The sequence below is a fragment of the Aegilops tauschii genome, chromosome 1 (assembly GCF_002575655.3).
Source record: "Aegilops tauschii subsp. strangulata cultivar AL8/78 chromosome 1, Aet v6.0, whole genome shotgun sequence".
Classification (NCBI taxonomy): Eukaryota; Viridiplantae; Streptophyta; class Magnoliopsida; order Poales; family Poaceae; genus Aegilops; species Aegilops tauschii.
In genome coordinates this window covers 80,087,270-80,159,358 of record NC_053035.3, presented here as the reverse complement: position 1 = coordinate 80,159,358, position 72,089 = coordinate 80,087,270, and the positions used below count along the sequence as shown (strand labels likewise).

The following is a 72,089-nucleotide window of genomic DNA, read 5'->3' as shown; positions in this document are numbered from 1 at the left end:
CCACAAGAGAGGTCGCACTCTTTTGTTTCTACTTATGTTATGCATTGCTTAAAATTACCTGCTACTTTATCGTCCTGTTCACCTCTTGGACTCCAAGTCAGGTCCAAATTAATGTTCAAACTTGAGTTCTAAATTAGTTGTGGGCACATATCGAGGAAGCAATGAATAGTATCTCTGTCTAATATCTGGTTCACCTAGGGTATGCCTATGTTGTTCATCTTGGGTGGGAAACAAATAGTAAAGCAATCATCATCTGTCTTTTTATTAAATTAAAGCAATCATCAGCCTGCTAAATCATTATTTTTGGATCCATCCACTCGTTGTTACCATCACTCTAAATTTCTGCATGCTCTCCTTACATAATCTCACCATATTTTTTCCGTATGCATGTCAGATATTGTACACAGTCATGCTGAACATGTAGAGAAAAAGAGAAGAGTTTTGCGCGGCAACACAATGTCATGCAGACATCGCTCCATGGTGGGTTCAATGGCAAACCCTCCCCACTCCTCTCCAGATTGTAATCTAGAGGAAGATATCGGTTCTGAGGCGGATTCAGACGCCGCTGACCACTCCTATTTTGTTGGAAATATGCCCTAGAGGCAATAATAAATGGTTATTATTATATTTCCTTGTTCATGATAATTGTCTATTGTTCATGCTATAATTGTGTTATCCGGAAATCGTAATACATGTGTGAATACATAGACCACAACGTGTCCCTAGTAAGCCTCTAGTTGACTAGCTCGTTGATCAACAGATAGTCATGGTTTCCTGACTATGGACATTGGATGTCATTGATAACGGGATCACATCATTAGGAGAATGATGTGATGGACAAGACCCAATCCTAAGCATAGCACAAAAGATCGTGTAGTTCGTTTGCTAGAGCTTCTCCAATGTCAAGTATCATTTCCTTAGACCATGAGATCGTGCAACTCCCGGATGCCGTAGGAGTGCTTTGGGTGTGCCAAACTTCACAACGTAATTGGGTGACTATAAAGGTGCACTACGGGTATCTCCGAAAGTGTCTGTTGGGTTGGCACGGATCGAGACTGGGATTTGTCACTCCGTATGACGGAGAGGTATCTCTGGGCCCACTCGGTAATGCATCATCATAATGAGCTCAATGTGACTAAGGAGTTAGCCACGGGATCATGCATTACGGTACGAGTAAAGTGACTTGCCGGTAACGAGATTGAACAAGGTATTGGGATACCGACAATCGAATCTCAGGCAAGTAACGTACCGATTGACAAAGGGAATTGTATACGGGATTAATTGAATCCTCGACATCGTGGTTCATCCGATGAGATCATCGTGGAACATGTGGGAGCCAACATGGGTATCCAGATCCCGCTGTTGGTTATTGACCGGAGAGGCGTCTCGGTCATGTCTGCATGTCTCCCGAACCCGTAGGGTCTACACACTTAAGGTTCGGTGACGCTAGGGTTGTAGAGATATTAGTATGCGGAAATCCGAAAGTTGTTCGGAGTCCCAGATGAGATCCCGGACGTCATGAGGAGTTCCGGAATGGTCCGGAGGTGAAGAATTATATATAGGAAGTCCAGTTTCGGCCACCGGGAAAGTTTCGGGGGTTATCGGTATTGTACCGGGACCACCGGAAGGGTCCCGGGGGTCCACCGGGTGGGGCCACCTGTCCCGGAGGGCCCCATGGGCTGAAGTAGGAGGGGAACCAGCCCCTAGTGGGCTGGGGCGCCCCCCTTGGGCGTCCCCTGTGCCTAGGGTTGGAAACCCTAGGGGTGGGGGCGCCCCACTTGGCTTGGGGGGCAAGCCACCCCCCTTGGCCGCCGTCCCCCCCCCCTCAGATGAGATCTCCAGGGGGCCGGCGCCCCCCCCCCCAGGGCCCCTATAAATAGTGGGGGGAGGGCAGCAACACACCAGCCCCTGGCGCCTCCCTCTCCCCCTGCAACACCTCTCCCTCCCGCTTGCGCTTGGCGAAGCCCTGCCGGGATCCCCGCTACATCCACCACCACGTCGTCGTGCTGCTGGATCTGCATCAACCTCTCCTTCCCCCTTGCTGGATCAAAAAGGAGGAGACGTCGCTGCTCCGTACGTGTGTTGAACGCGGAGGTGCCGTCCGTTCGGCGCTCGGTCATCGGTGATTTGGATCACGACGAGTACGACTCCATCAACCCCGTTCACTTGAACGCTTCCGCTCGCGATCTACAAGGGTATGTAGATGCACTCCTTTCCCCTCATTGCTAGTATACTCCATAGATGGATCTTGGTGATGCGTAGAAAATTTTAAAATTCTGCAACGATCCCCAACATATTTACCCCCCCCCAAGGTGTTTGCTCTACCTTGGCATGGTGATGTTAGTCATATCATGCATATGCTGCCTTGCAGTGCCTACTTTTGACATCATATATGTCATCTGCTTAGTTTAGACATGTTCTGTAATGCCACCTGTTTAGTTTCTATATCATATATGGGAATTATGCAGTCTCATGTCTTTTAGCCAGCCATAATATACGTGAAATGTGCAATGCCATCCTGTTTAACCAGGCATCATATATTTGAATGATATCTTTGCCATCCTTTTCTTCATTACATTTCCATTTGTCGACAATGTTTGTACATTAAACTACTCTTCCTGTGAATCAGCCATTTGAGTGGGAGATTGAAAAATCTGGAGTGAAAACAAGGCCTTCGGAGCAGACAGTGCTACCTGTCGAAGCAGATCTCTTGTTGGGTCCCGATAGCTCCTCAGAGATGGATTTAGAGACAGATGACCAGTCCTACTCCCCCACCGAGGTGTATGCTCTAACTTGGCACCGTTATACTGCTCATATCATGCATATGGTGTCTTGCATTGCATAGTTTAGACATCATATACACAATATTCAACACCATGTTCTTAGTTCAGACATCATATCTAATGCCCTTTGTTTAGCATATAAATCACATATGTGAATTAAATGATGCGATCCTGATTACTTAGATAACATGTAGGTGAATTATGTCATGCGATCCTGTTTAGTTATTCCTCATATCTTTGAATTATGTTATGCTATGCTATCCAGTTTAGATAGACATCATATATGTGAAATTATGTCATGCTATCCGTTTTAGTTAAACAATATACATGTCAACTATTTCATGCCCTCTTTTTTCCACACTATCTATTGCATCTGTCTCTCATACAATGTCTGTACATTCAACTATGTTTCCTGTTTATCAGCCATTTGAATTGGAGCGGGTGATGCCAACATCTAGTGGACTAAAAACACGGTCTTCAAATAAAACAGTGCTACCTCTTGGTGGAGATAGCACCCCGGTTGTGCATGCACGAGAACCAACCCTACCACATATAACCCAAACTCTCGCAGATTGTACCCCTACTGCGATGGACAGAGAACCAGCTTCACCCAATCTAACCCCAACCCCAGCAGATAGTAACCCAGTTCCTGTTGACACAGCACCATCTCCACCACAGAGCTCCCAAACAAGAGCAGTTAGTAAGGCAGCTCCAGTGCCCAAAGGGCCAGTACTACCACAGCGAACCCCAACTCCACCAGTTAGTACGCCTATTCCTGTGGAGGAAGCACAACCAGCTAGTCGTAGTTTAGCATCTATCGCATTTGATGTTGTTAAATCGTATGTGCGTATCTTCCCATCTTGGAAATATTATACTAAAGATGAAGGAAAATGTCAATTGCAGGTGTTTGTCCAGGAGTTATGTGTAAGTAATGTTATTCATGGCAATTACTTTGCTTTGTCCCATACATCCTACCTCCATGATGGTTATAATACAGCAAATTTTCCCATTTTTCTCTATAGAGAAGGACCGATTTGGAAACTCGGGATGAGGTAACCTGTGCTAATACCTCTGCTATCTTCAAGAATGCTTGGTGGTAGTATCGGAATTACCTGAAGAAAATGTACTTCACCGGCAAAGAAACTCATCAAATTCCCTTACATTCTCCTGAGACACATTTACTGGACGATGACTGGGAACGCCTTGTTCTGTACTGGTCCCGAACCAAGAATGTGGTAAGGTCTATGAGCTCATTTTCTATTTGAAGTACTATATTCTTGCGTCTTACTGTACTCTGTTCATGTAGAACAAGTGCCTAAACCTGAAGAACAACTTTTCTAATTTAAGATTCCATTGCTATCATAGTTCAAAAAAGCGCTAGGCGTTAATTGTGCATTCTGCCACCGCCTTGCGCTTTACTGACCAAAGTGCATGCTTATGCGCAGTTATGCACAGATTAAGCGTAGTTATGCGCAATGCGTTTCGCCAACACCTAGAGCCTAGGCGCGCTTAAGAGCTCGCTTAGGCGCGCCTTTTTTAACTATGATTGCTATCGTGCATACTGCTTTGCTCTTGTATCACTGTATTTACTCATACAAACTTATTTTTAAATTGAAGGATCCAATCAAAACTCCAATGGCACAGCAGGTATGTTCACGCATGTTTCTTTAACAGGCTTGCTCTTATCAATAGCTCTGTTGATTTCAATTTCAATTGTGTATACAGTTGACTTCTCATATCATGCACATTACTAGCATCACAACAGAGCCAATAGTGTTGTTGTACATGTAGACCCGTGGTACCCATCTGAAATCTTGTTGTGCCGTGTAGTTTCCCACGCTTTGTATTCTTTCACTACTGCTTTCTCTTAAACTGATATGATTTGAACCGTGTCTCTATTTTGATTTGGCAAGACAATGCAGTGACCATAGGACATAGATATATGTTTGTTTGATGCTTTTATTATGTACTAGTACTTGGCAATAGAAGACTTGGTAGTTTAATCCTGTCCACCTTACTAATGAACTGGTTCACCGAAATGAGTTTCATATACTAGTACATGCTAAACCTGTTATGTGTCTGCTTGTTTCTTCTTTTAGAATGCTGACAGAACATTGGGGAAGAGTGCCTTATTAAGCTAGGGTAAAGGAAGTAATGCAGATAAGGTTCAGGATAGTGACACATCCTTGTTGGTCTCCAACAAAACTGATAAAACAGCTAAGGAAGACTATCTCGAAGACAGTGAGACAACCCCAAAGTCCTGTATTGGTTTAGTGTTCGAGTTACTGGCCACTACCGCTTGCACAAGCTATTCAAACTCACTGTCTGAATCAGTTCGGTTTCTTGAGTCTCAACTACAAGCTGAAAGACATCGATCAGCTGTGTTGCGACAAGAAGCGGAAGGACTGCGGAAGTCCCTGGAGCATTCAGATGCATACTTTCTGGTGCAACAGCAAGCGTTGGAGGATTTTAGCGCCAAACGGGACAAAGCTAATAAGCTTGCTAAGCTTATTGCCAGCATGGTGGATACCACGTTTCTTGAGCTCTTCTGAAGTTGTTTCAGTTATGCTCTTGTTTTGCTGCCGCGTTTATTTGCACTGGTGGCCAATTTTGACGGCCAGTGTATGTAATATGCTACTTTGTTCCCTATATTTGCACTGGTGGTGAACTTTGATGCCCAGTGGATGTAATATGTGTAATAGCGGTAATAGGCTAGCATTAATTGCTTGCTTATTTATTTCCTTATTGTCTAGTTTAGTTGTTTGCTTGTAGTCACTGCAGTTTTTTTTCTGTGTTTTTCTAGTGGCCACAATAACCTATTTTTGGAAACTAGACCAAAATAATCATGGCAACACACGGACTGTTGTAACCATGGGCCTCCTGCGGGCCGTATGATCCATGGGCCTTCTACGGGCCGTAGGATCCATTGGCCTTCTATACGGGCCGTACGATCCATGGGCCTTTTACGGGCCGTAGGATCCATGGGCCTTCTACGGGGCGTATCATCATTTCGCCAATCATGGGTCGTACTATTCGTGGACAATAACGGGCCATTAATAGGCCGTATTTGATAACTCTGTGAAAACAGCCCAACGGGTTTTTTTCGGCATGAAAACGGCCCAACATATTAATGGGCCACAAATGGGCCGACTGTAACCATGGGTTGAATTTGGCCCACAAGTAGAAAATGACAGTAACGGGCCGTAAGTAACCGAATGTTGGAAATGAGCCCAAGAATAAATGGGCCCTAAGAAGGCCGAAAGATAACATGGGCTGGAAACGGCCCAACGGAATCATGGGCCGTTAATGGGTATAAAGTGATACACTGTTCATTACGGGCCAGTTTTACCACGGGCCGTTAAGGGGCCGAGGGTTACTAAGGGCCTCATATGGGCCGAAAGACGTCATGGGCCATACATGGGCCGGAAGTTAAAACGGGCTGGAATTATATTGGACGGCCCAGATGACGCTACTGGGCCTAATTCGGATAGGCCGTAAACGAGCCCTGGGATAGCGGGTTGTAAATGGGCTATATGCGAACAGGCCATTAACAGGCTTGCTGTGGGCCGGCCCCCCACCTTTTGACCAAGTCAAACGGGCCGGCCTTTTCACAGGAATGGGCCTCTGTTGGGTCGTGCCACATGTCGATGTATCATAGGCGCTTTGGGTCCAATGAGTGGATGACATCTGTCCCAACGGTGAGCCGACACGTGTTTCCTCCAGCCAATGATGATTTTACACGTGGAAAATCCCCATTGGTCGGGGCTGTTAACGGGTTATCGGATCCAAAACCGGACCCGGTAGCTTAACGGCGTTCCGTTACGGTGGATGCCACGTGTCGGTCACCCTTGATGAAAGCACTTCTGTGACGCGCGATTTATCGTCATCGAAGTGGACACTTCCGTGATGATAATTTTGGTAATGTCATGGAACACTTCTACGGCAGCACAGGTATGACTATCTTGATTTTGTCATAAAATTGTCATGGATGTACATGCATGACAGAAAACGTGACCTACTGTGACAAACACGTATCATCACGGAAGTGTATTTTTTTGTAGTGCATTAAGTGTGTATCCACGGTGAGATACCAGATTAAAGTGAACGGAACACGCACAGTACAATCCAGGCCTTCAAGAGGGCTCCGGCAAGGAGACCCACTTTCGCCGTATCTCTTTTATGATATGTGCAGAAGGGCTCTCAACTTTGCTGCATGAGGTAGAGGAAAAAGGAACAATTCATGGAGTGAAAATCTGCACAGCAGCCCCACGTGTGTCGCACCTGTTCTTTGCAGATGTCTCCATGCTGTTGCGCAAAGCAAATCAGGTGGAAGCAGTGGTTCTGCATGAGGCACTGGCCCTTTATGAGAACTGCTCTGGGCAGTGTATAAACATGGAGAAATCAGCCATTATGTTCAGTCCAAACACGCTGGAAGAGGAAAAAACGCAGTGAAAGATGCACTTGCGATTCACAGCGAGAATTGGAACGAGAGGTATCTCGGTCTCCCGGTTCATGTTGGAAGATCAAGGAGGAAAACATTTGCATATATTAAAGGTAGCATCTGTGGGAGAGTGTACAGATGGTAAGAGAAACTCCTTGCAAAGGAGAGTAAAGAGGGGTTGGTAAAAGGAGTCGCACAAGCCATTCCTACATACGCTATGTCTTGCTTTGACCTCATAAAATCCCTTTGCATAGAGATAAACAGCCTGCTTGGGAAGTTTTTGTGGAGTCAGCAGGATAAGGACAATAACTTGCATTGGGTCAGTTGGGATAAGTTCACACAGCCAAAGGCGAAGGGGGGGCTTGGTTTCCGGGATATGCACAACTTCAACATTGCAATGATGTCCAGACAGGCGTGGCGCCTCGTACAGAACCCAGTCAGCCTATGCGCCGAAGGTTTTGAAGGCCAGATACTTCCCCCACTACCATGTGCTCGACGCTGAACCGAAAGAGGGGATTTCCTACTCGTGGAGGAGTATTATTCAAGGACTGAAGTTGCTCAAGCAGGGTTACATTTGGCGAATTGGGGGTGGTGAAGGAAATATGCCCTAGAGGCAATAATAAAGTTGTTATTTATATTTCCTTATATCATGATAAATGTTTATTATTCAAGCTAGAATTGTATTAACCGGAAACTTAGTACATGTTTGAATACATAGACAAACAGAGTTTCCCTAGTATGCCTCTACTTGACTAGCTCGTTAATCAAAGATGGTTAAGTTTCCTGACCCTAGACATGTGTTATCATTTGATGAACGGGATCACATAATTAAAGAATGATGTGATGGACAAGACCCATCCGTTAGCTTAGCATAATGATCATTAAGTTTTATTGCTATTGCTTTCTTCATGACTTATACATATTCCTCTAACTATGAGATTATGCAACTCCCGAATACCGGAGGAACACCTTGTGTGCTATCAAACGTCACAACATAACTGGGTGATTATAAAGATGCTCTACAGGTGTCTCTAAAAGTGTTTGTTGGGTTGGACTATATCGAGATTAGGATTTGTCACTCTAAGTATCGGAGAGGTATCTCTGGGCCCTCTCGGTAATGCACATCACTATAAGCATTGCAAGCAATGTGACTAATGAGTTAGTTGCGGGATGATGCATTACGGAACGAGTAAAGAGACTTGCCGGTATGAGATTGAACTAGGTATGATGATACCGACGATCGAATCTCAGGCAAGTAACATACCGATGACAAAGGGAGTGACGTATTTTGTCATGCGGTTTGACCGATAAAGACCTTTGTAGAATATGTAGGAACCAATATGAGCATCTAGGTTCCGTTGTTGGTTATTGACCGGAGATGTGTCTCGGTCATGTCTACATAGTTCTCGAACCCGTAGGGTCCGCACGCTTAACGTTCGATGACGATTTGTATTATGAGTTATGTGTTTTGGTGACCGAAGTTTGTTCGGAGTCCCGGATGAGATCATGGAAATGACAAGGAGTCTCGAAATGGTCGAGAGGTAAAGATTGATATATTGGAAGGTTATGTACGGACACTGGAATGGTTCCGAAAAGGTTCAGGGATTTTTCGGAGCACCGGGAGGTTACCGGAACCCCCCGGGAAAGTTAATGGGCCTCATGGGTCATAGTGGAGAGGAGGAGTCAGGCCACAAGAGGTGGCGCCCCCCCCATAGCAGTCTGAATTGGACATGGGTGGGGGCGCGGCCCCCCTTTCCTTCTCCCTCTCCCCCTCTTTCCCCTTTCCCCCTCTCCGTTGGAAGGAAGGGGGAGCCGACTATGACTAGGAGTCCTAGTGGGACTCCCCCCACTTTGCGCGCCCCTAGGTCCGGCCGGCCTCCCCTCCCCTCCTTTATATACGGGGGCAGGGGGCACCCCAAAGGCACATCAATTGTTCTCTTAGCCGTGTGCGGTGCCCCCTCCACTGTTTACTCCTCCGGTCATAGCGTCATAGTGCTTAGGCGAAGCCCTGCGCGGATCACATCAGCATCACTGTCACCACACCGTCGTGCTGACGGAACTCTCCCTCGACCCTCTGCTGGATCAAGAGTTCGAGGGACATCCTCGAGCTGAACGTGTGCTGAACTCGGAGGTGCCGTACGTTCGGTACTAAGATCGGTTGGATCATGAAGACGTTCGACTACATCAACCGTGTTAACCTAATGCTTCCGCTTCGTTCTACAAGGGTACGTGGACACACTCTCCCCCTCTCGTTGCTATGCATCTCCTAGATAGATCTTGCGTGAGCGTAGGAATTTTTTTGAAATTGCATGCTACGCTCCCCAACAGTGGTATCAGAGCCAGGTTTATGCGTAGATGATATGCATGAGTAGAACACAAAGACTTGTGGGCGATAATAGTCATAATGCTTACCACCAACGTCTTATTTTGATGAAGCGGTGTTGTTGGATGAAGCGGCCCGGACCAACATTACATGAACACATTCATGAGACCGGTTCTACCGACGTGCTTTGCATACAGGTGGCTGGCGGGTGTCTGTTTCTCCAACTTTAGTTGAATCAAATTTGACTACGGTCGGTCCTTGTTAAAGGTTAAAACAACACACTTGACGAAAAATCGTTGTGGTTTTGATGCATAGGTAAGAACGGTTCTTGCTAGAAGCCCGTAGCAGCCACGCAAAACTTGCAACAACAAAATAGAGGACATCTAACTTATTTTTGCAGGGCATGTTGTGATGTGATATGGTCAAGATGTGATGAGATATAAGTTGTTGTATGAGATGATCATGTTTTGTAAAAGTTATCGGCAACTGGCAGGAGCCTTATGGTTGTCGCTTTATTGTATGAAATGTAATTGCCATGTAATTGCTTTACTTTATCACTATGCGGTAGCGATAGTCGTAGAAGCAATAGTTGGCGTGACGACAAAGATGCTGCGATGGAGATCAAGGTGTCAAGCCGGTGACGATGGAGATCATGACGGTGCTTTGGAGATGGAGATCAAAGGCACAAGATGATGATGGCCATATCATGTCACATATTTTGATTGCATGTGATGTTTATCTTTTATGCATCTTATTTTGCTTAGTACGGCGGTAGCATTATAAGATGATCCCTCACTAAACTTCAAGGTATAAGTGTTCTCCCTGAGTATGCACCGTTGCTACAGTTCGCCGTGCTGACACACCACATGATGATCGGGTGTGATCAGCTCTACGTTCACATACAACGGGTGCAAGCCAGTTTTGCACGTGCGGAATACTCGGGTTAAACTTGACGAGCCTAGCATATGCAGATATGGCCTCAAAACACTGAGACCGAAAGGTCGAACGTGAATCATATAGTAGAGATGTTCACCATTGAAAACTACTCCATCTCATGTGATGATTGGACATGGTTTAGTTGATATGGATCACGTGATCATTTAGATGACTAGACGGATGTCTATCTAAGTGTGAGTTCTTAAGTAATATGATTAATTGAACTTTAATTTATCATGAACTTAGTCCTGATAGTTCTTTTGCATATCTATGTTGTTGTAGATCAATGGCCCGTGCTACCGTTCCCTTGAATTTTAATGCGTTCCTAGAGAAAGCTAAGTTGAAAGATGATGGTACAAACTACACGGACTGTGTCCGTAACTTGAGGATTATCCTCTTTGCTGCACAGAAGAATAACGTCCTGGAAGCACCGCTAGGTGCAAGGCCCGCTGCAGGAGCAACTCTGGACGTTATGAACGTCTGGCAGACTAAAGCTGATGACTACTCGATAGTTCAGTGTGCCATGCTTTACGGCTTAGAATCGGGACTTCAAAGACATTTTGGACGTCATGGAGCATATGAGATGTTCCAGGAGTTGAAGTTAATATTTCAAGAAAATGCCCGAGTTGAGAGATATGAATTCCCCAACAAGTTCTATAGCTGCAAGATGGAGGAGAATAGTTTTGTCAGTGAACACATACTCAGAATGTCTGGGTACCATAACCACTTTACTCAGCTGGGAGTTAATCTTCCTGATGATAGTGTCATTGATAGAGTTCTTCAATCACTACCACCAAGCTATAAAGGCTTCGTGATGAACTATAACATGCAAGGCATGGAAAAGACAATTACTGAGCTCTTCGCGATGCTTAAGGCTGCGGAGGTAGAAATCAAGAAGGGGCATCAAGTGTTGATGGTTAACAAGACCACTAGTTTCAAGAAAAAGGGCAAAGGGAAGAAGGGGGACTTCAAGAAGAATAGCAAGCAAGTTGCTGCTCCCGGGAAGAAGCCCAAGTCTGGACCTAAGCCTGAAATTGAGTGCTTCTACTGCAAAGGGACTAGTCACTAGAAGTAGAACTGCCCCAAGTATTTGGCGGATAAGAAGGATGGCAAAGTGAAAGGTATATTTGATATTCATGTTATTGATGTGTACCTTACTAATGCTCATAGTAGCGCCTGGGTATTTGATATTGGTTCTGTTGCTCATATTTGCAACTCGAAACAGGGGCTACGGATTAAACGAAGATTGGCTAAGGATGAGGTGACGAGGCACGTCGGAAATGGTTCCAAGGTTGATGTGATCGCCGTCGGCACGCTACCTCTACATCTACCTTCGGGATTAGTTTTAGACCTGGATAATTGTTATTTGGTGCCAGCGCTGAGCATGAACATTATATCTGGATCTTGTTTGATGCGAGACGGTTATTCATTTAAATCAGAGAATAATGGTTGTTCTATTTATATGAGTAATATCTTTTCTGGTCATGCACTCTTTATGAGTGGTCTATTTTTGTTGAAATCGATCGTAGTGATACACATATTCATAATATTGAAGCCAAAAGATGCAAAGTTAATAATGATAGTGCAACTTATTTGTGGCACTGCCGTTTGGGTCATATTGGTGTAAAGCGCATGAAGAAACTCCATGCTAATGGGCTTTTGGAATCACTTGATGCTCGCGAACCATGCCTCATGGGCAAGATGACTAAGACTCCGTTCTCCGGAACAATAGAGCGAGCAATTGCCTTATTGGAAATAATGCATACTGATGTATGTGGTCCGATGAGTGTTGAGGCTCGCGACGGTTATCGTTATTTTCTGACCTTCACAGATGATTTGAGCAGATATGGGTATATCCACTTAATGAAAGATAAGTCTGAAATATTTGAAAAGTTCAAAGAATTTCAGAGTGAAGTAGAAAATCATTGTAACAAGAAAATAAAGTTTCTACGATCTGATCGTGGAGGTGAATATTTGAGTTACGAGTTTGGTCTTCATTTGAAACAATGTGGACTAGTTTCACAACTCATGCCACCCGAAACACCATAGCGTAATGGTGTGTCCGAACGTCGTAATTGTACTTTATTAGATATGGTGCGATCTATGATGTCTCTTGCCGATTTACGGCTATCGTTTTGGGGTTATGCTTTAGAGAAGGTTGCATTCACGTTAAATAGGGCACCATCTAAATCCGTTGAGACAACACCATATGAACTGTGGTTTGGCAAGAAACCTAAGCTATCGTTTATTAAAGTTTAGGGCTGCGATGCTTATGTGAAAAAGCTTCAACCTGATAAGCTCGAACCCAAATCAGAGAAATGTGTCTTCATAGGATACCCAAAGGAAACTGTTGGGTACACCTTCTATCACAGATCCGAAGGCAAGATATTCATTGCTAAGAATGGATCCTTTCGAGAGAAGGAGTTTCTCTCGAAAGAAGTGAGTGGGAGGAAAGTAGAACTTGATGAGGTAATTGTACCTTCTCACGAATTGGAAAGTAGTTCATCACAGAAATCAGTTCCAGTGATTCCTACACCAATTAGTGAGGAAGCTAATGATGATGATCATGAAACTTCAGATCAAGTTACTACCGAACCTCGTAGGTCAACCAGAGTACGGTCTGCACCAGAGTGGTACGATAATCCTGTTCTGGAAGTCATGTTACTAGACCATGATGAACCTACGAACTATGAGGAAGCGATGATGAGCCCAGATTCCGCAAAATGGCTTGAGGCCATGAAATCTGAGATGGGATCCATGTATGAGAACAAAGTGTGGACTTTGGTTGACTTGCCCGATGATCGGCAAGCCATAGAGAATAAATGGATCTTCAAGAAGAAGACTAACGCTGACGGTAATGTTACTGTCTACAAAGCTCGACTTGTTGTGAAAGGTTTTCGACAAGTTCAAGGAGTTGACTACGATGAGACCTTCTCACCCGCAGCGATGCTTAAGTCTGTCCAAATCATATTAGCAATTGCCGCATTTTATGATTATGAAATTTGGCAAATGGATGTCAAAACGACATTCCTTAATTAATGGATTTCTTAAAGAAGAGTTCCATATGATGCAACTAGAAGGTTTTGTCGATCATAAAGGTGCTAACAAAATGTGCAAGCTCCATCGATCCATTTATGGACTAGTGCAAGCCTCTCGGAGTTGGAATATACGCTTTGATAGTGTGTTCAAAGCATATGGTTTTATACAGACTTTTGGAGAAGCCTGTATTTACAAGAAAGTGAGTGGGAGCTCTGTAGCATTTCTAATATTATATGTGGATGACATATTGTTGATTGGAAATAATACAAAATTTCTAGATAGCATAAAAGGATACTTGAATAAGAATTTTTCAATGAAATACCTCGGTGAAGCTGCTTATATATTGGGCATCAAGATCTATAGAGATAGATCAAGACGCTTAATTGGACTTTCACAAAGCACATACCTTGATAAAGTTTTGAAGAAGTTCAAAATGGATCAGTCAAAGAAAGGGTTCTTGCATGTGTTACAAGGTGTGAAGTTGAGTCAGACTCAATGCCCGACCACTGTAGAAGATAGAGAGAAAATAAAAGTCATTCGCTATGCCTCAGCTATAGGTTCTATCATGTATGCAATGCTGTGTACCAGACCTGATGTGTGCCTTGCTATAAGTTTAGCAGGGAGGTACCAAAGTAATCCAGGAGTGGATCACTGAACAGCGGTCAAAAACATCCTGAAATACCTGAAAAGGACTAAGAATATGTTTCTCGTTTATGGAGGATAAAGACCTTGTCGTAAATGGTTACGTCGATGCAAGCTTTGACATCCGGATGACTCTAAGTCACAAACCGGATACGTATTTATATTGAATGGTGGAGCTGTCAGTTGATGCAGTTCCAAGCAGAGCGTCGTGGCGGGATCTACGTGTGAAGCAGAGTACATAGCTGCTTCCGAAGCAGCAAATGAAGGAGTCTGGATGAAGGAGTTCATATCCGATCTAGGTGTAATACCTAGTGCATCAGGTCCAATGAAAATCTTTTGTGACAATACTGGAGCAATAGCCTTGGCAAAGAAATCCAGATTTCACAAGAGAACCAAACACATCAAGAGACGCTTCAATTCCATCCGCGATCAAGTCAATGAGGGAGGAATAGAAATTTGCAAAATACATACGGATCTGAATGTTGCAGACCCGTTGACTAAGCCTCTTCCATGAGCAAAACATGATCAGCACCAAGACTCCATGGGTGTTAGAATCATTACTATGTAATCTAGATTATTGACTCTAGTGCAAGTGGGAGACTAAAGGAAATATGCCCTAGAGGCAATAATAAAGTTGTTATTTATATTTCCTTATATCATGATAAATGTTTTATTATTCATGCTAGATTGTATTAACCAAAAACTTAGTACATGTGTGAATAGACAAACAGAGTGTCCCTAGTATGCCTCTACTTGACTAGCTCGTTAATCAAAGATGGTTAAGTTTCCTGACCATAGACATGTGTTGTCATTTGATGAACGGGATCACATCATTAGAGAATGATGTGATGGACAAGACCCATCCGTTAGCTTAGCATAATGATCGTTAAGTTTTATTGTTATTGCTTTCCTCATGACTTATACATATTCCTCTGACTATGAGATTATGCAACTCCCGAATACCGGAGGAACACCTTGTGTGCTATCAAACATCACAACATAACTAGGTGATTATAAAGATGCTCTACAGGAGTCTCTGAAGGTGTTTGTTGGGTTGGCATAAATCGAGATTAGGATTTGTCACTCCGAGTATCGGAGAGGTATCTCTGCGCCCTCTCGGTAATGCACATCACTATAAGCCTTGCAAGCAATGTGACTAATGAGTTAGTTGCGGGACGACGCATTACGGAACGAGTAAAGAGACTTGCCGGTAATGAGATTGAACTAGGTATGATGATACCGACGATCGAATCTCGGGCAAGTAACATACCAATGACAAAGGGAATGACGTATGTTGTCATGCGGTTTGACCGATAAAGATCTTCGTAGAATATGTAGGAACCAATATGAGCATCTAGGTCCCGCTATTGGTTATTGACCAGAGATATGTCTCGGTCATGTCTACATAGTTCTCGAACCCATAGGGTCCACACGCTTAACGTTCGATGACGATTTGTATTATGAGTTATGTGTTTTGGTGACCGAAGTTTGTTCGGAGTCCCGGATGAGATCACGGACATGACGAGGAGTCTCGAAATGGTCGAGAGGTAAAGATTGATATATTGGAAGGTTATGTACGGACACCGGAATGGTTCCGAAAAGGTGCGGGGATTTTTTGGAGTACCGGGAGGTTACCGGAACCCCCCGGGAAAGTTAATGGGCCTCATGGGCCATATTGGAGTGGAGGAGGCAGGCCACAAGAGGCGACGCCCCCCCATAGCAGTCAGAATTGGACAAGGGGTGGGGGGCGGCCCCCTTTCCTTCTCCCTCTCCCCTCCCCCTCTTTCCCCTTTCCCCCTCTCCGTTGGAAGGAAGGGGGGAGCCGACTAGGACTAGGAGTCCTAGTGGGACTCCCCCCACTTGGCGCGCCCCTAGGGCCGGCCGGCCTCCCCTCCCCTCCTTTATATACGGGGGCAGGGGCACCCCAAAGGCACATCAATTGTTCTCTTAGCCGTGTGCGGTGCCCCCTCCACAGTTTACTCCTCCGGTCATAGCGTCGTAGTGCTTAGGCGAAGCCCTGCGCGGATCACATCACCATCACCGTCACCACGCCGTCGTGCTGACGGAACTCTCCCTCGACCCTCTGCTGGATCAAGAGTTCGAGGGACGTCATCGAGCTGAACGTGTGTTGAACTCGGAGATGCCGTACGTTCGGTACTAAGATCGGTTGGATCGTGAAGACGTTCGACTACATCAACCGCGTTAACCTAACGCTTCCGCTTTCGGTCTACGAGGGTACGTGGACACACTCTCACTCTCGTTTCTATGCATCTCCTAGATAGATCTTGCGTGAGCGTAGATTTTTTTTGAAATTGCATGCTACGTTCCCCAACAGATGGCATGAATGTGAAATCTGGACAGATCCATGGATTCCCCGTGCTTGGTCTCGACGGGTGATCACGCCTAAGGTTGCAAACCTGATATCTCATGTAAACGAACTCAATTGCCCAATCACTGGTGGATGGGATGAGAGATTAGTCAGGGACACCTTCTGCCCGGAGGATGCTCGATATATCTTGCAAATCCCATTAAGGGATGGTGTGGAAGATTTTGTTGCATGGCATTATGATGGAAGGGGAACACATTCAGTTAAAAGTGCGTACAAACTCCAAACCCAGTTAGTAAAACAAGCGCGCAATGGAGCACCGAACAATAGTTCAAGTGGCCAGCCAGTTTGATAGACAGGAGGATGATAGGTGGAAATTAATATGGAAATTACCCTGCCCAAAGAAACTGCAGATGTTTATTTGGCGGATGAAACATGAAGCTTTGGCACCCTGTACGAACCTGGAGAGGAGAGGAATGGTCCTGGATAACAACAAATGCTATTACTGCAGCCGTGCAACAGAAGATGGTGGACATCTGTTCGTCAAATGCAAAGCAGTGAAGGAGGTTTGGCGCGCACTGAACCTGGAAAATGAACGTGCGGAGATGGAGAAATTCACTAACGTGCACGCAATGTTGGATAACTTATGGGTGCTTGATGAGAGGAAAAGGCTGCTAATCATAACCTTTTGGTGGCATTGGTGGAGTAATAGAAATTAAATCCGAGAGGAAGAACTACCGATGCAAGTCCCCGAAGTGGTGCGGCGTACGCAGTGCAATGTTATGGAATATCTAGAGTACTTCACTACCAAAGAGAAGACACCAAGCAAAGCAAAATGGCAGCCACCTGAGGAGGATATAGTGAAGGTCAACTTTGATGGCTCGCTAATCCCGGGGCAATCCCATGGAGGATGGGGAATTGTAGTCCGAGACGCTGCTGGGAAGGTGTTAGTTGCACAGGCGGGACGCAATGAAAATGTGTGATGCGTCTGGTACAGAGGTGAATGCCATGTCAACAGCAGTGGCATTAGTAACTGAGTTGGGAGCCATCAGAGTGATTTTTGAAACTGATTGTCAGCTGCTTGTGGAAGCCCTTGATCTACGAAAAGTGGACTCGTCACCATATGCCGCTGTCATTGAGGATATCAAGCTCCAGCTCAAAATGTGGTTCTCCAAGCAAAGAGTCCAGCATTGTAAAAGAGAAGCAAACTCTGTAGCCCATGAACTAGCAGTTATAGGTTGTTTGTGTTTACCCAATAACAGCATTAGTTGAAACTCTGATGTACCGTCCCAAATGGTTGTTTATGTCTCACATGATACGCCCGAGCACCGTTAATTTATAAAGCTCTGCTTTCCAAAAAAAGTTGGATGCAGTCTTTCTCATTGGAATACCGACCGTGTCTTTGGCAAGCCTTTTTTAAAGACTTCACCATAGCTCCGAGTCCCGAGTTGGCGCCTGACACCCGCGAAAATTGGAAATAGTGAAGTGCCTTTTTTCTGAAAAAAAAAAAGAGAAAGAGAAGTGCATTTTCTGGGCCTTTCCATTTGATATCGTTCTAGCCCAAGAAAACAGCGTTTGGATCTCCTCGCTTCGAAAACCCCAGGTCCGTCTCCCCGGTCTCCACCGCCGTCGTGCAGGCCTCTGCCTCTCCTCCCGCCGGCCGCCGCGCACCCGCGTGCGGGCATCCTGTTTGAGCGTGGACCTTGCTCCGTGGCTGATCCGCCGCCTTCTACCGCCGCACGAACCTTGCTCCGCCGCCCGCCGCCTGGAGTCAGCTCCGTCTGCCGCCACCGGTGGCCGCCGCCATCCCCAGTTGGTCCCAAGGCGGCTGCTGCCATCTCCACTTGTCTGACCCCACCATTCACAGCCACCTCCCGGGCGCGGCATAGACGGCCGCTCGCTTCAGGCGCGCTCCTCCAATCGCGCTTGTTGCGGACGATGGGATGGGCATGGGCAGCCCTCCGGTCCGGAGTTCCAAGGTGGCGCGCCCAATATTCACCGTCCTCGTCCGGCTGGGTCGGCTCAATTGGCCTCACCATTCGATCGCGGCCATATTCGACAGCTCCCAGTCCCAGCCACGGTGGGGAGGAGGATGGGGATGAGGCCAGGCAAGAGATGTTGAACAGATGGGTATTCCGCGCCGCACAGACAACTTTCAGGGACTACCTCCATGGCAAGCGCGGCTTGTGCCTCAATAACGCCAAGCATATCAGCGAGCGCTCGCCCGTCTTCCTCGGCGAGCTGCTGGAGGAGGTGAACAATGCAGTGACGAAGGCTGCTGATCAGGGTGGAGAGGGGGCGAGGTTGAGGTCGAAAGTGAAGAAGAGGGTCAGCAGGGCGCTGGTCCGATTGTTCCAACGCCGCCCTGTCAACGAGTTCAGGCCCTTCTTTGAGAGCATTGGCATCAGCCCGAGCGAGTGCGATTCCCTCTTGCCGCAGGATCTCACATTCCTCGCCGATGCTGAGGTGCTGCTCGAGAGCTACCGTGCACTGTACAGTTATGGAGTTGCGCATGTCAAGATTGGAAAGATATACCGGAAGGCTTCGGAGGTGTTTAGTCTTGGCCAGGGCGTTCTTGCATCTAAGCTCGAGGCCCTTGAGGGTCTAGGCTTCAGTAAGGCCAGTGTGATCAAACTAGTGATCTCTACTCCTGCCGTATTGGTTCATGACCCGGCTGTGGAACTGAAGACGATCTTGCAGTGGCTAGACGACATTGGGATTCAGCCAGTTCTTCACTGAATATCAGTCCTATAATTGGCAAAAGATGGTCGAAGCTCTTCAGTTCTGGAGTGATTTGGGGTTCACCAAGGATGATATTGGTAAAGTGGTGAGGAAAAATCCAGATTTGTTGTTGGAATGGTCTGGTGGGATGCTACGTTCAGTGCTTTCCAGCATGCAGAGGGTGGGATCTGGAAAAAGGGAGTTACTTGATCTTTTTCTGAACTACCCCAATCTTAGAAGCGAGGATGTCGGTTGGAACATATCTACGGGAGCACGTTTCTTAGATGACATTGGCATGAGCCGTGATGATGTGAAGAAGTTTCTGGATTCTCATGGATGGATATTCGGCGCTGCCCCCATGAAGGCCACGAGCACCATTCTTGGGCAACTCAATGTGGGGAAGGCACGGCTGCGGAGGATCATAATGGAAGAACCACGTCAGTTGATGAATTATAAGATTGGCTCAAAGGTCAGCAGATTACCAAGATGTAAACCTGAACCCTGTGTCAAGGAGAAGAGGGAATTCTTAAGACGCATAGGGTTTGTTGAAGGCTCGGAATATATGGAGAAGGCACTCAAAGCTATCCGTGGAAAAGGCGCCAACCTGCAAGATAAATACAGCAATTTAGTGGAGGAAGGGTTGGACCCAAAAGATGTAACTCACATGGTGAAGATGGCTCCTCGGATTCTGAATCAGAAGACGGACGCCATTGCTTATAAGATATCGTTCCTTGTGCATGTGGCAGGTTATCCCCCGAGTGCTGTGGCTGCTTTCCCACGGTACCTAGAGTTCACTGTGCACATAAGCAAACTTAAGATGTTGATGTACAGTTGGATGCTACAAAGGGGGCTGGCTGCACCCCAACTTACTCTAAGCACAGTCCTAGCTTCCTCAGAAACAGAGTTCACTAAGGCTCATGTATATAAGGTTCCCATGGGTCGTGAAGTTTGGTGGAAGTTCAAGCAGGAGGGAGGTAGCTTTGGCCAAGAGGAGATCAGATGGCTGCGACACAGGGTGCACCTTGGACGATAGTTTAATCGAATGCATGAGTTGGCTGCTTTTCCCCTTTCTTTCTACATTTCCGGATCGATACAATATTCAGGTGCAGGCCTTCCATAATGCATGCCTCCTCATACATGCCAGTTCTCTTTTGGAAGAAACATGTGATAATCCAGTGGGTGATATTTGCAATTTGGGCTCCTTGGGTTACGGTACTGGCATTTGTCATCACATTGTGCTTTTGGCGTCATGGTAGTATAGTACTATGTTCGAACATGGTGAAAAAGTTTGAACTGGCTATTGCGCCACACTAGCCAAACAAAATCTGCACAACAGGAGTATCTGAAAGTTTTGCAATGCCACTTGGTTAACCATGCCTACCTTAGGTTTTGTTATTTCGCAAACTGCTAGTTTAACTGTCAGTTCTTAGAGAGACAAAGAAACAGAGCAAAGTATATAGCACAGTATCACACCACACTAATTCCACGTACTGACTGCACAGCTTCAGATTTACCCCATCTTGGCTCATGTGTTTAGTTTGAGCGTATATGAGACTTTCCTCGCTCCAAGAGTAGGATGATATCTTCTTGACAGCCAACTGAACTAACTTCTTTATTGAGGACGTGATCTGAAACAACAACAATGGCTCTGTTTGAAACATTAAACTAAGGTCAAACCTGAAGTAAGAACGTCATCTGTTTCCACACTACTCGAGAGCGGCCTCACCTGAACCATGAATATATACATCATCATTTAATTCACTAAGCTCCCTGGGATTGGAGCTCCCAGGATTGATTGAGTCTTTGGATTTTCGTCGATGTGCATGATTTTGACCGGATCGTGGGAAACTGCTGGGCCCATTTGGTCAGAGGCTGGACGGTGTGGACTGTGTGGGGACTCGACTACCAGTGGCTGTGGAAACTGTTTTCACCTCAACGGCCCACATGCCTGACACCCTTGGCACTCATTAGCAGCGCGGTGGTTTCATGTCGGACTCGCGTGCCTTTGACCACTATGTGAAGAGGAGAAAATTGGGGTGGGTGTTGCTGCTTCCGTCTCCTGCACCGCTCGGTGTGTTTCGACGGTGCTTTGGTGGGGCAGTGGCTTGAGCAGCGTTTGTCGGCGGTGTACACATCGTGCCATCAGGGTTGGGTGGCTCTATGGGGCTTCAGGCTGGCCGGCTGCAGCCTTTCTTCTATCTGGAGGCTGCTTCTGATGCAACCTATGCTTTGTCCGCTTTGTTCCTCGCATGTCTTCCGCTGTTATGAGAAGCACAACAGGTGAACAGGCAGTAATATGCGCCCTCCTCTCTACTCTACAATTAGTTGCTTCTTCCCCCAATTTTTTCCTGCTGCACCGATCGGCCCATCAAGCTATTTGCCCTCTTTTTCCTTCTATTCTACTATATGATTTCAATCATATTCTGATTCCCTATGCTCGGCTAACTGGTAAATTGTGGACTGGCTATCTGCAGACATGAATTGAGGTGATTCTTGGTACCGCAACTGGCAACACTGTACTATATATTCTTTATGATTTTTATGGTTTCTGCACTTAGTATGGCATGATGGGCCACATATCTTCTTCCCGGTTCAGGTTTGTGATTTGATCTGGAAGGATTTCATTGGGTTCCTTGATCCCTTTTTGCAGGTTATGTGGACTCCATCTGAAGAGGGAATTCGATTGCAATTTCATTTTAGACATAGCTGGTACAAATTTCTTCATTTTCGTTGGTACTTCATTACTGCTGGGAGAGTCTAGAATCCTGTTGCATGGCTAAATAGTTCATGAATGTTTGAAAATTATCCAAATTCCCCACACAATTATACGGCAAAATACACCAAAATATTTTCCAAGTAATCTTGTTCCACAATAGTAGTCATGCAGATTTTTCTGCAATACCAATCTGATGCCTATGATTGCGTATAGATCTCCACACCAGTATTTTGGACCGATCATACCTGATGTATTTCTGTCCTTTTTCTACATAGGATTCTTAGGGAAGTTCATTTTAACATCGTTTTGCATGACCTACATATAGTACAGGCCCAGGGTCAAGGTTCTTGCCAAGTCAAATAAATTTGTTGATAGCAAGAATAGTAAGTCGACAATCTGTGATCTTTCTGGACATCTGCTGTTTTTATGGTGGTCTCGGGACCGACTGCCATTTCTCCTACCCTGGTCCTATTTGTGCGTGTGTGTGGACTTTATCAAGTCTTGATGTCTCAATGTTAGAATAGTAAGTCTGCACCATTACTTTTGTTTGGTACTCCCTCCGTCCCATAATGTAAGACGTTTTTTGACACTAGTGTAGTGTTGTGTCAAAAAAACGTCTTACATGGGACGGAGGGAGTACAAAAGAAATGATGTAACTATCCACTTTGACATGTTTGTCATAACTGATTAGAACTTGATACGTGTTCATGTATAGAAGAAAAATCCATTTTGGGACCATACTATGACATTACAATGTCATGGCACATTCATTTTCAGTTTTCTGGAGCACACACACACACACACACACACACACATATATATATATATATATATATATATATATATATATATATATATATATATATATATATATATATATATATATCATGCTTAACCTTCTATTTAGATTTCTATTAGAGTGTCCCCTTTGGAGCACAGTATTTTCGTATGAGCATTGCAAATTAAAATTCTTGGAACTTGAATAGTTTGGCAAAATACAGCAAGATTGCTGATCTCCACATTGCACAACACACAGTCATTACATTGTAATTCTTTCATTGAACATCACACTTGCATACAATACACTACATGCTTTCACTGCCATACGCATCGCTTCCTCTAGCTCATGATCATCCTAGCTCCACCATTGTCACTCTAGATTCAGCTCTTGCACTCACCTCTGTCTTCTTGGTGCTGGCATTGGCAGGGGGTCGAGAACTTTACAATAATGAGACGCGGAAGGACCCAATCGAGAAACGGCCCCCTCCTCCCGCGACATTCCCGCGAGCGTCTGGGAGGCCAACCCTAGCTGCCCCCCCCCCCCCCCTCCCTCCACTCCCTCTCCGGTCGTCGCCGGCGGCGGGGCTCCCTCGTCTCCTCACGCGGGGGATGCGACGCGGGCCGGATGCGGCGTTTGGTGCTGGGCGCGGCAGCTCGGCGGCACTTCAAAGTGGGCTCTGCTCCCTCAGCGAGGCGGCGAGGGCTCTGCTCCCTCAGCGACAGGGATCTATCGGTGGTCTCGCGCTGGTCCGGGCCAGCGGTTAGGGTGGGGCGAAACATGGTGGTTTCGCGGGGGGGGGGGGGGGGGGGGGGAGGGGGAGGATGGTTGGAGGGATGGGGGCTCCGATGTCGAGTGCCCGTCGCTGGTACAGGGGGTTGTCGCCGGTCGTGGTCATGGGCCGCTCCTCCCCCTCCCCCTTTCCCCGCTCTGGTTTCTCTGTTCTCAGTTCCGGCGTTGCTGGAGGCGGGGCGGTTTACCGGCGGCGGTTGGGGTGCGGATCTTTTCAAAGTTGCGGTGTTTGGTGGTTCTCGGGGCGGTCTGGGTGCAAGGGGCGGCTCTTTCGGTGGGAGGCGCGTTGGTCGTGGGCTAACCGCGCGGCTCGGGTGCGGGTAGACATCCACGGTCGCTTGGGCGGCATGGCTGCGGGTGGTTGGCGGAGCGAGGATGCGATAGAGGGGTAGGAGCACCGGGGTACACCACTTGCCCAGTCCTTGTATTGGCCGATGGAGACCGCGTCCATGGATGTCATTCTCCTCCCTGCTGACTCCGTTATGGTGCTCCCACTCTTACCGTGTCACTCCGGGTGAAAACTAGATCTTTGGGATCAGACAGTGACGGCTACATGTGGTCGTATCCTTCCTGAAGGCATCATCTTGGAGTCCTTGCTCCGGTCGTGTCCGTCTCACCGCTCCTCGGTGGATTGCTCATCTTGGTGGAGGTCTCCGTCGGCCCAAGCAGTTCTTCTTCGCTTATCCTTATGTTGCTTGGTCATTATTGGGGTGATCACATTTGTATCTCGTCTTGGGTGTGTGCTTGAGTGTGGTGGTGGAGTGCGTTTGTATCAACTTGCTCGAATATTGTGGTGACGGTTGCTTTATGTATAAAGCGGGGAAACCCCTTTTCGTTATTGGCAGGGATGCACCAGGGCGCGCTGAGAGGTTGCGCCAGAGGTCATTAATCAAGCATTAACGAACTGTGCCGGAAAAGATCTGGGTCCTGGGGCATTTTTGCAGGAGAAAACAGGGTAGGAATTCGCAGCGCCTGGGGTCCCACGGCAGGCCGTGCGGCCGTGCATCCGATTGGTTGCACGGTGGTGGTGGCGCGCATGGCAATCGCACGCTGTCGGAGGTACCGTACCAGCGGTCGGCGGGAGCACGGTGAGCGAAGGGCTGGATCCGGGGCGATCGTTGGCGGAGGAATGTAGGACTAGCGCCAGTTTTCCTCCGTACTAGGAGTAATTTTCGTCGGTGGTTCGGGCTGAAACGATTATACCGTACTGCTTAGCAGGACAGCGTAGACCCAGTTTAAAATAGACGGCTGGTCATATCACTTCGCACCCGGCAAGGGTGCAAAGGCAAAAAAAAATGTTGTATATTATAAATTATGAATAAATTATAAATTGTACATATGTACAAAAGAAAATGGTGTACACTATGTAGCATGTACAGATAGATGAGTGTGCTAGACATTAGCACATGGCATTTTTATTCTTTTTGCAAGTTTGTCTCCATTTTCGATCACACGTCATTTTTTTCTATTTCAAGTAAATACCAACGTTTTCCATCTTGTTCCATTTGTCGAGAAAAGAACGTCTTATACACTTATAGAGAGAAAGAGTGTTACGTGGAAGTCTTAAGAAAGACCATGGCCAAAATTACAATGGCACGTCCCTAAACGCGGATTCGTTGGAAAAAGAGAGAATTGTGTGCAAGTCTCAAGAAAGATCATATCTGAGATTCTCCAACGCCAATACCGGAGAATGAGGGGAATCAGATAAAAATTTGTTCTATACTGGACCCCCGCGACACCCTCCCTGGCGACTCGGGGGCGAAACCCTAGCGTCGCCACAGCCCTCCCTCTTCTCGCTGCCCCTGCCACTCAGGTGGATTCCGGGACGACGGTGGCGAGGCGCTGCATCAGCAGTCGCGAGGTGGAATTGGACATCCCTCGAGTGTGTGGCTGGTGGCTGCTGCCGCGGCAAGACTTGCGTGGTGGCCTGGTGACCGTGGAAGTAAGGCGGGAGCGGGCTGGTAGATGGGCTCCGGCTTGACGCGCGAGGTACGGGCGCCCACTCTTGGGGACCACACATCTGAACACCGGGTGCATTTCTCACCGGATATAGCCACCCCGGGCTCGGCTAAGTTGACGGCTGTCCATGGCCGCAACTGGACGGGCTAGCCACCGAGGGGAATTCTCACCGGATATGGCCACCCCGGGCTCGGCTAAGCCGACGACTGTCCGTGGCCGCAACTGGACGGGCTGGCCGCGAGGATGGTGGTGGTGGTTATGGCTGGCGTGGTTGGGTTTGTGGTGGTGGATGGATTTTTGGCCGCTAGTGGGGGATTGGGTGTCCACGTCGACGACAAGGGGGTGCTGCCCACATATTCCGGTGGTGTGCGGGGGGGGGGGGGGGGGCAAGGGCTTGCGTGGGTGGCAGTTGGCGGGTGATAGAGGTACCAGTGCGGCGGTCAGGGCCAATCCTACCTTCCATTGACTCTTGTGCTCGAGGTGAGTGACTACGTTTGCAGAGGGTCTCCTTTTGGACATGGCGAGGACGCTCGTCATGGTCTGACAGGAAGGTGGTCAAGTCTTCCGCTCATGCGCTTGTCGGACTCGAAGGACAGTGTGTTGGGGTGAGGCACAGTCGTGACACTTCAGGCGAAAGCCTAATGCCGACTTGGTCGGTGGCGATGATGGTGATGCCATCGAGCATCGCTTACCTTCTTGGAGGCATCATTGTGAAGCTTTCGTCAACCACTTTTGGTGTGCTCTGGGCGAAAGCCTAAGATCTATCTCTGGATTGGATGACGACGGCATCTGTGATGTCGCTTTCCTCCTTGGGGGCATTGTCTTAGAGCCATTGGTCTGCTACTGGTCGTTTGATGTCTCGGTTGGAGCGTGGTGGGTGTTTTGGGGTGTCTGGTGGTGGCGGTGGATATGATCTATGGCAGCGGTATTTGCCTTGGCCATTCTGGTGCTATTGGTCGACCTCTTTGTTTGGGGTTCGTGGCGGTGGTGAGCTCTCGGAGTTTGGTGCCCTTCGATGAGGTTTGAGGTTTGGTTGCCTCATAGTGTCCTGGTTATCTCTATTTGTGATGGTGGTCGTGGTGTGGCCCAAAGAAGGTGCAGAGCCATCTCGGCGAAACATTGCCTTTCGGCATGGCCTGCAGCTCGCCGTGGATCCTGGTCCTTGCCAGCAGAAGGGCTTCATTTTTAGATGTTTTATTTTTATTTTTGTAGGGTTTTTGTCCTGCTTAGAAAGACGAGACGGTGACGACTCCCTGAAGATGAAATAAGATGGCGTGTCAGATGGCGTGTGGAGGTGTATCTCCGGCTGATCTCGCAGGATTCGGTCGGTGGTTGTCTGATAACCCACAAGTGTAGGGGATCGCAACAGTTTTCGAGGGTAGAGTATTCAACCCAAATTTATTGATTCGACACAAGGGGAGCAAAAGAATATTCTCAAGTATTAGCAGCTGAGTTGTCAATTCAACCACACCTGAAAGACTTAATATCTGCAACAAAGTATTTAGTAGCAAAGTAGTATGGAAGTAACGGTAACGATGGCGAAAGTAACAGTAGTTGTTTCGTAGCAATTGTAACAGTAGCAGCGAAAAAGTAAAGTAGCAAAGATCAATATGTGAAAAGCTCGTAGGCAATGGATAATTATGTTGGATGGCATTCATCATGCAACGGTTATAACATAGGGTGACACATAACTAGCTCCAATTCATCAATACAATGTAGGCATGTATTCCGAATATAGTCATACGTGCTTATGGAAAAGAACTTGCATGACATCCTTTGTCCTACCCTCCCGTGGCAGTGGGGTCCTAATGGAAACTAAGGGATATTAAGGCCTCCTTTTAATAGAGTACCGGAACAAAGCATTAGCACTTAGTGAATGCATGAACTCCTCAAACTACGGTCATCACCGGGAGTGGTCCCGACTATTGTCACTCCGGGGTTGCCGGATCATAACACGTAGTAGGTGACTATTGACTTGCAAGATAGGATCAAGATCACAAATATATTCATGAAAACATAATAGGTTCAGATCTGAAATCATGGCACTCGGGCCCTAGTGACAAGCATTGAGCATAGCAAAGTCATAGCAACATCAATCTTAGAACATAGTGGATACTAGGAATCAAACCCATCACGGTCCAGCAAGCCTACGATGGGATTACTCACGCACGGGGGTGAGCATCATGAAATTGGTGATGGAGGATGGTTGATGATGACGATGGCGACGGATTTCCCTCTTCAAAGCCCCGAACGGACTCCTGATCTTCCCTCCCGTGGAAGAACAGGGCTTGGTGGCAGCTTCATATCGTAAAACGCAATGAATCCTCCTCTCCGATTTTTTTTCTCCCCGAACGTGAATATATGGAGTTAGAGTTGAGGTCGGTGGAGGTCCAGGGGGCCCACAAGGTCGGGTGGCGCGCCCCCACTCTTGTGGCCAGGGTGTGGGCCCCCTTCTGTTGATTCTTTCGCCAATATTTTTTATTAATTCCAAAACTTATCTCCGTGAAGTTTCAGGTCATTCCGAAACTTTTTATTCTGCACAAAAATAACACCATGGCAATTCTGCTGAAAACAGTGTTAGTCCGAGTTAGTTCCATTCAAATCATGCAAGTTAGAGTCCAAAACAAGGGCAAAAGAGTTTGGAGAAGTAGATACGATGGAGACGTATCAACTCCCCCAAGCTTAACCCGTTGCTTGTCCTCAAGAAATTCAGTTGACAAACTGAAAGTGATAAACAAAAACTTTTACAAACTCTGTTTGATCTTGTTGTTGCGAATATGTAAAGCCAGCATTCAAGTTTTCAGCAAAGATTATGAACTAACCATATTCACAATAACTTTTAGGTCTCACATTTACTCATATCAATGGCATAATCAACTAGCGAGCAATAATAATAAATCTCGGATGACAACACTTTCTCAAAACAATCATGATATGATATAATACGATGGTATCTCGCTAGCCCTTTCTGAGACCGCAAAACATAAACACAGGGCACCCCTGAAGATCAAGGACTGACTAGACATTGTAATTCATGGTAAAAGAGATCCAGTCATAGTCATACTCAATATAAATTAATAACAATGCATACAGATGACAGCGGTGCTCTCTAACTGGTGCTTTTTATTGGAAGATGATGACTCAGTAATAAAAGTAAATAGATAGGCCCTTCGCAGAGGGAAGCAGGGATTTGCAGAGGTGCCAGAGCTCGAGTTTTGAAATAGAGATAAATAATATTTTGAGCGGTATGCTTTCATAGTCAACATAACAACCAAGAGATCTCGGTATCTTCCATGCTACATACATTATAGGCGGTTCCCAAACAGAATGGTAAAGTTTACACTCCCTGTAACACCCCGAGAATCATGCTACAGTAATCTTCCCCTAAATGGTCGCCAGGTCATCATGACTACTATGAAAATTTCCATTTGTCCAAAATCAAGTCAAATTCATATTTAAATTTCAAGTGAAATTTTTAATTCTTCGATCGGTAAAACTAAAATGTTCGAATAATTCTATAAATTCCCCTGATCATCTTCATGTTGAAACCGACTTCATTTGGCTCACAAATAAATTCCTAGGAAAATAATAACTGGTCCAGCAGCAAATAGAATAGCCTTTACAAAATAAACAAATATTTTAAACAATTTCTTTTGACCTCAAACTTTGTGGGACTCTCCAAATCTATGGCTAATAATTATGTGCCAAATTTCTTTGTCAGGAAAATTCAATTGCGTTTTACTTTAAATATAAAATAGTGAGGAAATTATAAAAACAAAAATAAAATTAGTAAAAGGGCCTAACTAACTAATGTGCATCTGGGCCTTAGAGGCCACAGAGCACCAGCGGCCCACCTCACCTTCTCTCCCTCCTCACGCTACAGGATACAGGGGGAGGGCGTGGCGGCCATCCCGCGGCTATGGTCGCCCCTCCAGCCACACGCCGGCCATCCGGCGGTGCCCCGCGAAGATAAGGACCCCAAGCGCCCATGGCAAACCCTAGCCCCTCATTCGACCCCCTCGTCTTGCCCCCTTCGGCTTAACAGTCACCCGAGAATCCCATGGCTGCGCCGCCGTGAAGCTCGCGGTCACCGTCGTCCCCTCGCCTACTGTACGCGACCATCCGCTCCATCGTCGACGACTGCCTCGACCACAACCGCTGGATCAAGCCGGGATCCCCTACATCGACCAGATCGAGGTCATCTTCAACCTCCGCCCCACTGCTCGCCGTCTTCGATTCGGCCTCACCGGAGCCTCCCCGAGCCCACTTTGCTCACCTACAGGCTCGATGTGAGCTCCTCTCCCCGTTCCCCTTTTCTTTCCCATCAAATTCGTCGTCGTTTGGCCGCCCCACGTGTTGGCCGCCATGACAGGGAGCTCGGCTCCGTGCCCCCTGTTCGCTGCTCCATTGCTGCGCCTCGGGCCGCCCTCACCTGCCGCTGGCCGCGCTCGCGGAGAGCCCCCGCGTGCCAGCCCACGCCCTCGCTCGCTCCTGTCCGCGCACACGCGAGTGCCCTTACGCGTCCGCCACTCCCTGGCCGTGCCAAGGCGCGCGCCTACAGCCTCCTGCGCCCCCCCCCGCCTTGCCTCTGGCCGCGGCATGGCCGCATCCGCGGCCCTGCCTGTTGCTTGAGCCGCTGTTGCTCACCGCTCTGCTGTGCGTTGCCGCTGCCGTCGTACTGCTGTTGTGCTGTCGCTACTGCTCCTTCTGCTGCTTCCGCTTGATGCTGCGCTCCGTTCTGCTGCTGCTCTTGCACTACTGCTAGGCTACTGCAGCTGCTTTTACTTGCTGCTGATGCTTCTACTGCGCTGATGCTGCTGCTTGGTAGCGCCGCTAGGCTGCCTTGCAAGCTGCTGCTACGGCTGTTTGCTACGCCGGCTGCTGCCACTACTGGCCATGGCCGTGTGTGGCGTGTAATGTGTGTGCGTGAGTGTGTGCACAAAGGTGTGTGTGGCCGGCCCTTGTTTGACTAGTACAGATTAGGATTTAAATTAGTAGATCAATTAGCCTAATGTGCAGATGACATGTGGGCTCCATTTGATTAGGTTAATTTTTTTTATTAATTTGGCTAGGTGTAGCCTATGGCATGTGGGCCATACGCCCTGTTGACTGGTCAACCTTTGACTGGGTCAACCCAGTCCCCTAGCCCCACATGTCAGCCTCTTTGGGTGTGTACACAGTGGGTACACATAGCAATTTCCCTATTTAATTCAAATTAGCGGTAATTCCAGAAAATACTAAAATCTTTGAAAATTAATAGAAATTAAACCGTAACTCCGATGAAAATGTTTTCTACATGAAAGTTGCTCAGAAAAATGTAACGAATCCGAATACGCGGTTCGTTTACCTGTCAGATGCCTCTAACTATCTGAACATGTAACATTTCCCCTCTGGTCATCTGTCTGACACAGGTCCGGAACCGGGAAAACATTCCCGGTTGTTTTCCCCTTCACCTTTATTGTGTAGTATTGCGTTAGAGCACCCCCTAGCTCTGCTTGTTGACTTGTCATGTATCTTGTTTGCTTTGTATTTACTGTTTCTCCCCCTCTTCTCTTCGGTAGACCTTGAGATCGCTACTGATGCCCTTGTGATCGTCTACGTCACCGACGACCCTTCTTCCCTTACAGCGGAGCTTCCAGGCAAGCCCCCCCTTTGATCACCAGATATCGCCTATTCTCCTCTATACTGCTTGCATTAGAGTAGTGTAGCATGTTACTTCTTTCCGTTAATCCTATACTGATGCATAGCCTGCCCTTGCTTCTACTGTTGTTACCTTTACCTGCAATCCTACATGCTTAGTATAGGGTGCTAGTTTTCCATCAGTGGCCCTACCTTCTTGTCCGTCTGCTGTGCTATACTATCGGGCCGTGATCACCTGGGCGGTGATCACGGGTATATACTATATACATTATATACATGACACATGTGGTGACTAAAGTCGGGTCGGCTCGAGGAGTACCCGCAAGTGGTTCTGATGAGGGGGCTGAAAGGACAGGTGGCTCCACCCCGGTAGAGGTGGGCCTGGGTTCCTGACGGCCCCCGACTGTTATTTTGTGGCGAGCGACAGGGCAGGTTGAGACCGCCTAGGTGAGAGGTGGGCCTGGCCCTGGTCGGCGTTCGCGGTTACTTAACACGCTTAACGAGATCTTGGTATTTGATCTGAGTCTGGCCATTTGGTCTATACGCACTAACCATCTACGTGGGAGTAGTTATGGGTATCCCGACGTCGTGGTATCAGCCGAAGCTCTTTTGACGTCAGCAACTGAGTGGCGCGCGCCGCATTGGACCGTAAGCTCGCGCTTGTATTAAGGGGGCTAGGTCTGCTTCCGGCCGCGTACGCAACGTGCAGGTGTGCATAGGGCGATGGGCCCAGACCCCTGCGCGCATAGGTTTAGACCGGCGTGCTGACCTCTCTGTTGAGCCTAGGTGGGGCTGCGACGTGTTGATCTTACGAGGCCGGGCATGACCCAGAAAAGTGTGTCCGGCCAAATGGGATCGAGCGTGTTGGGTTATGTGGTGCACCCCTGCAGGGAAGTTTATCTATTCGAATAGCCGTGTCCCTCGGTAAAAGGACGACCCGGAGTTGTACCTTGACCTTATGACAACTAGAACTGGATACTTGATAAAACACACCCTTACAAGTGCCAGATATAACCCGGTGATCGCTCTCTAACAGGGCGACGAGGAGGGGATCGCCGGGTAGGGTTATGCTATGCGATGCTACTTGGAGGACTTCAATCTACTCTCTTCTACATGCTACAAGATGGAGATGGCCAGAAGCGTAGTCTTCGACAGGACTAGCTATCCCCCTCATATTCTGGCATTCTGCAGTTCAGTCCACTGATATGGCCCTTTACACATATACCCATGCATATGTAGTGTAGCTCCTTGCTTGCGAGTACTTTGGATGAGTACTCACGGTTGCTTTTCTCCCTCTTTTCCCCTTTCTATACCTGATTGTCGCAACCAAATGCTGGAGTCCAGGAGCTAGAGATCCCGAGGATGATTCTACATGGAGTTCGGCTTCGAGGAGTAGTTAGGAGGTCCCAGGCAGGAGGCTTTGCCTTTTCGATCGTTGCTACTTTTGTGCTAGCCTTCTTAAGGCAAACCTGTTTAACTTATGTATGTACTCAGATATTGTTGCTTCCGCTGACTCGTCTATGATCGAGCACTTGTATTCGAGCCCTCGAGGCCCCTGGCTTGTATTATAATGCTTGTATGACTTATTTATGTTTTAGAGTTGTGTTGTGATATCTTCCCGTGAGTCCCTGATCTTGATCGTACACATTTGCGTGCATGATTAGTGTACGGTCAAATCGGGGGCGTCACAAGTTGGTATCAGAGCCGACTGCCTGTAGGAATCCCCCTTTCCAACTCCTTGGCCGAAGTCGAGTCTAGTCATTGAAAAACTTTTACTAACATGGCTGTGTGGCTTACGGGCCCACGTCGCCATTGGGTGGTATTAGGATCTTTTACTCCTTGTCTATACTCTGGGACTCTGATCTCTCTTCTATTCGGGTTAAGTGAATTTTGCTAAATCTAACATTAGGATCTCGTTATCGCTTTCACCCGGAGAGCCCTTTATTACTGATGATCGTCTGCTGCACGTGAAGACCCTGAAGATACTCTCCGCTGATAACCCGAGAACTTGTGTTCATCGCTGTTGCAATTCCCTTTCATCGATAAACTCCTATGGATAACCGCGTATACTCGCCATTCTTACAATGTTTCCCAGTTGATCTTGTTATTACAAGATACCCCGAAATTATCACTGTTGTTCCGAGAATCATTGAGCTTACTGCCTTGCTGTTCTTTGTCACCTGAATACCCCTACGGATAACTCTCGCACTTACCGAGTACCCGCTCATCCCCAGTGGATTCAAGTATATCACAAAAGTGTTCAGAATAACATTTGATCTTCCGAAAATCCTCAGGAGCCTATTGCTCTTGAAATTCTTGTTTGCTTGCATTATGGTTAATCCCATAAGTCTCGTAATCTTATTGGCATCTCTTGTCATTATCATTTTGAGACCGTTGATTCAATTTGTTGCGAATGCTCGCAATCCTCAATCAGATCCTAGTATTCATCCTTCTGGCTCAGACGTCATTTTAAACGTGAGCTGGATCTCGACCAATCAAATTTGCCATCGATTGTACCCCTAAGTCTACTCAACTTATCCATCCCTAATCAGAGCGTTTTCTTCTGATCCCTTGAATTTGAAATTATAATTCCTTTGCATTGAGCTTTGAGTTAGTCAGTTGTTTCTATAATCTGATCTCCTGGCATTCTTTCTTCCTCTGGTTGAGTACTAATGCTCACATCAGATCCCTTGTGGACCACCAGACCCTTTTTGTCGGATCTTATCCGACAATGTCCTTCATATTAAATAAGCTTGTGAGCTTTTCCTCGGATACCTGATGCCTTTGGTAAATTGTATCCTCTGCTTTGTGAACCATGCTCTACTTTTGAGCTTGTGTTATTTACTCCTGAAGTTTGTAGTATATCTTACTACGATGCCCCGATGGGTTGAACCTATGCCTTCCTTAATCTGTGTGAACCCGAAAGATTTCGCGGGACATACTTATCTGGTATTGCACCAGGTAAAACTTTCGACAACTAATGTCATTATCAAAATACGAGAGGCGAATGGAAGGTTATGCATTGAAGAAGTGGGAGTCGACCTTGAACCTTTGTGTTCATGCCCATGGACACGATGTAGATCCTATCATGGAAGCTTCTTATAATAATAACTTTTTCCTTGATATAATATCATCTGGTATATGTGAATTGATCCTTTGGAATCGTGGTTCTGACCATGATTGATCTCCTTTGATTCCATTTCTCAGACGAGAGGAAGTACTTGTCTTCTACGGATCAATACCCCACTCCAACCTCTACTTTGATCTGTCGTCGAGTATTACCCCCTGGTATCTCGAGATTATCACGGAACTGCATAACTTCTTATGAGTTCTCCATCAAGTATTACATTCTCACTGATTCCAATTTTTCACGGGCTCTGAGTTATTAAACACTCAAGGACATCGATAACTTAATCGAGTCCGCATCATGATTAAACAACTCTTAGTAATCTCCTTTGTTTACGAGTTTGTACTCGATCACGTCATCCCTAGCCTGCTCGGCTATATCATTATCTTGATGATTTTAACTGTGCTACCTGGTCCTTATTCCCGGAGCACCACTTTCGACGATGAGCTAAGCTTACGTCGATTTTCCTCGTCATATCATTTCACCTAGAACAACAAACTTGACCCCGAGTTTGTGTGCTACCCGTGGTTCCAATAACCTTTCGCTTTCATAATTCTTTTGACTTGATGTCATCGTCGATCAATTACATCTTCTTGAAAACCTCTCGACAAATTTGTCGTGATCATTGTCAACAATTTGACTTCTTCCAAGTTGTGTGTCGAAATTCAGGATGAGAAATACCAACCTTGCCCCTCGATGAATTATGTTATCATCGACAATATTCTTACCTTCCCCCCAACACGAACTTGTTCATATTTTGTGATGTATCTTGATTTCCCCTGCTATCCAACTTATGTTATGTTCTACCGTGGAGTATTACCATTTTTGATGTCAAGAATGTCGTGAACATTGCTCCACCTCTTAAGAATTCTTGGTACAGTGATACTTCTCACCATCACCATTCTTTCTTGGTCCCCATGTAGTTTCTAAACGAAATACCGACAAATGGTCTGTGATGTGTAGATTCTAAACTTCTAGCAACCCTATTGCTTGAAGTTATTGATCTATAGTTTCATTCTACGTCTATGGCTTAATGAATCATCATTCGAACATTGATCGTGCTACCTAGCCCATATTTCGGGTGCACATTTCAGCCAATGTTTAACTGTGTATGTTTTCCTCGAGCATACATCATTAAGTCATTCGATCTAGCTAATGTTATCTCCTTGTTCACATAGTTGTGGAAATCCATCTTTTGGAAGTCTCAATGGATTGTCGCTGAGTCAATCAGTCACCTCCTCACCTCTCCTTGGTTTAATGATGAACTCTTGTTTTGGAACTTGCTTTCATGGTTCATTTCCCGAGAATCTTACAATGTCATCCCATCAATTTGTGTTGCACCTTTCTTCTCAGACATCCTAAGTCTGAGGTAACCTGACACCAATCTGATCTGAATCTTGGTCAAAAATGATGGTTGGAACGTAATTCCAAGAGTTATAACATTAGTCTTTTTATAACTCGGTAAGATGATGTCATGCCTAGCACACATGGCCGGATGACCTATTGATATAGTATCCTCCTTACCAAGGTTAGCCATTCTTCCATGAGGAAATTGTAAGACTTATTCCATAAGTTGTTCCTGATGGATCCTTTGTGAATCCATGGCCTGATCTTACCTATTGACCATGTCAATGCTATCTCGAAGCATGTCTATGGTACTCTGATTTTCAACAGGGACATATGAAGCCCAAAGCTAATTGTTTCCTGCTCAATTATCCAAACACCGTTGTATGGGTAATGTCATGAAATTTCCTTCCCTTACCTAAAGAGTTTTCTATGTTATATCCCGTCATGGATATCATGCTCTCCTTACCCTTGGGAAGAATATACCCTTGAAATATGTGTTTTAACACATTTTCCTTTCCATTCTTCTGTTTAATCTGATAATCATATTTTCCTTTCCATTGTTTGGTTTAACCTTTCTGGTGATCTATATGATCTAAGCAGTAATATCCTCCTGCTTATGTAAACACCTCGGTGTACAACTCTGTCAGTAAGACCCTGTTAATATTGTTGGTGACATTTCGGTAACCCCCGATGGACGAGAACTTTGCCTATTGGTCCGCCTCGTTTCAACGAGCAGGAAAATGGTTCTCTTCGTCCCTCGCCCTTGGTACCAACGTGTTGCCGACATAACTGACAGGGTACTCTCTGACATGCCTTGCTATCATGTCCGTGCAAGATGTCACTGCTCCTAAAAAAAACAACCCCACATGGTGGGCCCATAACCCACAGTTCCACAGGATCGAAACCTGACTCCCCTGTATATCTTTGATTCTGAAATATTCTTGCATTTGGCTTCGTATCATGTCACGAGCCACCTTCCGAGAGATGATCTATTCCCGATGCTCTGAACCCCCTTCTCACACTCTGTTCAGGTATTGATCGTTTGTCCATTCGCTTGAAACTTCCTATTGTACCTTCATATTTTGCTCTCGATGTTTTCTTAAGTTTCAACTCGAGAGATACTTCTGCCACGTTCCCTGAATTGTTCTCCAGATAATTAACCCTATAAGTGTCAGTTCTTCCGAAGTTGCTCTTTACTTCCCCACCTAAATCTCGGGACGAGATTTCTTGTAGTGGGGGAGATTTGTAACACCCCGAGAATCATGCTACAGTAATCTTCCCCTAAATGGTCGCCAGGTCATCATGACTACTATGAAAATTTCCATTTGTCCAAAATCAAGTCAAATTCATATTTAAATTTCAAGTGAAATTTTTAATTCTTCGATCGATAAAACTAAAATGTTCGAATAATTCTATAAATTCCCCTGATCATCTTCATGTTGAAACCAACTTCATTTGGCTCACAAATAAATTCCTAGGAAAATAATAACTGGTCCAGCAGCAAATAGAATAGCCTTTACAAAATAAACAAATATTTTAAACAATTTCTTTTGACCTCAAACTTTGTGGGACTCTCCAAATCTATGGCTAATAATTATGTGCCAAATTTCTTTGTCAGGAAAATTCAATTGCGTTTTACTTTAAATATAAAATAGTGAGGAAATTATAAAAACAAAAATAAAATTAGTAAAAGGGCCTAACTAACTAATGTGCATCTGGGCCTTAGAGGCCACAGAGCACCAGCGGCCCACCTCACCTTCTCTCCCTCCTCACGCTACAGGATACAGGGGGAGGGCGTGGCGGCCATCCCGCGGCTATGGTCGCCCCTCCAGCCACACGCCGGCCATCCGGCGGTGCCCCGCGAAGATAAGGACCCCAAGCGCCCATGGCAAACCCTAGCCCCTCATTCGACCCCCTCGTCTTGCCCCCTTCGGCTTAACAGTCACCCGAGAATCCCATGGCTGCGCCGCCGTGAAGCTCGCGGTCACCGTCGTCCCCTCGCCTACTGTACGCGACCATCCGCTCCATCGTCGACGACTGCCTCGACCACAACCGCTGGATCAAGCCGGGATCCCCTACATCGACCAGATCGAGGTCATCTTCAACCTCCGCCCCACTGCTCGCCGTCTTCGATTCGGCCTCACCGGAGCCTCCCCGAGCCCACTTTGCTCACCTACAGGCTCGATGTGAGCTCCTCTCCCCGTTTCCCTTTTCTTTCCCATCAAATTCGTCGTCGTTTGGCCGCCCCACGCGTTGGCCGCCATGACAGGGAGCTCGGCTCCGTGCCCCCTGTTCGCTGCTCCATTGCTGCGCCTCGGGCCGCCCTCACCTGCCGCTGGCCGCGCTCGCGGAGAGCCCCCGCGTGCCAGCCCACGCCCTCGCTCGCTCCTGTCCGCGCACACGCGAGTGCCCTTACGCGTCCGCCACTCCCTGGCCGTGCCAAGGCGCGCGCCTACAGCCTCCTGCGCCCCCCCCGCCTTGCCTCTGGCCGCGGCATGGCCGCATCCGCGGCCCTGCCTGATGCTTGAGCCGCTGTTGCTCACCGCTCTGCTGTGCGTTGCCGCTGCCGTCGTACTGCTGTTGTGCTGTCGCTACTGCTCCTTCTGCTGCTTCCGCTTGATGCTGCGCTCCGTTCTGCTGCTGCTCTTGCACTACTGCTAGGCTACTGCAGCTGCTTTTACTTGCTGCTGATGCTTCTACTGCGCTGATGCTGCTGCTTGGTAGCGCCGCTAGGCTGCCTTGCAAGCTGCTGCTACGGCTGTTTGCTACGCCGGCTGCTGCCACTACTGGCCATGGCCGTGTGTGGCGTGTAATGTGTGTGCGTGAGTGTGTGCACAAAGGTGTGTGTGGCCGGCCCTTGTTTGACTAGTACAGATTAGGATTTAAATTAGTAGATCAATTAGCCTAATGTGCAGATGACATGTGGGCTCCATTTGATTAGGTTAATTTTTTTTATTAATTTGGCTAGGTGTAGCCTATGGCATGTGGGCCATACGCCCTGTTGACTGGTCAACCTTTGACTGGGTCAACCCAGTCCCCTAGCCCCACATGTCAGCCTCTTTGGGTGTGTACACAGTGGGTACACATAGCAATTTCCCTATTTAATTCGAATTAGCGGTAATTCCAGAAAATACTAAAATCTTTGAAAATTAATAGAAATTAAACCGTAACTCCGATGAAAATGTTTTCTACATGAAAGTTGCTCAGAAAAATGTAACGAATCCGAATACGCGGTTCGTTTACCTGTCAGATGCCTCTAACTATCTGAACATGTAACATTTCCCCTCTGGTCATCTGTCTGACACAGGTCCGGAACCGGGAAAACATTCCCGGTTGTTTTCCCCTTCACCTTTATTGTGTAGTATTGCGTTAGAGCACCCCCTAGCTCTGCTTGTTGACTTGTCATGTATCTTGTTTGCTTTGTATTTACTGTTTCTCCCCCTCTTCTCTTCGGTAGACCTTGAGATCGCTACTGATGCCCTTGTGATCGTCTACGTCACCGACGACCCTTCTTCCCTTACAGCGGAGCTTCCAGGCAAGCCCCCCCTTTGATCACCAGATATCGCCTATTCTCCTCTATACTGCTTGCATTAGAGTAGTGTAGCATGTTACTTCTTTCCGTTAATCCTATACTGATGCATAGCCTGCCCTTGCTTCTACTGTTGTTACCTTTACCTGCAATCCTACATGCTTAGTATAGGGTGCTAGTTTTCCATCAGTGGCCCTACCTTCTTGTCCGTCTGCTGTGCTATACTATCGGGCCGTGATCACCTGGGCGGTGATCACGGGTATATACTATATACATTATATACATGACACATGTGGTGACTAAAGTCGGGTCGGCTCGAGGAGTACCCGCAAGTGGTTCTGATGAGGGGGCTGAAAGGACAGGTGGCTCCACCCCGGTAGAGGTGGGCCTGGGTTCCTGACGGCCCCCGACTGTTATTTTGTGGCGAGCGACAGGGCAGGTTGAGACCGCCTAGGTGAGAGGTGGGCCTGGCCCTGGTCGGCGTTCGCGGTTACTTAACACGCTTAACGAGATCTTGGTATTTGATCTGAGTCTGGCCATTTGGTCTATACGCACTAACCATCTACGTGGGAGTAGTTATGGGTATCCCGATGTCGTGGTATCAGCCGAAGCTCTTTTGACGTCAGCAACTGAGTGGCGCGCGCCGCATTGGACCGTAAGCTCGCGCTTGTATTAAGGGGGCTAGGTCTGCTTCCGGCCGCGTACGCAACGTGCAGGTGTGCATAGGGCGATGGACCCAGACCCCTGCGCGCATAGGTTTAGACCGGCGTGCTGACCTCTCTGTTGAGCCTAGGTGGGGCTGCGACGTGTTGATCTTACGAGGCCGGGCATGACCCAGAAAAGTGTGTCCGGCCAAATGGGATCGAGCGTGTTGGGTTATGTGGTGCACCCCTGCAGGGAAGTTTATCTATTCGAATAGTCGTGTCCCTCGGTAAAAGGACGACCCGGAGTTGTACCTTGACCTTATGACAACTAGAACTGGATACTTGATAAAACACACCCTTACAAGTGCCAGATATAACCCGGTGATCGCTCTCTAACAGGGCGACGAGGAGGGGATCGCCGGGTAGGGTTATGCTATGTGATGCTACTTGGAGGACTTCAATCTACTCTCTTCTACATGCTGCAAGATGGAGATGGCCAGAAGCATAGTCTTCGACAGGACTAGCTATCCCCCTCATATTCTGGCATTCTGCAGTTCAGTCCACTGATATGGCCCTTTACACATATACCCATGCATATGTAGTGTAGCTCCTTGCTTGCGAGTACTTTGGATGAGTACTCACAGTTGCTTTTCTCCCTCTTTTCCCCTTTCTATACCTGATTGTCACAGCCAGATGCTGGAGTCCAGGAGCTAGAGATCCCGAGGATGATTCTACATGGAGTTCGGCTTCGAGGAGTAGTTAGGAGGTCCCAGGCAGGAGGCCTTGCCTTTTCGATCGTTGCTACTTTTGTGCTAGCCTTCTTAAGGCAAACCTGTTTAACTTATGTATGTACTCAGATATTGTTGCTTCCGCTGACTCGTCTATGATCGAGCACTTGTATTCGAGCCCTCGAGGCCCCTGGCTTGTATTATAATGCTTGTATGACTTATTTATGTTTTAGAGTTGTGTTGTGATATCTTCCCGTGAGTCCCTGATCTTGATCGTACACATTTGCGTGCATGATTAGTGTACGGTCAAATCGGGGGCGTCACACTCCCCCACCACCAACAAGCACACTCCACGGCTGGTCCAAAACAACGGGTACTTTCCAACTAACAATAGTTCTGGGGGAGTTTTGTTTGCAATTATTTTGATTTAATTTGAGCATGGGACTGGGCATCCCGGTTACCAGCCATTTTCTCGTGAATGATGAGCGGAGTCCACTCATTGTGAGAATAACCCACCTAGTATGGAAGATATTGACAACCCTAGTTGGTACATGAGCGATTCGAGCATACAAAACAGATTATCATTTGAAGGTTTAGAGTTTGGCACTTGCAAATTTACTTGGAACGGCAGGTAAATACCGCATATAGGAAGGTATGGTAGACTCATATGGAACAACTTTGGGTTTATGGAAGTGGATGCACAAGCAGTATTCCCGCTTAGTACAAGTGAAGGCTAGAAAAAAATGGGAAGCGACCAACTAGAGAGCGACAACAGTCATAAACATGCATTGAGATTAACCAACATTGAGTGCAAGCATGAGTAGGATATAAATCACCATCATAAATATCGTAGAGGCTATGTTGATTTTGTTTCAACTACATGCGTGAACATGTGCCAAGTCAAGCCACTCGAATCATTCAAAAGAGGATACCATCCTATCATACTACATCACAATCATTTTAATTTCCATGTTGGCACGCAAGGTAAACCATTATAAACTCCTAGCTGATTAAGCATGGCACGAGTAACTATAATCTATAATTGTCATTGCAAACATGTTTCATTCATAATAGGCTGAATCAGGAACGATGAACTAATCATATTTACAAAAACAAGATAGGTCAAGTTCATACCAGCTTTTCCTCATCTCAATCATTTCATCATATATCGTCATTATTGCCTTTCACTTGCAGGACCGAACGGTGCGGATAATAATAATAGTGCACGTGCATTGGACTAAGCTGGAATCTGCAAACATTTATTTTAAGAAAGAAGACAAGGTAATATGAGCTCTTTGTTATATCAACAATAATGCATAAGAGAGCCACTCAACATTTTCATCGTGGTCTTCTCCTCTCGACCCCCAAAGAAAAGAAAAGAATTTCAAATAAACACACTGAAATATTTTTGGAGTTTTTGTTTTTCTGAAGAAGATAAAACAGGAACGAGAAAAACTATTTACACGGGAAAGCTCCCGACAAGCAAAAGAAGAACAGGAAATCTTTTTGGGTTTTCTTTCAATATTACTACTAAGCATGCAGAGAAAGTAAACTAACTACAACTAAATTTGTTTTGGTTTTTCTTTAGGTTTTTCAAACACATAAGAAGAAAGCAGAAAAAAGAAACAAACTAGCATGGTTAATACAATGAAAGAGTATGAACACCGACAACTGAAATGAGTGTGTGAACATGAATGTAATGTCGGTGAGAAAATACGTACTCCCCCAAGCTTAGGCTTTTGGCCTAAGTTGGTCTATGCCCATGGATCAAAGTAGCCCTCTACGGTGTACTGACGAGGATCCTGAGGGTTCCACTGGTTAGCGAGCTCCTGTGGATCCCACTGATAAATAGACTCATGATATGGATCAGGTGATGGCTCTGGCTCAGGAGGTGGGGATCGTGTCCCCGCCCAGTATGCATGAATGTCTGCGGGCAAAACAAAATACCTGCCTGAATGAATATCGAACAAAATAGGTGCAGGCAAGGTAATAATCTGAAAGGTGACCTCGCTAAATACCAGGTTATAAATAAGTCTCTTTTTCTCATCATGGTGAATAAACTTATGTGCTACCATGCTGTCATAATCTAAATGTATAGTGGGTAGCAATTTCTCCTCATTTTCATAGTGCCTAATGGGTATCTCAAAGTGTTTAGCAAGGCGGCAGGCAAAGATACCTCCGAAAATAGGACCCTTTGTAGGGTTTAAACTCAACCATTTAGCGACCATAGCGCCCAAGCTGTAAGTTCTATCTCTATGTAAAGCGTGGCGCAAAATGGCGAGGTCAGGGCCACTAAGGCCTCCACTCTCCCCTCGACCAGCTAAACATCTCCCAGCAAATAATGAGTAATAGCGTAAAACAGGGAAATGTATACTACCCACTCTTGCTCCCGACACTCCTCCGTTTTCCCCTACGGTGATTTCATGAATAAAACCTTCCACATCACTTGGACTTGGTTCCTCGACGCTACCCTCATAAGGTAATTTACAAACCTCACAAAAGTCATAGAGCGTCATTTCTTTGTATTCATCATATAAGTGAAAATGTACCATGGGTGGTGATCTCCTAGCATGAAAATGAAAATTTTGCACGAAAGTATTAGTGAGTAGTAGATACTGATCACACTGGTCGAGGAGGAAGTCGGTGATGCCTGCATTCCCAGCCAAATAATAGAAATCATCATAAATTCTGGCTGCTTGTAAGAATGCATCACATGGCCATTCACACGGCCAAATCTCCTCCGCATGAGGGAGATTATACTTGGGCTTTTCCTTCTCCTCATTTTCTTTTTCCTTCGAACCCCGACTCGAGGAACCTCTCAACAATCTCCTCATCATTTTCTTCCTTTGAAAATTTCTAAAAAAGTTAGTGACTCAAAATAAAAGTGAACCAAACTCAACAAAATTTATAGCAACTACTCCTACAAGTGCCTAGAGACTATATCATGCATCAAAACTACTTTGGACCATATAAATTTGACATGCAAGCTCACGAACAAGGTCACCACAGCAGAAAAAATTTGCAATGAATAAAGCACTAGGACAAAAACTAATTGGACCATTGGAGGAGTCACATACCGAAGAACAATCCCACAAACCAGTTTTGTGAATGGAGCTTTGAGCAAGGAGATCGAAAATGGCAGCAAGATGAGCAAGAACACGAGTTTGAGCTATGGAGTGATTTTTTCTAGAGGAAGGAGTGGATGGGTGCTGGAATAAGTGGAGGGGGGCCACGTGGGGCCCACAAGGACAGGGGGCGCCTCCTGACCTTGTGGCCAGCTGGTGAGGCCCCCTGGTGTGTTCTAAGTGCCAGAAATTCTCAAATATTCTATAAAATCATACTAAATTTTCAGGGCATTTGGAGAACTTTTATTTTCAGGGGCATTTTTTATTGCACGGATAATTCAAAAAACAGACAGAAAATACTATTTTTGCTTTATTTAATCTAAATTACAGAAAGTAAAAGGTGGGTATAGAGAGTCGTGCCTTCTAAATTCATCCATCTCATGCTCATCAAAAGGAATCCATTAACAAGGTTGATCAAGTCTCATTAACAAACTTCTTCCAAATGACATGAAATCGGAGAATTTTCAAATAACACTATGTTACCTCAACGGGGATCTGCATGTCCCCAACAATAAGAATATCATATTTATTTTTGACAGTAGGAAGAGGGAATTCAAAGCCTCCAATAGTAGTAGTTGAAAATTTTCCAATAGAATTGATACTATGAACTTGAGGTTGTTTCTTCGGAAAGTGTACCGTATGCTCATTACCATTAACATGAAAAGTGACATTGCCTTTGTTGCAATCAATAACAGCCCTTGCAGTTTTTAAAAAGGGTCTACCAAGAATGATCGACATACTGTCGTCCTCGGGAATATCAAGAATAACAAAGTCCGTTAAGATAGTAACGTTTGCAACCACAACAGGCACATCCTCGCAAATACCGATGGGTATAGCAGTTGATTTATCAGCCATTTGCAAAGAGATTTCAGTAGGTGTCAACTTATTCAAATCAAGTCTACGATACAAAGAGAAAGGCATAACACTAAAACCGGCTCCAAGATCACATAAAGCAGTTTTTAACATAGTTTCTTTTAATGGAGCATGGTATAGTTGGTACTCCCGGATCTCCAAGTTTCTTTGGTATTCCGCCCTTAAAAGTATAATTAGCAAGCATGGTGGAAATTTCAGCTTCCGGTATCTTTCTGTTATTTGTAACAATACCTTTCATATACTTAGCATAAGGAGGCATTTTCAGCATATCAGTGAAATGCATACACAAAAATATAGGTCTAATTATTTCAACAAAGCGCTCAAAATCCTCATCATCCTTTTTCTTGGATGGCTTAGGAGGAATGGTCATGGGTTTTTGAACCCATGGTTCTCTTTCTTTACCGTGCTTCCTAGCAACAAAGTCTCTCTTATCATAACGTTGATTCTTTGATTGTGGGTTATCAGAGTAACGGGGGGTTACCGGAACCCCCGTGGGAAGTAATGGGCCACATGGGCCATAGGGGAGAGGCAAGGCAGCCCACAAGGGGTGGCGCTATTGGGGAACGTAGTATTTCAAAAAAAATCCTACAATCACACAAGATCTATCTAGGAGAAGCATAGCAACGAGCGGGGAGAGTGTGTCCACGTACCCTCGTAGACCGAAAGCGGAAGCGTTTAGTAACGTTGTTGATGTAGTCGAACGTCTTCGCCATCCAACCGATCAAGTACCGAACGCACGGCACCTCCGCGATCTGCACACGTTCAGCTTGGTGACGTCCCTCGTACTTCTTGATCTAGTTGAGGCCGAGGGAGAGTTTCGTCAGCACGACGGTGTGGTGAGGGTGATGATGAAGTTACAGGGCGCAGGGCTTCACCTAAGCACTACGACAATATGACCGAGGTGTAAAACTGTGGAGGGGGGCACCGCACACGGCTAAGAAAATTGTCTGTTGTGCCTTTGGGGTGCCCCCTGCCCCCGTATATAAAGGAGGGGAGGAGGAGGCCGGCCAACAAGGGGTGCGCCAGGGAGAGGGGAGTTCTACTAGGGCTCCAGTCCTAGTAGGATTCGGCCCCACCCTTTTTTCCTTCTACCGGAGGGGGAAAAGGGGAAGGAGAGGGAGTAGGAGAAGGAAAGGGGGGTGGTGCCCCCTTCCAAAGTCCAATTCGGCCTCCTCCCTTGTGGGGGGCGCACTAGCCCCTTGTGGGCTGGTTAGCCTCCCTCCTATGGCCCATAAGGCCCATATCTTTCCCCGGGGGGTTCCGGTAACCTCCCGGTACTCCGGAAAAATGCCCGAATCACTCGGAACCATTCCAATGTCCGAATGCAACCTTCCAATATATGAATCTTTACCTCTTGACTATTTTGAGACTTCTCGTCATGTCCGTGATCTCATCCGGGACTCCGAACAAACTTCGGTCATCAAATCACATAACTCATAATATAAATCGTCATCGGACATTAAGCGTGCGGACCCTACGGGTTCGAGAACTATGTAGACATGACGGAGACACATCTCCGGTCAATAACCAATAGCGGAACCTGGATGCTCATATTGGCTCCTACATATTCTACGAAGAACTTTATCGGTCAAACCGCATAACAACATATGTTGTTCCCTTTGTCATCGGTATGTTACTTGCCCGAGATTCGATCGTCGGTATCACCATACCTAGTTCAATCTCGTTACCGGCAAGTCTCTATACTCGTTCTGTAATGCATCATCTCATGACTAACTCATTAGTCACATTGCTTGCAAGGCTTATAGTGATGTGCATTACCAAGAGGGCCCAGAGATACCTCTCCGATACACGGAGTGACAAATCCTAATATCGATCTATGCCAACTCAACAAACACCATCGGAGACACCTGTAGAGCATCTTTATAATCACCCAGTTACGTTGTGACGTTTGATAGCACAAAAAGTGTTCCTCCAGTATTCGGGAGTTGCATAATCTCATAGTCAGAGGAACATGTATAAGTCATGAAGAAAGCAGTAGCAATGAAACTGTAACGATCATAATGCTAAGCTAATTGATGGGTCTTGTCCATCACATCATTCTCTAATGATGTGATCCCGTTCATCAAATGACAACACATGTCTATGGTCAGGAAACATAACCATCTTTGATTAACGAGCTAGTCAAGTAGAGGCATACTAGGGACACTCTGTTTTGTCTATGTATTCACACATGTACTAAGTTTCCGGTTAATACAATTCTAGCATGAATAATAAACATTTATCATGATATAAAGAAATATAAATAACAACTTTATTATTGCCTCTAGGGCATATTTCCTTCAGTCTCCCACTTGCACTAGAGTCAATAATCTAGTTCACATCGCCATGTGATTTAACACCAATAGTTCACATCACCATGTGATTAGTTCACATCGCCATGTGACTAATACCCAAAGGGTTTACTAGAGTCAATAATCTAGTTCACATCACTATGTGATTAACACCTAAAGAGTGATCATGTTTTGCTTGTGAGAGAAGTTTAGTCAATGGGTCTGCCACATTCAGAGCCGTATGTATTTCACAAATTTTCTATGTCTACAATGCTCTGCACGGAGCTACTCTAGCTTATCGCTCCCACTTTCAATATGTATCTAGATCGAGACTTAGGTCATCCAGATCGGTGTCAAATATTGCATCGACATAACTCTTTACGACGAACTCTTTGTCACCTTCATAACCGAGAAACATTTCCTTATTCCACTAAGGATAATTTTAACCGATGTTCAGTGATCCACTCCTGGATCACTATTGTACCCTCTTGCCAAACTCATGGTGAGGTACACAATAGGTCTGGTACACAGCATAACATACTTTATAGAACCTATGACCGAGGCATAGGGAATGACTTTTCATTCTCTTTCTATTTTCTACTTTGGTCGGGTTTTGAGTCTTTACTCAACTTCACACCTTGCAACACAGGCAAGAACTCCTTCTTTGACTGTTCCATTTTGAACTACTTCAAAAATTTGTAAAGGTATGCACTCATTGAAAAATATATCAAGCGTCTTGATCTATCTCTATAGATCTTGATGCTCAATATGTAAGCAGCTTCACCGAGGTCTTTCTTTGAAAAACTTCATTCAAACACTCCTTTATGCTTTCCAGAAAGTTCTACATTATTTCTAATCAACAATATGTCATTCACATATACTTATCAGAAATGTTGTAGTGCTCCCACTCACTTTCTTGTAAATACATGCTTCACCGCAAGTCTATATAAAACTATATATGCTTTGATCAACTCATCAAAGCTTATATTCCAACTCCAAGATGCTTGCACCAGTCCATAGATGGATAACTGGAGCTTGGACACTTTGTTAGCACCTTTAGGATTGACAACACCTTCTTGGTGTATCATATACAACTCTTCTTTAAGAAATCCATTAAGGAATGCAGTTTTGACATCCATTTGCCAGATTTCATAAAATGTGGCAATTGCTAACATGATTCGGACAGACTTAAGCATCGCTACGAGCAAGAAAATCTCATCGTAGTCAACACCTTGAACTTGTCGAAAACTTTTTTCGACAATTCAAGCTTTGTGGATACTATCAGCGCTCGTCTTCCTCTTGAAGATCCATTTATTCTCAATGGCTTTCCGATCATCAGGCAAGTCCACCAAAGTCCACACTTTGTTCTCATACATGGATTCTATCTCAGATTTCATGGCCTCAAGCCATTTCGCGGAATCTGGGCTCATCATCGCTTCCTCGTAGTTCGTAGGTTCGTCCTGGTCAAGTAACATGACCTCCAGAACAGGATTACTGTACCACTCTGGTGCGGATCTTACTCTGGTTGACCTACGAGGTTCACTAGTAACTTGATCAGAAGTTTTCATGATCATCATCATTAGCTTCCTCACTAATTGGTGTAGGAATCACTGGAACTGATTTCTGTGATGAACTACTTTCCAATAAGGGAGCAGGTACAATTACCTCATCAAGTTCTACTTTCCTCCCACTCACTTCTTTCGAGAGAAACTCCTTCTCTAAAAAGGATCCACTCTTAGCAACAAAGATATTGCCTTCGGATCTGTGATAGAAGGTGTACACAACAGTTCCTTTTGGGTATCCTATGAAGATGCACTTCTCCGATTTGGGTTTGAGCTTATCAGGTTGAAACTTTTTCACATAAGCATCACAACCCCAAACTTTAAGAAACGACAACTTAGGTTTCTTGCTAAACCACAGTTCATACAGTGTCGTCTCAACGGATTTTTAGACGGTGCCCTATTTAACGTGAATGCAGCTGTCTCTAATGCACAACCACAAAACGATAGTGGTAATTCAGTAAGAGACATCATAGATTGCACCATATCTAATAAAGTATGGTTATGACGTTCAGACACACCATTATGCTGTGGTGTTCCAGGTGGCATGAGTTGCGAAACTATTCCACATTATTTCAAATGAAGAACAAACTCGTAACTCAAATATTCGACTCCGCGATCAGATCGTAGAAAATTTATTTTCTTATTACGATGATTTTCCACTTCACTCTGAAATTCTTTGAACTTTTCAAATGTTTCAGACTTATGTTTCATCAAGTAGAAATACCCATATCTGCTCAAATCATCTGTGAAGGTCAGAAAATAATGATACCCGCCACGAGCCTCAACACTCATCGGACCGCATACATCAGTATGTATGATTTCCAACAAGTCTGTTGCTCACTCCATTGTTCCGGAGAACGGAGTCTTAGTCAGCTTGCCCATGAGGCATGGTTCGCAAGCATCAAGTGATTCATAATCAAGTGATTCCAAAAGCCCATCAGCATGGAGTTTCTTCATGCGCTTTACACCAATATGACCTAAACGGCAGTGCCACAAATAAGTTGCACTATCATTATTAACTTTGCATCTTTTGGCATCAATATTATGTGTATCACTGTGATCGAGATTCAGTAAACCATTTACATCGGATGTAAGACCATAAAAGGTTTTATTCATGTAAATAGAACAACAATTATTCTCCGATTTAAATGAATAACCGTATCGCAACAAACATGATCCAATCATATTTATGCTCAACGCAAACACCAAATAACATTTATTTAGTTCCAATACTAATCCCGAAGGAAAAGGGAATGTGCGATGGTGATCTTATCAACCTTGGAATCACTTCCAACACACATCATCACTTCGCCGTTAACTAGTCTCTGTTTATTTTGCAACTCCCGTTTCGAGTTACTACTTTAGCAACTGAACCAGTATCAAATACCGAGGGGTTGCTATAAACACTAGTAAAGTACACATCAATAACATGTATATCAAATATACCTTTGTTCACTTTGCCATCCTTCTTATCCGCCAAGTATCTAGGGCAGTTCCACTTCCAGTGACCATTTCCTTTGCAGTAGAAGCACTCAGTTTCAGGCTTGGGTCTAGCTTTGGGCTTCTTCATGGGAGTGGCAACTTGCTTGCCATTCTTCTTGAAGTTCCCTTTCTTTCCCTTGCCCTTTTACTTGAAACTAGTGGTCTTGTCAACCATCAACACTTGATACTTTTCTTGATTTCTACCTTCGCCGATTTCAGCATCACGAAGTACTCGGGGAATCATTTTCGTCATCCCTTGCATATTATAGTTCATCACGAAGTTCCAGTAACTTGGTGATAGTGACTAGAGAACTCTGTCAATCACTATCTTATCTGGAAGATTAACTACCACTTGATTCAAGCGATTGTAGTACTCAGACATTCTGAGCACATGCTCACTAGTTGAGCTATTCTCCTCCATCTTGTAGGCAAAATACTTGTTAGAGGTCTCATACCTCTCGACTCGAGCATGAGTCTGAAATACCAATTTCAGCTCTTGGAACATCCTATATGTTCCGTCGCATTCAAAACATTTTTGAAGTCCCGCTTCTAAGCCGTTAAACATGGTGCACTAAACTATCAAGTAGTCATCATACCGAGCTTGTCAAACATTCATAACGTTTGCATCTGCTCCTACAATAGTTCTGTCACCTAGCGGTGCATCAAGGACATAATTCTTCTGTGCAGCAATGAGGATAATCCTCATATCACGGACCTAGTCCGCATCATTGCTACTATAATCTTTCAACTTATTTTTCTCTAGGAACATATCAAAAATAAACGGGGAGCTACATCGCGAGCTATTGATCTACAACATAGTTATGCAAATACTATCAGGACTAAGTTCATGATAAATTAAAGTTCAATTAATCATATTACTTAAGAACTCCCACTTAGATAGACATCCCTCTAATCATCTAAGTGATCACGTGATCCATATCAACTAAACCATGTCCGATCATCACGTGAGATGGAGTAGTTTTCAATGGTGAACATCACTATGTTGATCATATCTACTATATGATTCACGCTCGACCTTTCGGTCTCAGTGTTCCAAGGCCATATCTGCATATGCTAGGCTCGTCAAGTTTAACCCGAGTATTCTGCGTGTGCAAAACTGGCTTGCACCCGTTGTATGTGAACGTAGAGCTTATCACACCCGATCATCATGTGGTGTCTGAGCACGAAGAACTGTCGCAACGGTGCATACGCAGGGAGAACACTTATACCTTGAAATTTTAGTAAGGGATCATCTTATAAAGCTACCGTCGTACTGAGCAAAATAAGATGCATAAAAGATAAACATCACATGCAATCAAAATATGTGACATGATATGGCCATCATCATCTTGTGCCTTTGATCACCATCTCCAAAGTACCGTCATGATCTCCATTGTCACCGGCATGACACCATGATCTCCATCATCTTGATCTCTATCAACGTGTCGTCACATGGTCGTCTCACCAACTATTACCTTTTTGCAACTATTGCTATCGCATAGCGATAAAGTAAAGCAATTACATGGTGCTTGCATCTTATGCAATAAAGAGACAACCATAAGGCTCCTGCCAGTTACCGATGACTTTAACAAAACATGATCATCTCATACAAAAATTTATATCTCATCACGTCTTGACCATATCACATCACAACATGCCCTGCAAAAACAAGTTAGACGTCCTCTACTTTGTTGTTGAAAGTTTTATGTGGCTGCTACGGGCTGAGCAAGAACCGTTCTTACCTACGCATCAAAAACCACAACGATTTTTCGTCAAGTGTGTTGTTTTAACCTTCAACAAGGACCGGGTGTAGTCAAACTCGATTCAACTAAAGTTGAAGAATCTGACACCCGCTAGCCACCTATGTGCGAAGCACGTCAGTAGAACCAGTCTCATGAGCGCGGTCATGTAATGTCGATCCGAGCCGCTTCATCCAACAATACCGCTGAATCAAAGTAAGACGTTGCTGGTAAGCAGTATGACAATTATCGCCCACAACTCATTGTGTTCTACTCGTGCATATAACATCTACGCATAAACCTGGCTCTGATACCACTGTTGGGGAACGTAGTATTTCAAAAAAATCCTACGATCACGCAAGATCTATCTACGAGAAACATAGCAACGAGCGGGGAGAGTGTGTCCACATACCCTCATAGACCGAAAACGGAAGCGTTTAGTAACGTGGTTGATGTAGTCAAACGTCTTCGTGATCCAACCGATCAAGTACTGAACGCACGACACCTCCGTGATCTGCTCACGTTCAGCTCGGTGACGTCCCTCGTACTTCTTGATCCAGTTGAGGCCGAGGGAGAGTTTCGTCAGCACGACGGCGTGGTGACGGTGATGATGAAGTTACCGGGCGCAGGGCTTCGCCTAAGCACTACGACAATATGACCGAGGTGTAAAACTGTGGAGGGGGCACTGCACACGGCTAAGACAATTGTCTGTTGTGCCTTTGGGATGCCCCCTGCCCCCGTATATAAAGGAGGGGAGGAGGAGGCCGGCCAACAAGGGGCACGCCAGGGAGAGGGGAGTCCTACTAGGACTCCAGTCCTAGTAGCATTCGGCCCCACCCTTTTTTCCTTCTACCGGAGTGGGAAAAGGGGAAGGAGATGGAGTAGGAGAAGGAAGGGGGGTGCCCCCTTCCCAAGTCCAATTCGGCCTCCTCCCTTGTGGGGGGCCCACCAGCCACTTGTGGGCTGGTTAGCCTCCCTCCTATGGCCCATAAGGCCCATATCTTTCCCCGGGGGGTTCCGGTAACCTCCCGGTACTCCGGAAAAATGCCCGAATCACTCGGAACCATTCCGATGTCCGAATGCAACCTTCCAATATATGAATCTTTACCTCTCTACTAATTCGATACTCCTCGTCATGTCTGTGATCTCATCCGGGACTTGGAACAAACTTCGGTCATCAAATCACATAACTCACAATACAAATCGTCATCGAACGTTAAGCATGCGGACCCTATGGGTTCGAGAACTATGTAGACATGACGGAGACACATCTCTGGTCAATAACCAATAGCGGAACATGGATGCTCATATTGGCTCCTACATATTCTACGAAGATCTTTATCGGTCAAACCGCATAAAAAACATACGTTGTTCCCTTTGTCATCGGTATGTTACTTGCCCGAGATTCGATCGCCGGTATCACCATACCTAGTTCAATCTCGTTACCGGCAAGTCTCTTTACTCGTTCCGTAATGCATCATCCCGTGACTAACTCATTAGTCACATTGCTTGGAAGGCTTATAGTGAGGTGCATTACTGAGAGGGCCCAGAGATACCTCTCCGATACACGGAGTGACAAATCCTAATCTCGATCTATGCCAACTCAACAAACACCATCGGAGACACCTGTAGAGCATCTTTATAATCACCCAGTTACATTGTGACGTTTGATAGCACACAAAGTGTTCCTCCGGTATTCGGGAGTTTCATAATCTCATAGTCAGAGGAACATGTATAAGTCATGAAGAAAGCAGTAGCAATGAAACTGTAACGATCATAATGCTAAGCTAACGGATGGGTCTTGTCCATCACATCATTCTCTAATGATGTGATCCCGTTCATCAAATGACCACACATGTCTATGGTCAGGAAACATAACCATCTTTGATTAACGATCTAGTCAAGTAGAGGCATACTAGGGACACTGTTTTGTCTATGTATTCACACATGTACTAAGTTTCCGGTTAATACAATTCTAGCATGAATAATAAACATTTATCATGATATAAGGAAATATAAATAACAACTTTATAATTGCCTCTAGGGCATATATCCTTCAGGCGCCCCCATGGGGAGTCCGAATTGGACAAGGGGAGGGGGCGCGGCCCCCCTTTCCTTATCCCTCTCCCTCTCCTTCTCCCTTTCCCCCTCCGATAGAAGGAAGGGGGTGAATAGGACTAGGAGTCCAAGTGGGTTTACCCCCACTTGGCACGCCCCCTAGGCCAGCCTCCTCCCCTCTCCTCCTTTATATACGGGGGCGGGGGGGGCACCTCTAAGCACATCAGTTGTTTCTTAGCTGTGTGCGGTGCCCCTCCACCGTTTACTCCTCCGGTCATATTGTCGTAGTGCTTAGGCGAAGCCCTGCGCGGACCACTTCACCATCACCGTCATCACGCCATCGTGCTGACGAAACTCTCCCTCGACACTTTGTTGGATCAAGAGTTCGAGGGACGTCATCGACCTAAACGTGTGCTGATCTCGAGGTCGTACGTTCGGTACTTGATCAGTTGGATCGCGAAGACGTTCCACTACATCAACCGCGTTAAACTAACGCTTCCGCTTTCGGTCTACGAGGGTACGTGGACACACTCTCCCCCTCTCATTGCTATGCATGTCCTAGATAGATCTTGCGTGATCGTAGGAAATTTTTTCAAATTGCATGCTATGTTCCCCTACATTTTCACCATATCAGTCAAACGCATACGCAAAAAGATAGGTCTAATCATTTCAACAAAGTGCTCAAAATCCTCATCATCCTTTTTCTTGGATAGCTTAGGAGGAAAGGGCATGGGTTTCTGAACCCATGGTTCTCTTTCTTTACCATGTTTCCTAGCAACGAAGTCTCTCTTATCATAACATTGATTCTTTTATTGTGGGTTATCAAGATCAACAACAGGTTCAATCTCTACGTCATTATCATTACTAGGTTGAGCATTTACATGAACATCATTATTAACATTATCAGTAGGTTCATGTTCATCACCAGATTGTGTCTCAGCATCGGAAATAGAAATATCATTGGGATTCTCAGGTGTGTCTATAGGAGGTTCATTAGCATGCAAAGTCCTATTAGTTTTCTTCTTCTTTTCATTATAATGACTAGGTGCATCAGTATTAGTTCTCTGAGGATCCTGCTCGACTCTCTTAGGGTGACCCTGAGGATACAAAGGTTCCTGGGTCATTTTACCACCTCTAGTCATAACCCTAACAGCATTATCATTATTTTTACTATTCAACTCATTAAGCAAATCATCTTGAGCCTTAAGTACTTGTTCTACTTGAGTTGTAACAATGGAAGAATGTTTACTAATAAGCTTGATACCATTAACAGTTCTACTCATATAATCACCCAAATGGTCAAGCATGTAAGCATTACGTTTCAATTGTCTACTAACATAAGCATTTAAGTTCTCTTGTTTAACAATAAAATTATCAAACTCATCCAAGCATTGACTAGCAGACTTATTATGAGGAATATCACCTTCATCAAATCTACGGAGAGAGTTTACTTCTACTACCTGTGTGGGGTTATCAAGACCATGTATTTCTTCAATAGGCGGTAAATTCTTAACATCTTCAGCTTTAATACCTTTTTCTTTCATAGATTTCTTGGCCTCTTGCATATCTTCAGGACTGAGAAACATGATACGCCTCCAACGTATCTATAATTTTTTATTGTTCATGCTGTTATATTATCAATCTTGGAACTTTTATAATTATTTTATAGTCATTTTATATCATTTTTTGGTACTAACCTATTGACATAGTGCCAAGTGTTATTTTCTGCATGTTTTTTACATCGCATGAAATCAATATCAGACGGAGTCCAAATGCAATGAAACTTCGCGGAGATTTTTTTTGGACCAGAAGGAACATAATGGGCCCTGGCTGTGCCTGGGGGGTGCCCCGAGGGGGGAACAACCCACCAAGGCGTGCCAGGAGGCCCAGGCGCGCCCTGGTGGGTTGTGCCACCTCGGGTGCCCCCTGGACCGCCTCTTTGCTCTATAAATACCCCAATATTCCAGAAACCCTAGGGGAGTCGATGAAATATTCATCCAGCCGCCGCAGAGTCCAGAACCACCAGATCCAATCTAGACACCATCTCAGATGGGGTTCACCACCTCCATTGGTGCATCTCTGATGATGCGTGAGTAGTTCTTTGTAGAACTTCGGGTCCGTAGTTAGTAGCTAGATGTCTTCATCTCTCTCTGAATTCTCAATACAATGGTCTCTTGGAGATCCATATGATGTAACTCTTTTGCGGTGTGTTTGTTGGGATCGATGAACTTTGAGTTTATGATCAGATCTATTTTTTTATATCCATGGAATTATTTGAGTTTCTTTGATCTCTTTTATGCATGATTTCTTATAGCCTCGTATTTCTTCTCCGATATTTGGGTTTTGTTTGGCCAACTTGATCTATTTATCTCGCAATGGGAAGAGGTGCTTTGTAGTGGGTTCGATCTTACGGTGCTTGATCCCAGTGACAGAAAGGGAAACGACACGTATGTATCGTTGCTACTAAGGATAAAATGATGGGGGTCTATCTCTACATAGATAGATCTTGTCTACATCATGACATCGTTCTTATTGCATTACTCCATTTTTCCATGAACTTAATACACTAGATGCATGATGGATAGCGGTCGATGTGTGGAGTAATAGTAGTAGATGCAGGCAGGAGTCAGTCTACTAATCTTGGACGTGATTCATATATAATGATCATTTCCTAGATATCGTCATGAGTATTTGAAGTTCTATCAATTACCCAACAGTAATTTGTTCACCCACCGTTTGCTATTTTTCTCGAGAGAAGCCACTAGTGAAATCTACGGCCCCCAGGTCTCTTTCTCATATATTTTCCTTTGCGATCTACTTTTTCCTTGCATTTATTTTCAGATCTATTAAACCAAAAATACAAAAATACTTTGCTGCACTTTATTTTATTTGTGATCTATTTATTCAATCTATTACAACTTTCTCCCGTCCACGCACCATTTCTGGCGCCGTTACCCAAAAGGGATTGACAACCCCTTTAACACGTTGGGTTGCGAGTGGTTGTTATTTGTGTGCAGGGGCTGTTTACGTTGTGTTGCTTGGTTCTCCTACTGGTTCGATAACCTTGGTTTCAATTCCGAGGGAAATACCTACTGCCACTGTGCTGCATCATCCCTTCCTCTTTGGGGAAATACCGACGTAGCTTCAAGCGACATCAAAACAGAATACCCCTTTTCTTTGGAGTTGGCTTTGGAGTTGGTTCTGGAAGTGTCCAATCATTATCATTACTCAATATATTATTCAATAGCAATTCAGCTTGCTCAACAGTTCTTTCCCTCAAAACACAACCAGCGCAACTATCCAGGTGGTCTCTCGAAGCATCCCTCAATATATTATTCAATATCAAGTATTTCATTTTTCTTGAGAGGATGATCAGGCAAAGCATTAAGTAATTGGAGAAGCCTCCCCCAAGCTTGTGGGAGACACTACTGCAGGATGTTGCTAACGCGACACTACGATCAGAGACCCTTCGAGAAACTGTGTGCGATGCAATAATTGCAAACGGTGGTGTATGAAAACCGTCAAAAATGTATAAAACGTTTGCGATGATGGATGCATCAAACACGGTTCAGATTTTAGTTGCATGTGCGATGAAGGGCATACGGTTCATTTCAATTAACTATTTGCGATGAGGAGGAACAAAAGAAACGGGCAGCCAGATGAAGGTGTGTGCGATACACAGCATACGGTTCACTCGGATGAACTGTTTGTGATTAGGCAGCACAAAAGAAACGGGCAGCCAGATGAAGGTGTGTGTGATATACAGCATACGGTTCACTCGGATGAACTGTTTGTGATTAGGCAACACAAAAGAAACGGTCAGGCAGATCAAGGTGTGTGCGATATACGCATGCGGTTCACTCAACCGTTGTCGTCAGTGTGTGACCTCTGTGGCAACCGTTCGCTCCCCAGGCGCCTCTTCGTGTACCGTGGCAACCGTCCACCGCCTCTTCGCCTTTCCCTCTCGATTTGGAACTGTTGTCGCATGCTCTTCCTCCCTCCATTTGCCTTCACCCTTCCTTCTACCATTGTTCGATCATCTTCTCCATGGAGGGAACAGGCCAGAAACGAACCCGTTATTCTTGCCCCGATCTGAAAGATGACGTGGTGCAGGAACTCATTGATCGGTGCAACATCATCACCTCGGCTAGCATGGCAGGTTCGTTCAAGACCATTCTCGACTCAACAAATAACATCATTACAAGGAACCCAAGGGTCCAGGAGCGGTTTGATCTCCCCTATCTTCTTCGTCGTGACCCTGCTGACTGGCGCGGGGACGAGGGAAGCCTCGCCTTGTGCAAGTTGATGCCGCTTGATAATGATATGTATGATGTTAAGATGCCATCGCTTGAGGGCAAGGCTTGGGCAGGCGCAAATGGAGATTGGGTTGTTTATATTGGGTACAACTGCAAGTGGGAACTTGTGAATGTGTACACTCGTCATCGGGTTCCACTTCCAAAAATCTCAGACGACTGCCCAGAGGTTGAGTACACCGGTATTCTACGTGAGTTCAAATACGATCATGGTGACTGTCGTCTACGGAAGATAGCAATTTTTCGAGTTCCCAACCGCTCTTGGGATTACACGAACTATGAAGTTGTTGTTATCTTCGACAAGCTTGTTGCCGTCCTTACTTCCACGCCTCGATGGATATTGCTCAAAAATCACTTTCTGTACACGGATGAGTATTGTGATGCAATTCAATACGAGGGTCTTGTGTTTGCTGCCACCACTCGTGGCACTGTTTTTGCATGGAATCCTGATGCTTTCAGTACGTTTGTCTTCCACTGTAATTATAATTATTTCATCCACATGCATGCGGGTTAGCAGTTCCCCTTTACTAATTAACCTTCTTGTGTTTCCAAGGTCATGTGAACATTCCACCACCTATACTTGAAAAAATTTATAACCAAGGGGGAGATGACGATGCTGATGATCACGAGCATGAGGACGAGCATGACCCATATACTCAGTGGCGCCTGGCAACTTATTCCGATGGATCACCTCTTCTTGTCTGTGTACAGGGCACTGCTGATGTTACTAAGGACGCAGGTGTTGTCTCACATGGTCGCACTCTCCGGACCTATTCCAACATCCGTTGCAGGGTATTCGGGATGGATACGCCAACACCTTCTCCCTGGTTCAGTATTGAAAGTCTTGGAGGAAACTCGCTCTTCCTTGGACAAAACTATCCAATGATGGTGGAAGGTGATCCAGCTGCTGTTGACACAACGTTACTACCATTTATGAGAAGCAACTGTATCTATACCTCGGACATTTCTATGCTTCCCTACCGTCCCAATATGGGTCCTGACATAGGCCGCTTCAGCCTGGATGATCAGTCCTGCATTGGTCTCGAGATTGACAGTAGCTGGCCCTTCCCAGAGAATCACTTCTGGTTCAAAGCAAGCGTTTCCAACGCCGACGAGTGGTTGAGCTGAAGTTCATTTCATTGCTTTGTTATTTGTTGTGTGAGAAAAACTTTACTAGAATGTTTTGTTGGAAATGATCTATAATCCAAAGTGTATCCTCGTTGTTGTTGTGGGTTGATGACTTGTTGTATGTAATCAATGGTACATTTGCATATGTGTCCATTAACTCACGCCTGCTAGTGGTGTCCATATGAACAGTGCTAGTGATTTTAGTTGCAAAAATTAGATAGTGCTAGTGATTTTTAGCTGCATATTTTGACAAATCGCAGTGTTACAAGGTTGACAAATGGCAATGTTACTAGATAAACAAATGTCAATCTTTCCAGTTTGTCAAATGGCAACATACCCAAAATGACAGATATGCAAATCTTACCCAATTGTTTGTACGTGCTTGCACACGGGTCATGCAAAACAACCGTTTGCGTTGAAGGGATGCAGAAATCCTGCTCGACACATTTTCCCTTGGCTTCCTGGGGAAGCTGTCGGTTTGCATACGGGTGTTCTCACTAAAACGTTTGCGATGAGTGTTTTATATTTAAAACCATTGACTTTTTTTAAATAAAATCGTTTGATAAGTCTGTACATTAAGAGAGAGAAACGCAAGTTCGTTCAAATCATATCTTTCATTCAGTCACACTGCGAATTTATATTCATATGATCGAGAATTCGAGATACAGTATTAAACCCCAAAAAAACTATTTCCGGTGGCGGCGGAGGCGGCGTGCCGCGCCGTCGTTGTCGTTGTCGTCCTCCGAGACGTCGTTGTTGAAGTCTTCAAGGCAGCACAAAATGTTCTTCACTTGTAAATCAAACATCATGTCGTCGCGCGATCGACGGGCGGGGCGTGGGAGGACGGCAACTGCCGCCGCTGAGAGGTAGCGGTCGACGACAGCGTCCCATGCCGCTGAGGGGGGGCGCGCACACGGGCACGGGCATGGGCGCGGCGGGTGCAGCCAAATGCACGGGGACCGGCGCCGCGGTGGGTGGAGGGGCGTGCACGGGAAGGGGCACGGGCGCGGGGGGTGCAGCCAAACGCACGGGGACCGGTGCCGTGGTGGGTGGAGAGGCGGGCACGGGCGCTGGCGCTGGCATGTACACGAGCTCGCGCGGGTCCGCGGAGACCTCGCTGACGCCCGCGGCTTCCAGCTCTGCGATAGTGCTCGGCGACCAGCCCGTCAATGCTACGGGGATGGTCGCTGGCGCGGGCGTGGGGATAGGAGCTAGGACGGGAGCGGGGGCAGCAACCGCCGCGGCCAGCTCGTTCTGGGCTATGTCCATGATGCCCCATTCCTCCTTATTTTCTATCTCCTCCGGCTCGGAGTCGACTTCACCAAACTTGAAGACTAGTGGCAGATGATCATTCTACGCCATGGCGTTGGTGGAGGTCTGCGGAAGGGAGGGGAATGGGAGGCGAACAGTAAGGCCGCCCGTATTAAACAGCGGCTCGGGCGCCATTAATGGAGAGGAAGGCGGGCGGCCATGGAAGTCAAAGGGCTCGCTTCCCAGTGAGCCTGCGCAGCGTACAGCTCGCACGCTTCCCGGTGAGCTTGCGCATTGGAGGACAGCTTGCACGCCTCTCGGTCAGCCTGCGCCCCGGACTGCGCTTGCACGCCTCCCGATCAGTCAAGGTCAAGCAGCTGTCCGCACGGCACCTCCTACAGCCATTAAAACCAAGACACGTGGCGTCACGTGAATGGTTAACAGAACGCACACGGTTTGAATTGTACAAACATTTGAGATATTAAAGTGGCAGCTATTTTTTCAAGATGCCTTTGTTGGCTGTCATTATTCGAGTTTTCCTTCTCTGAAAATAGACACGAAAAATGCCACAGCATGTCGGATGCCATTCGATGATAGCATGCCAAGTTTCATGAATTTCAGACGAGTTTTGGATTTACTATAATTTAAAAACCAGGCATCTCAATGTTTTGCCGACAATCAACGGTGCCCTGGTGTTTGAAATTCATTCCCATTTCTTGCATGGGACCTAACCATGCACCCAAGGACACAGATTAGATTTTTTTTAACCAATTTATATGCACTAGAGCATGTGCATGTAGTTCAAATTTGAATTATGAACATAAATGCATTGAAAACTCAGTTAATGTATAAAAATGTCCAAACGAACCTCGAAAAATCACAAAAATTGACACAACACTCCTATTGTTCTATGTTGACACGAGAAAAAATTTGAAAGCAATAAGAGGCAATGGATATCGTTTCGTCCCCAAAGGTGGGACATTCCCTATCGAAACCATCATGCTTGTTGTGAGAAGCTCTGGTTTGTGAGAAGCTTATACCCGAACCTTCCCCAAATGGGACAAATTTTTTACCATGGCATGTTGATGCCGCTCCATGATAGCATGCCAAGTTTCATGAATTTCAGACGACTTTTGGATTTACTAGAATTTAAAAACCAGGCATCTCAACGTTTTGCCGGCAATCAACAGTGCCCTGTGTTTGAATTTCATTCCCATCTCTTGCATGGGACCTAGAAATTCACCCAAGGACACACATGTGATTTTTCAACCAACTTTAGTGCATTGGAGCATGTGCTTGTAGTTCAAATTTGAATTATGCGCATAAAATGCCTAGAAAACCCAGTTAATGTGTAAAAAAGGCCAAACGAACCTCGAAAAATTCCAAGATTAAACACAACACTCCTGTTGTTCTATGTTGACACTAGAAAATTTTTGAAAGCAATACGAGGCAACGGATATTGTCCCGTCCCCAAAGCTGGTACGTTCCCTATCGAAACCATCATGCTTGTTGTGAGAAGCTCTGGTTTGTGAGAAGCTTATATCCAAACCTGCCCCAAATGGGACAAAATTTTCACCACGGCATGTTGATGCCGCTCCATGATAGTATGCCAAGTTTCATGAATTTCCGACGAGTTTTGGATTTACTAGAATTTAAAAACCAGGTATCTCAACGTTTTGCCGGCAATTAACAGTGCCCTGGTGTTTGAAATTCATTCCCATCTCTTGGATGTGACATAAGCATGCACCCAAGGACACACATGCGATTTTTCAACCAACTTTGGTGCATTGGAGCATGTGCTTGTAGTTCAAATTTGAATTATGCAGATAAAATGCCTAGAAAACTCAGTTAACGTATAAAGAAGGCCAAACGACCCCGAAAAATTCATTCCCATTTCTTGCCTGGGACCTAAGCATGCACCCAAGGACACAGATTTGATTTTTCAACCAATTTATATGCACTAGAGCATGTGCATGTACGTAGTTCAACTTTGAATTATGCACATAAATGCATTGAAAACTCAGTTAATGCATAAAAATGTCCAAACGAACCCCAAAAAATCCCAAAAATTGACACAACACTCACGTTGTTCTATGTTGACACGAGAAATTTTTTGAAAGCAATAAGAGGCAATGGATATCGTTTCGTCCCCAAAGGTGGGACGTACGTTCCCTACCGAAACCATCAGGCTTGTTGTGAGAAGCTCTGGTTTGTGAGAAGCATATACCCAAACCTGCCCCAAATGAGTCAAAAAATTTACCATGGCATGTTGATGCCGCTCCATGATAGCATGCCAAGTTTCATGAATTTCAGATGAGTTTTGGATTTACTAGAATTTAAAAACCAGGCATCTCAATGTTTTGCCGGCAATCAACGGTGCCCTGGTGTTTGAAATTCATTCCCATTTCTTGCATGGGACATAAGCATGCACCCAAGGACACAGATTTGATTTTTTTAACCAATTTATATGCACTAGAGCATGTGCATGTAGTTCAAATTTGAATTATGCACATAAATGCATTGAAAACTCAGTTAATGCATAAAAATGTCCAAACAAACCCCAAAAAATCAGAAAAAAATGACACAGCACTGATGTTGTTCTATGTTGACACGAGAAAAAATTTGAAAGCAATAAGAGGCAATGGATATCGTTTCGTCCCCAAAGGTGGCACGTTCCCTATCAAAATCATCATGCTTGTTGTGAGAAGCTCTGGTTTGTGAGAAGCTTATACCCGAACCTGCCCCAAATGGGACAATTTTTTTACCACGGCATGTTGATGCCGCTCCATGATAGCATGCCAAGTTTAATGAATTTCAGACGAGTTTTGGATTTACTAGAATTTAAAAACCAGGCATCTCAACGTTTTGCCGGCAATCAACAGTGCCCTGGTGTTTGAATTTCATTCCCATCTCTTGCATGGGACCTAGAAACTCACCCAAGGACACACATGTGATTTTTAAACCAACTTTAGTGCATTGGAGCATGTGCTTGTAGTTCAAATTTGAATTATGCACATAAAATGCCTAGAAAACCCAGTTAATGTATAAAAAAGGCCAAACGAACCCGAAAATTTCCAAGATTAAACACAACACTCCTGTTGTTCTATGTTGACACTAGAAATTTTTTGAAAGCAATAAGAGGCAATGGATATCGTCCCGTCCCCAAAGGTGGTACATTCCCTACCGAAACCATCATGCTTGTGGTGAGAAGCTCTGGTTTCTGAGAAGCTTATACCCAAATCTGCCCCAAATGAGACAACATTTTCACCACGGCATGTTGATGCCGCTCCATGATAGCATGCCAAGTTTCATGAATTTCAGACGAGTTTTGGATTTACTAGAATTTAAAAACCAGGTATCTCAACGTTTTGCCGGCAATCAACAATGCCCTGGTGTTTGAAATTCATTCCCATCTCTTGCATGGGACCTAGAAATTCACCCAAGGACACACATGTGATTTTTCAACCAACTTTGGTTCATTGGAGCATGTGCTTGTAGTTCAAATTTGAATTATGCACATAAAATGCCTAGAAAACCCAGTTAATGTATAAAAAGGCCAAACGAACCCCGAAAAATTCATTCCCATTTCATGCATGGGACCTAAGCATGCACTGAAGGACACAGATTTGATTTTTCAACCAATTTGTATGCACCGGAGAATGTACATGTAGTTTAATTTTGAATTGTGCACCTGAAATGGCTAGAAAACCAGTTTAATGTATAAAATGTCCAAACGAACCCTGAATAATTCCAATTCTTTTATGACACACATATAGTTGCATGTTCATTGCAGATAAAAGGTCCGGCAATTCAAACAACGTCCATTGCCGCTGTGACCCCATTTTGTAATTCAAATCAAGTAGATCCCACACAGTTTATTATCACAACCGTGTGAGATGTAGTACAAAATATCTTGGAGCACCGTCGGTGTATAGTACGCCTATGGCTTATGCGAGAAGGTGCATCGGCTATAGTCCACAGCATGCATGTCAAGCACACTAGCTCGCTCCCCAAAAACTCCCGCCTCTGCATCCCTCGCAATCTCGAAAATATTACTGCCTCGTAATCTCGAAAATATCTACAGCCTGGAAGGTTCTAATGTTTGATAGCACACGATTAGTATGTGCGGACTGTGTGTGATGTATGTTGCTCCCGCTCTGCTTCAGTCCATTGATTCAAATTTTCAGTAGCCCAGGCATTTTACTCCCGCCTCTGCATCCCTCGCAATCTCAAAAATATCTGCTCGCCCTTGATCCAAATTTTCAGTAGCCCCGCCATGTTACTCCTGCCTTGTAAAATTTTCAGTTGCCGCAGTATTTCCTCAAACACAACCTTGCCCCCCCCGCCCCCCTCCACACACACCCCAAAACCTCCGCTCACACAGACACACACAACCCTCGAAACATTTGGTAGGTCGCCACCATCGCCGGCGCCTCCATCCTCAACCTCTGCCTGTGTGCCGGGGAGCTCGAGGAGCCAATGGCCAAAAAGAGGTTTATCGCGGCCTTTTCGCCCGACGCCGACGAGGTGGCTGCCGAGGTGTCCCCGTCATCCTCCGCGGGCCCGATCCGCCGTCGCCGGTCCCCCGATCCGCCCGCCACCGCGCCCCTACGCTGGTTCGAGGACTTCCCCGTCCTCCCACAGACCCGGCAGCCGACGAAGTCCTACCTCGGGGTCCGGCAGCGGCGGTGGGGGACGTGGGTCGCCGAGATTAGAGATCGAGAGACCCACACCCGCCGGTGGCTCGGTAGCTTCCACACGGCCGAGCTCGCGGCCATGGAGTACGGTCGCTGGCAGGTCCGCTACCACGGCGCGACGGCTAGGCTCAATTTCCCCTTCGACACACATCCAGTCGATCTCGTTCCGCCGGAGCCAGGGGTGGTGAGCTCGGCTATGGCGCGGGAGGACCGCGAGGCGTGGGAGCGCCTCGAGGCCGAGGCCACCGACGAGGCCTACATGCAAGAGCTCCGCCGGCAGCACCCAGAGCTCGTGGAGGCAGAGCAGGCGATCTTTGCCGGCGTGGAGGGCGGCGAGGTTATCGCGCTCTCCTCTGATGACGAGGTGGAAGGCGGCAAGGACGGCGGCGCGCAGGCCAACGAGGTTATCGCGCTCTCCTCCGATGACGAGATCGAAGGCGGCGGCGACGGCGGCACGGAGGGCGTTGAGGTGGGCCCCGAGGATGAGGAGATCGACGTCGAAGAGTGGAGGAGTGCCTTCCCCAACGACCCCGAAGACGGTACTGGCCTGGACCCATCTCACGGCACACTGTACATGACAAGGAAGGATTGGCTCGACCTCTACTTCGACCGAAAGTAGTTTAGCTTAGTTTAAATTTATGTTTTATGTTCGGTTATGCTAAACTATCTATGTTTATGTTTGAATGCATGCTACTTTCGGTTGAACCTGCTTTGAACTTGATCAAATTGAAGTTTACAACCTTAAGTTTAGGGGATCGACTAGGAAAGGCCAAAAATTGCTGGATTATATATATATATATATATATATATATATATATATATATATATATATATATATATATATATATATATATATATATCCACTAAGGGTTTTAGTCCTTTAACTTTTTAAGGATCGCCTAGAGATGTCCTTATGACTTGTTTATTTCAGTTCTTCACAATGTGATGCTCTATATGTGCAACTATTTGTCGTGCAGTTCAATTTCATCAATAACAGATTCAACAATACCACTATGAATTACGATATTTAGTTGCTGTTAAGGATATTGCAGTTAACATGCCTTTTCGTTTTTCAATTGTTGTTTAGCAACATGCTTTGTACTTAATGACTAAATATGCAATCCCAGGCTACATAGCAACAAGGAAGAGTGTTACCTTAATGTTCTGATGATGTCTAGATATACATGTAATAAAATCTTACATAATGGGATGGATGGAGTGTTGTACTACATCATTTTTCAATTGTTGTATAGCTTCTAATATTAACTTGGTGCTTTTAGGTACATATATCATTGCCAAAGATCCACACTTCGACCCTTTCTGCGTACGGGGCAATGAGATATTCATGAACCAGCATCAAGTGAGGAAACTGATAAAGATTGTTATTAAAATGGGTCAAAAGATGTCAATCGAACTATTTGTTTACACTTTATGCAAGACAACAGTGAACTGCAGGATGGTAAGTAAGAACCCTGTAGCCTTCTTTTTACTCCCCGTAATGAGTTGTGTTAGATGACAATATCCGAATCTTTTTTTCTTTTGTAGTGGATCCTGAAGCAGATTACTCAAGATTACCTCTCAAACTACATGATTGGCGGGCGGCCATCACAAGGGGTTGGACTAGAGTCCTACATGCCTTCTGCATCCAGGAGAGCACAATAGGGCCATTCCGCTTCACCTTGTTCAGCAACTGGAATGTTTGTCTCCTCTTTCTTTACCATCTGTAATAGTACAAGTATAGAACCCTGGTACATCATTCTTTCTTTGGTGCTTATGTAATTCTTAAACATGTGTACCTGTGAATCGAATAATGCATTGGTTGTTTGAACCTGATGGATATGAATAAAGCTATAGCCTAGTTTCAAGTTTAAATTAGGTAAAAATTTAAATAGCAGCAATTAAATTAGGGCGAAATTACGTTGTGCAGGTCATTACGGCACACACGGTTGGTAAAACACAAACGTTTGCTATATACACCATAATCCGAGACGGTTCACAGAGAGGAAACATGTGCAAGCATGCACACAGTTGCCATTTGCAAAGCGTGTGTGATGTTAGACACTATCACATACGGTGCGGGAAAACTAAATGTGTGTGATTGTCTACCTATCGTACATGGTTTATAATCATGAACTGTTTGTGATGTGCCAGGCATCGTAAAACTCCCCTGCCTAGAAAAATCCCGTGCCTGGAATCTGCCTGGTTTTAGGCAAAACCACAAAACTCCGACCGCGATGGCAATGCGAGCACAAATGTGTAGCAAGGATGAAGAGTTTGGGAAATTCGACATATCGGAAACGGTTATATAGGGACAACTGTATGCATCGAGGCTCCCTATCCCCGACGGTTTCTAGGTCGTGTGGGAAGGACCCCCCTATCGCCCACACTCACCTGGCGACGGTTCCAAATGCCGTTGCGAAAAGGGGTTAAAACCGTTTGTTTAGGACGGACGCGCACCAGTGAGACTCTCTTCTTCAATTTGCACAAAATTAAATATTTCCTTTAAAGCAGCTTGTTTCTTATGAGCGGGGAAATATTCTGCAGAGAAGTAGTATATCATATCCTGGGGACTACGCAGACAACCAGGAGCAAGAGAATTAAACCATTACTTAGCTTCACCCTTTAACGAGAAAGGATACAACTTAAGAATATAGTAGTAGCAAAAAATTTCCTCGTGAGCAAATAGGGTGGCTATATCATTCAATTTAATAAGATGTGCCACAACAGTTTCAGATTCATAACCATGAAAAGGATCAGATTCAACCAAAGTAATTAACTCAGGATCGACAGAGAATTCATAATCCTTATTAGTAACAAAGATAGGTGAAGTATCGAAACGGGGATCATATTTCATTCTAGCATTCAATGATTTTTCTTTCAGCTTAGCTAACAATTTCTTAAGATCTTCTCTCTCATTGCAAGCAAAGAAGTCTCTAGCGGTTTCTTCATCCATAACATATCCCTCAGGTACAACAGGCAATTCATATTTAGGGGGAGAATCATAATCTTCAATTTCAATAATATCATCAGTTTCAGTAATTTCATTCTCTCTAACCCTAGTAAGTTGTTCATCAAGAAATTCACCTAGTGGCACAGTATTATCAAGCACAGAAGTAGTTTTATCATAAGCATCATGCATAGCAGAAGTGGCATCATCAATAACATGCGACATATCGGAACCAATAGCAGGTGTAGGTGTCGCAAGTTTACTCAAAACAGAAGGAGAATCAAGTGCAGAGCTAGATGGCAGTTCCTTACCTCCCCTCGTAGTTGAGGGAAAAATCTTAGTTCTTTGATCTTTCAAATTCCTCATAGTGATCAACATATATAAATCCCAGGTGACTCGGAGAATAGAGCTATGCTCCCCGGCAACGGCGCCAGAAAAAGGTCTTGATAACCCACAAGTGTAGGGAATCGCAACAGTTTTCAAGGGTAGAGTACTCAACCCAAATTTATTGATTCGACACAAGGGGAGCCAAAGAATATTCTCAAGCATTAGCAGCTGAGTTGTCAAATCAACCACACCTCAAAGACTTAATATCTGCAGCAAAGTATTTAGTAGCAAAGTAGTATGGAAGTAACGGTAACGGTGGCAAAAGTAACAGTAGTAGTTTCGTAGCAATTGTAACAGTAGCAGCGGAAAAGTAAAGTAGCAAAGATCAATATGTGAAAAGCTCGTAGGTAATGGATCAGTGATGGATAATTATGTTGGATGGCATTCATCATGCAACAGTTATAACATAGGATGACACAGAACTAGCTCCAACTCATCAATATAATGTAGGCATGTATTCTGAATATAGTCATACGTGCTTATGAAAAAAACTTGCATGACATCCTTTGTCCTACCCTCCTGTGGCAGCGGGGTCCTAATGGAAACTAAGGGATATTAAGGCCTCCTTTTAATAGAGTATCGGAACAAAGCATTAGCACTTAGTGAATACATGAACTCCTCAAACTACGGTCATCACCGGGAGTGGCCCCAACTATTGTCACTCCGGGGTTGCCGGATCATAACATGTAGTAGGTGACTATTGACTTGCAAGATAGGATCGCAAATATATTCATGAAAACATAATAGGTTCAGATATGAAATCATGGCACTCGGGCCCTAGTGACAAGTATTAAGCATAGCAAAGTCATAGCAACACCAATCTTAGAACATAGTGGATACTATGAATCAAACCCTAACAAAACTAACTCGATTACATGGCAAATCTGATCCAAATCATCACGGCGGTGAGCATCATGAAATTGGTGATGGAGGATGGTTGATGATGACGATGGCGACGGATTCCCCTCTTCGGAGCCCTGAACGGACTCCAGATGTGCCCTCCCGAGGAAGAACAGGGCTTGGCGGCGGATCCTTCTCTCTGATTTTTTTCTCCCCGAACGTGAACATAGAGTTGGAGTTGAGGTCGGTGAAGGTCCAGGGGGCCCACAAGGTCGGGTGGCGCGCCCCCACCCTTGTGGCCAGGGTGTCGGCCCCCTTCTATTGATCCTTTTGCCAATATTTTTTATTAATTTTAAAACTTATCTCCGTGAAGTTTCAGGTCATTTCGAGAACTTTTTATTCTGCACAAAAATAACACCATGCCAATTCTGCTGAAAACAGCGTCAGTCCAGGTTAGTTCCATTCAAATCATGGAAGTTAGAGTCCAAAACAAGGATAAAAGAGTTTGGAAAAGTAGATACGATGAAGACGTATCATTGTCCTTGGTGGATCTACTCGGATCCAATCTTCGCCTTGTGTGTCTTGAGTTTGTATTGTTTTGATCTACGCGTCTCTTCATCGGTAATGGCTGTTGTTCTGGTGCAAATTCACTCGTTTTGCTTCATACGTACTAGTTCATATTAGAATCTCTAAAAATACTTATATTTAGAAAATAGATCGAAAGTTAAAAAAAAGGAAATGAATGTGAGTAGCCTAGACTTCGGTTTTCCGTGGATGTGCGTTACCAAGTAGTAGTGTCTTGACCAGTTTAAAAACAAATTATTTCCCTAATTCACATCTAAATGTTTTTTAAGAATGTCACATCTAAACTCTCACAAATATATAATGTAACAATAAGAAATAAAAACACTAGAGAGAAAAAATAGATCACAAACAAAGTAGACATCAGTTTAAATATGATATAGTTATGTCACATCTAGATGTATCCTAAACAGGTCCAAAAACAAAAGTATTGTCTTTTTTTTTTAAATAAAAACAGAAGTAGTGTCTTGACCCCAAGCACATCCCCGCCCCACTCCATCCCTGGCGGCCCCCGCCCGCCGCCGGTTTTCGTGGACGAGAAAAGTGTCAGGGCCAGTCTGTCCGCCGGCGCCGTGCTCCCCTGGACATGCCGCCCAATCCGCATCCGAGCTGGACGCGGCAGAGCTTTGCAGCGTACGAATTCGTATCGGATTGCCAATTCGTTTGTGCGTTAGCCTCGCACCGCAGAGCAGAGCAGAGCAGGAGAGAGGAGACCGATTCCGAGAAGAATGCAGTCTCTCTCCGATCGAGCAGTCCCGTGCCTACTACAAAAGTGCGCCCAGAGAATCAAGGAGAGGCCATCGCGATCAATCAGGAGAGAACAAGATTAGCCAGGGCTCGCTGGGCGGTCCTAGACCGGAAACGCTTCTCACGGGAGAATCCAGCCAGTCTTTTCTCGCCGATCGATGGGGATGGAAGACGAATCATCAGTGATCTTGCCGCTGCCGGTGCTTGTGCACGATCTTGGAACTCGTGCCGAAGATTCGCAGACGCAGTACAGCATCTCAAGCCAAGCTTTGAGCACGGCAGCCGGCGACGTGCTGCGAGACCACCGGTGTTTCGAGACTCCGCAGGGCTGGATGCTCGCGCTGGACCCTGCCTCCTTACACACATTCCTGCTGCGGCCTCAGGACGGCGAGAGGATCCGGCTGCCGCCCTTGGAGGAGGCGCTCCCGCTGCGCTGCAAGTGCATGCTCTCCGACAATCCCACTGCGAAGCCAGGCTGCGCCGTCGTGGTCTTTGATCTCGACGACAGATGTGGACGTGCAACATTGGGGCGAGCAAGTGGGACAGCCACCGCTACCAGCTCACCATGTTCCTCGACGGCGACGTGCCCCGGGAGAAGAACATGGCCAAGTGCCATGGCATGGCGGCCGTCGGCGGCAAGATTTACTACGAGATAACCGGCGACGAGCTGGGGTTCATCCGTTCCAACGGTGATGGTAGTCCAGAACTCGACGCTATGGCTGTCGACATGGTCGATCTGCCGCTGAGCATGCCGATGGCTGCGACCTACTTGGTTGAATCCTGCGGCGATCTCTTCCTCGTCGTCGTCTTCTTCGACGGCGACAATGTGCACAAGATAGCGGAGCATGCGGTCTACAAGATGGACTTCTTGAGACCCGCGTGGTGCAAGGTGGACAGCATTGGTGATGATAGAGCGTTCCTTCTTGGTGGAGATAGGATTGGGATCTCCAATTTCGGGGCCTCGTGCTCGACTGCTTATCACGGTGGTTGTGGTGGCATGCGAGGCAACTGCATATATTTTCTGAATCACATGGCCATCACTGAGAACTTTCTGCATGTCATCGACGTCGGCAAGGGGACTGAGGAGGTTCAACGGCCTTTCAGGCACAAGGGTTATATGATGCCAGTTCGACCGCCGTTCTGGTTGGTACCTACAGAATGTACCCCATGATATACACAACATATATAATTGTGCTTGTACTTAATGTCAAATAGGTTTTCAGATCCACTTATTATTGTGTCATCTGTATATATGTAAGATATATGTCAGGCTAGTTATTATCTTTCTCAAAATTGCAGACAACTTTACCACATTTCTCTAAAATAATAAATTTGTAATTAACGGTGCAATTCAGTGATGTCTTACAGACTTACAATGCTCTCCCTATATGTTTGACTTGAAAATATGAGCCGTGAGATACACCATAGTTCTCTGGTGGCTTTTTTTTAAAAAGAACATAGGAACTTTATTCATTTGCGATAACAAGTACATCGTTTATGAGGAGGGGTACAATTTCACTTAAGGGCTCCTCAAACCAGTTCAAAGATGAAGAAAATCTAGCTAACTTAGCAAGTTCATGTGCGACCCTATTTGCT

The 72,089-nt window shown here is 45.6% G+C and overlaps 2 long non-coding RNA genes and 1 pseudogene across 2 annotated transcripts; all 3 read left to right on the top strand.

Moving 5' to 3' along the window:
• The first annotated feature begins 18,174 nt into the window (after positions 1 to 18,174).
• Positions 18,175 to 20,426, top strand: LOC109786514 (transcription termination factor MTEF18, mitochondrial-like; annotated as a pseudogene).
• An 819-nt stretch (positions 20,427 to 21,245) lies between these two features.
• On the top strand, positions 21,246 to 23,382 carry LOC141041708 (uncharacterized). Its single transcript, XR_012202918.1, has 3 exons — positions 21,246 to 21,491; positions 21,862 to 21,920; positions 23,135 to 23,382. It is a non-coding gene; the product is annotated as an uncharacterized lncRNA (long non-coding RNA).
• A 13,924-nt stretch (positions 23,383 to 37,306) lies between these two features.
• On the top strand, positions 37,307 to 40,688 carry LOC141041707 (uncharacterized). Its single transcript, XR_012202917.1, has 3 exons — positions 37,307 to 37,756; positions 39,028 to 39,105; positions 40,437 to 40,688. It is a non-coding gene; the product is annotated as an uncharacterized lncRNA (long non-coding RNA).
• The last annotated feature ends 31,401 nt before the right edge of the window (positions 40,689 to 72,089 follow it).